Here is a 56,065-nt window from a genome sequence, read left to right on the forward strand (position 1 = left end):
CCCGGGCAAATTAGGCCTATTACTTCTATATTTTTATAATATTATTAATTAATTCAAATAAATAATATCATTAACTTTTTAATTAACATATTATATTATATATAATCTGAACCACCTAAGTTTTGGTGGTTGACACATGATATTCAATTTCTTTTGCGGTTGTCTTTTTTTTTTTTGGTCATTATGGCAATGGTTAAAGTTCAATTTTTGCCCCTATGCCATGTTGAACCTTGAATTTAATCTATACATTTTAATTTTTGTTAAAATTTGGTCCCTTTATTTTTCTAATATTATTAGTTAATCTAAATAGTTAATTCTTTCAATCAAAATGCTTATGTTAATTTTTCTTATAAACATTGTTCTCACAAAAAAAACTATGTTATCATTACGAGTTCGAATGAGTTCCTTTCCATCTATATCAGTATTTTCAATGCTATTTTTATTATTACATGATTACCAAGTGATTTTTTTAATTTCAAAATGTCATACTAATGAAATTAATAGAAGAATTTTAACGGTGGTAACAACTGGACTTATATTTTTATATAAAAATAGTAAATTCTTAAAAATAAAAATAAAGTATATAAAGATTTAAAATATATCTTAACCGTCAAATTATTTTAGTGACACTTTCAAATGTACGGAGATTTAATATTTTGTTAAAACATTTTCCAATTCATAGAAAACAGCTTGGATTGGGCTTCCTCAGTCCATTGAGTCTTAATTCGATTGACATCGATATTGTTGCCAGTGCAGGAGAACGTGGGTTCGAGTGCGCTGAAGCACATTATCCTCCTATTTAAAGGTTGGGAGGAACTATAGGTAATTCTAGACATCGTATTAAAAAAACAGATATAATAAGAACCTATAATAAATTTAATATTAAAAAAATATAACAATGCTAACTCTATGCCCTTGATCTCATTTTCCTATTAAAAAAATTCAACTCACCTAAAACTAAATTTAAAGCTCAATATAATTAATTATTTTTAAGAAAGGGCATATAACTCAACCTAGAATTTGGCTACTAGCATCTCCCATACTTTTTCCTATTAACTTCATCTAAATTCAAATTTTTGCTCTGATATTTTTAAACTCAAATTTGAGTACCAAACCCATAATATTTTTCTCTATCCTCGTATGGTGATCTCTTTGTTAAGAAAAATATTCAACTACATCAATCACACTATGAATCTTTTTAGTACTAATAAATATTCAATTTCATCTGGCATGTATAAAATTGCATTCAAAATCATATTTTGGAGACAAAATATAGAGGCAAAGGGCTAAATAAGGTATATATGCCATTTTTTGTTTGATCTTTTTGGTGTTTTTTTTTGAAAATTAAGAAAATAGATCAATTTTGGAGAGAGTGTGTGAAAGCGCGTTTAGCTGGGCCCATTTATTAAGACTCTTGTAACTATGAGTTTTAACAAACATGTCGAGGATATGGGAATGCGAAACATGACACATTTACTTCACTAGAGCAAGTGAAAGATTGTTGGGAAACATGCCCATATTGTAGTAAACATGTAACTGTTTTCTATTTATTTGAACGATGAATTAATAAATAAAGTTAATTTCACATTTCACTATTATGTCTTTTATATTTTGTATGCCAAGCAAAATTGCGACAAGCTAATATTAGCTCATTGATTGTCTAAGTTCAAACTGGAGATAAGTGGTATTGTAAGAAGATTTGCATTGCAAGAAAGACAACTTACTTCAATAGATAATCTAAATGAGTCCATAATCCCGTAAAAAAATCGAAGTGAGCATTTGATTCAAATATTGAGAAGGATTATTATGCCGTCTACAATTCCAATTGGGGAGATGGCTAGTCTTGGCTATCGGAGCAGTTGACTCCATAAGTAGAGACTTAGATGTATTCATTGGTGGAATGATACATTGGACTAGATCCAAGATGAATTAATTCTAAATCCGTTTGTGAATTAATTCATTTGCGACGTTCATAGTGTGATTTACCTAAATCCCGAGTTAGTCACTAACCATACGTATGCAACTCATGTGCTTTTATATAAGTGGACACTTATGCTCTAAAGATGATCGAGCCCATAGCCGGTATGTTAGGTATATGACTTGTGTGTGGCATGACTTTACTAGCAACAGTGGAATTCATAGCTCAATTAAAAAGTTAATGATATCCTCTCATTGGCATTGTATAGAATGATAAATATGGAATGTGGTCACGAGTTGCTTGTTCTCGAATGAGTAATTTATCACAGTCATTTGTTGATAGTGGTCATAATAATCATTAAGAAGACACAATTGTGGCAATGAGATAAAATAGGATTGTATTGAGTGGATAGATTTAATAAAATAGGATTGTATTGAGTGGACAGATTTAACTCAAAGGAATCAATGATATCATATAAGGGTAGCACACGCATGATGAGGTCATTGGACAAAGCAGTGGATGAATTACTTTCGTAAATAGTATACAATAAGGAGTTTTCAATCATGGTACTTCTTGTGAACTGACTCTATGATTAAGCAATTGCGAATTATTAGAAGACATAATTGTAATCATTAAAGCCTAATTATATATGTCAGATTGGTTCATCCGCTAGCTCAACAAAAGCTCAATCGGACTGCATTCGAATCAGAAGAAAATTCTACGACTTTGGGAATAATTTAATTGAGCCGATTTATTCGATGTGAAATTAAATTAGGTAGTAGTGAGAATTGTTCAACTAGAGAATTTGATTAAAAAATTTTCTTGAAAAATTAATTTGGAAAATTTAAGTGATTTTTGGAAAAATTAAATTTGACAAATAAAATTAAATTAATCAAATAAATTAAAATTAAAAAGATATTTCTGAATATTAATTTTCAAGTCAGACAATTGACCCAATGGGTAATTGAACTTCAAAATTGGACCTGATATCGTAAATTGAGCCCGGTTGCCCAAAACCAGGACCAAGACCCAAAAACTAGTCGAACCGGGCCCGGTATGTAAAACCAGGCCAACGATCTAATTGGTGGCTAGATCGGACCGTTCGGGTCGTCATTGACCCGAATCGAACCGGCTCTAGGTGTCGTAAGGGTGTCACAACTGCATCATCGGACACGGCAATGCCGATGGTTGCAACGGTGGTGTCCCGATGACCGGCGGCAGTTGGTCGTTGGTGATTGAGTAGTGGAAGAGTTACACTCCTATTAGGACTCTACTAAAGAATTTGATTTTAGATTAATTATTCCAAAAATAATATTATTTTAATATTTTAATATTAAATTAAATTTAATGTTTATCTACAAGATAAACATTCTATTATTTTAATAAGATTTATTATTAAATTAATATAATATTTATCTTAATAAATATTATATTAAATTGAATATTAAAGTGATTAAGTTTAATCATAGTTGAACTCTCTAAACTCTCCATATATAAAGAAAGCATTGGGTTATTATTTACACACACTTGAATTCAAGAGAAAGTTGTAGAGAGAAAATTCTTTGAAGAGATTATTTCAAAAAAATTATAGAGATATTTTTCTAATTTACAATTTGACCCAAAAGTTTAGAGAAATTGTAAAATTACCCCACTGGTAATTTTTGTGAAAATTTTTTTAATTCAAAGCAAACCCATACTCGACAGACGTGAGCTTGAGGATAGTGGAGAAGACTACTCAGTCAAAATGCTAATCCTAGATGAATTGAAAAGGTACAATTTTGATTAAGTGTTTATTATTTTATATATCACAACCAAGATATTATTTTTGAAAAATTTTTAAAACTCTAATTTTTCCCTAAATTTATTTTTCACTGCATTTTCTAAACCTATTTTTCCAAACCTGTTTTTCCAACAGATTTATTGGGCATTAAAATGCCCCAGATTAACCTCAGGATGAATGCTCAAGCGTATTGCTCTTTGATAATATTTGGCGTGTTCGGAGGAAGATATTTGAAATTGGTTTATAATCACTTCATATTTATCTAGCCACCATAAAACTTATTCGACACCTTCCCCCAAAAATGCCTCACAAAAGTCCTATTTACTGGGAACGACCGTTGACCCTGTGACGACTGGCCCATCCACCAATAAACTGAGTTGTAAAGCTATGCCCTCGATTGTGATTATACACTCACTGCATGGAAGATGGAAAATGTGTGTCTCAGGCCTTCATCTTTCCACCAACACGCTGATGACTATAGGATTGAGTTTGTACCCCCCAGACATACGAGACACATGCAAGAATCCTATGTCTTGCAAGAAATCACGAATTTTGATATTTGGGCTCTTTGACAAGTTATGTATGAACCCCTCCAAAGCACAATCATCTGCCTATTTATATCGACAAAAAAATTTAATTTAAAATATTTTAAAAACTAGAATACTTTAAATTTCACTTAAATGAAAATAACGAAATTTAAAATTTCGTCTTATCACTATTGCTTAAGCAGCAGAAATGTGTTTGTCGTCGAAACGAATCAGAGAGGTTGTCATTCATGAAAATTTAATCGAAACGAATAATATACAAAATAATTAAATAAAATTATAATATTTTTAGACATGCGTATCAAAAAATTTAAAACAAAATTTGATAGAATAGAGAGAGTTAGATTTGAATGAAAAGAATGAAAAATAGCTTAGTATTTATAGAAAAAAAAAATTCCGTTGGGACGCTTCAAAAATTTTACCGTTACCAATGTTCAATAAAATGACCGTTAGTGGAAAGCACGTTCAATTCGGTACATTTTTACACACTCCCTCCAAAATTGGTCTATTTCCTTAAATTTTTAAAATAAAGCCATCTAAAAGACTAAATAAAAAAAAATTGGCATAATTGCCAAATTTAGCCGAGGCAAAGATCACCATCCCATGTGAAAAAAAATGAAGGGGAGGGATTTGATAGAAAAAGGGCCAAGCTTGAAGCTTTCTTCCCCCCCAAAAAAAATGGCTTTTGCACGTGGGTTTCTTAACAAGTCACTTTCTTCACAATTCATAGCTCACAAAGAATAACTGACTGAGCATGCCCTCACAATGGGTCCACTTTCTTATATTTTCCATTTCTCACTTCATTTATTTACTTTTTTTTCTTAATTATCACTATGAAATGAAATAAAGGCAAAAATTAAAGCCCAGTCTCAAGTGTTTAGGCTGAATCCTACAAGTACGCATTATACTTTCGACATTAATTTTTATTTATTTATATCTTACTTTTATTTGCATAAGTAAGAATTATATGAAGCTGTAATTTAATATTTTTAGTTGGATTTTAAATTTTTTCAAGAGAAAAAAAGTTGAATATTATTAAAAATGGATAGAGATGACATGGAATCACAGTTTCAATAATTTCATTCTGAATTTCAAAATTTTAATTTGGATTTAAATTTTTTCAAAATAAAAATATTAATGTGACATAAAATTATTGAAAAAATAATACAAATAACATGGCGTCACTATTTCATACAATTCTATACCTTAAACCAAATGGAATTTTTTTTTGCTTATATTTATTTAATCTATGTCTATACATGCCAAAGAAATAAATAGAAAATAATAGAAAATTTTCTATGCTTATAATATATATAGATTTCCAAAACCCTTTCTTTTCTTTTTTCTTTTTCATTTTCCGTCATTTTCTCCTTCACCAAACAAGTAACAAAAGATCTTGTCTTCCTTCTTGCATGAAAATGAAAATATCCCAAGAGTTCAAAAAAAAAAAAACTTGAACGATTATTTAATGACTATGATTGATGTTGTTGAACAATTTGGCGCTGCATTTCATTATTAGACCCTTCATCACCATGATCATAAAAATCAATAAGCTTTTGCAGAAAAACAGCTTGGGTCTTCAACACAATGATGTAATCTGCAGTTTCTTGGAACAGCTGTTCTACTTTAACTATCCCATTACTTCCGTTTCTGACATTATTACCAGGAATTAAACTCTTCAAAGCTGCGAGCTTCTCGGAAATTACCTCCTTCGACTTAGAACAAGACTTGCTGCAAATCCTTCTTCTCTTACTGCTGCACACAACTCGTTTCCTAGCCACTTTTCTTGTTCTACTTCTCATTGTTGATGATTTTCTTTCCGATTTCTTCATTGGGTTTTTGAAATGTTTTTGGATCCTCATTTTTTTTCCTTTTTTTGCTTGGTGGAGGAGGGAAGTTTTTTGTTTCGAGAGAAAGGAAGAAGAAAATGGTAAGAATTTTTTTTTTCTTGCGATAGAATACAGAGAGCTTGTAAGTGGTAACGGGTTTTTGTAAGGGAAAGTTAAGAATTTGCCACCCGTTTTATGATATTTTACGGATATGCCATTGTAGTATTCTTTTAAAATGGATTTAATTTGGGGTAAACTACTCCAAGGTCACTAAACTATTAGTAAGTTTCTGTTTTAGCCACTTAGCTTCAAAAGGTTACAAAATGGTCATTGAATAATTCGAAAATTTTCATTGAAGCCACAGAGCTTTTAAAACCATTGCTATATGGCCTTCTCTATTTGCACTACATGCACTAATTGAAAACTCTCATTCTTCTTCTCTTTTACAGTTTAGTTCTTTTTTATGAAACAACTTTTACATCACAAATCTGTGAACTAAAATCTAAACAACTTTCTTCTCTAATCTTTGATACTAGTCGTTAGATGAATTTGGATCTAAGGTATATTCTTCTACGCAATGATAGGTATTGATCACTATACTGGTCGTTGAATCGTCGTTTGAAGCTCGCTAGTTGAATTTTTTTTTAAAGTAATAGCCCAATGACTTAAATAAAAACTTTCGAATAGTTCAATTCTATTTTTAATTTTTAAAAGTTAAGTGACCAGAACATAAACTTTCTAATAGTTTAGTAACATTTGGTGTAGTTTATCCTTTAATTTTTTACTTAGCTAAATGCATAATTAATTTTAATTTATTCATTTGAATTGTCAAAATTAAAAAGCATTTAGTTTAATATTTTTAATTATTGTTTTTATTAAAAGTAATTTTCAATAATTGAGACGAGTAGGTTGTTAGGAATTGAATCTAAACTATCATGCCACACAACACAATACTTTTATAAGTAAGCGAGCCAAAAAAATATATTAATATAATTCTTTATACAATATTTAAACTATCCATAACTTCTCTCTAATTCTTAAATAAAAAAAATAAAACGCCAAATGACACGATGTGGCATAAAAATAATATGATATAAAATATAATTAACTATAAGATAAATATACAATATATAATATGTTACCAAAAGAATATTATATAATATGAAAAACAGTACAAATTCATGAGCATATATATCATCATTTATATTAAAAAAACCATTATATATCTCATTTATTTATTTTATATTTATTTTAAGAAAACAACCTAAAGTGGATATAAACTCCATTTTTACTATATAAATTGAAATTTTGCACAAATTTTACCAAAAATAAAATAAGATTAACCATATATACTTCTCCAATTTAGAATTTTTCATTAATCTATTCTAAACTTCATTATTGATTAACATGTTTTTTTCTTATTTATATCGAAATATTTAATTAAATTGATGTTATAAATTAATCGGGTGACAACTCAATTAAAAATATTTAAAAAAATTCCTTTTAAAGCAATAATTTTTTTGATTTTATCATTTTATATAAATCTATAAAAAAACAAATTGTACTCAAAATATATCTAAAAATGAAATGATATATGGTAGAACTCAAATCTAGAACATTAAAATTTCTAAACTTTTAATTTGATCATTTGAACCAAAATTTTATTAATTTTTTCATGTTTTATTTGTTTCATAAATTATTTAGAAGATATACAGTAAAAGGTACATTTAAGTGTCACGGGGCTAGATCTTTTATCTCGCGATCCGTGCGGCCTTAGGCAATCTGTTCGCTCCAGACTCGCCTAAAGTAGCCTTTACACCCAAAAGTGAGGATTCCTTTAGAATTCTTTTAGAATCGGGCCAGTTTTCGTGAGCTAAATGTTCCCTATCTAATCAACCAACCTTCATGAGGCGCATTTTGTACCATGGTCACGAACTTTGTACTTTAGCCTGTGACATAAGTGTAATGATTGGGTGATGAAAGGCCAAAGCACAACTTGCAAGCCCAACAAGTCAGGAACGGAGGCTACGCCACTGCTCCTCTCTGCCACCACCCTTAAAGCCTGCCTATCTGTAACGCCATATACACCAACATTCTATCCTTCTTTTTCTTTCCCAGAATACCCTTATATCTTCAAATAATAAGCATTTTCACTAAATTTAATGTTAATTACGATTTTATAACTCAAATAATACTTGTCAATGAGATTTGAGATCAATGGTTCGGATATTATATTATGTAAATGTATAGATTCTCTTAATTATTTAGTTTATAACAAGTATATTAAAAATAAATTTAGTAAACTTGTAAACGCACGCTAATTGATAATTTAGGGTAAGTTTTGATAGACGGTGCGTTTACCTGCGGTTAGTGTAAAAATAGCGGTGACAGCGAGATTAGATACTGTAACGATACTGTAACATGAAACAAAAGGTAAGCTAAATGCATTGCACCGCACCCAATCGTTCATCTAAATCCACCCTTAGTAGACAAGAATGGACCAATGTAGAGATGTGAAAAGAGGATAAACTTAGGTGATTATTGCTTATAAGGATAATGTCCAATCAAAATATCAAATATTGGAGTCCACAAGATAATTACTAATATAATTTGTCCAACTGAAGTCCCTTAACAATAAAGAAGAGAACTCGATGTTACACTCAATCCATTTATAACACATTCTCACCGCTAAATAGAAAAGAAAAAGTAGAGGGCAAAAGAGTGAAAACAAGCGGGGGTTAAGAGGTAGTTTGGATTATTAGGGTTTAATGGCATTGTTGGCTTCCCCAGAGGGTGCATGTGAAGGTGATATGGGCCAACAAAAGCTCCATTGGGTGAAAGAAAAGCACATGGAGGGGTAGGGCAAGGCACATGGCAGTGAAGAGGTTTTGGATTGTAGCTTCCAAAGAGGTGATTGCATGTGAAACAAAGGTGAGACAGTGAAGCAGCATGAATTGTACACCGTGTTCACCACATTCCCTGCATGGCCCAACCTCACTACTTCTTCACTCCCTATTAATACCATTTACCATATACAACATGAAAAAGTAATATGAACCCGACACCACATATACAACTATCTCCACATTTTTTTTAATATACCGATACTATATGTATATACCATTTCTTTTTGTTCTTATCTCTTATTACCCATTTTCCCAAAATTTTCCATCTTTATTTTAATTTTGGAAAGATTAGCTTTGGTTTTGTTTATTATTAGAATTGAGTTTAAATGATCACATATTTACACATGAGTTTTCAAGTTTATTTGGGATTCTCCATGTGTGTCATGTGTAACATAATGTGATGATAGCATTCTTCTAATCATTTTTTTTATTATATAAATATCTTCATGAATTAGATTGAATAACACTCTCGATTGGTCAAAATATATTTAAAATGTAAATTTTTTATATTTAAATTTAAATAAAAACATTTAGTTAATGAATAGTAATTCATATCATACAAGTTTTTAAGACTATTTTAATTATTTATTTATGTTAAATGAACTATTTCCTTACTTAAAAAAACTATTTCTCCTCAAAGTTAGCAACATGTTTGGGTCTTAAAAATAAGTTGTTTTTTTTCAACAATCTTACATTCCTTAAAGTAGACTCAATTTGCCTTAAATTATTCATTTCTTTATGGATCAGTTCATCCATAAGTTGGACTGTAAATAAGAAGAAGAAAAAAAGAGATAATAAGTCTATGTTTTTGGGCGAAATATATCTTAAAATGATTTCAATAAATACTATTATTTAAAAATAGTTATTAAATTTTTTATTGAGTCTTAGTTTGACTGGTTTGAGTATTATTGAATGGGCTATGGGTAATTCTAGACACCGTGTCAAATAGAACAAATATAATCAGAACCTACACTACATCTGACCATTCGTAATTTTATAAAGGTAACACTAACTCACTTGTTTTCCAATTATCAGTATTTTGTGTTTTTATTTATCATTAAAATTTAAATACGAAAATCCTATAATTATTAAATAAAAAAGAAATATAAGAGAATTTAAGTGTTTAAATCATGTGTTGGTTTTAATTTACTTTATTCCTTTTGTTTTTTGGTCGGCAAAGGATAGCAACAGCATGTATCAACATGGATACTTCAGCTTTTTTGGTGGGGCAAAAATCCCATGACCCACTTCTTTTGTCTACCATGCCTACATTTCTTCCTCCCAACTTTTTGTTGTTTTCTTTCTTTTCTTTTTTGGACTCGAAATTACATAACTTGAATAAAAGGACATACCAAAATGTTTATATTCCAAATTATTAATTTGTCGAAAAATGTTATAAAGCTAAATTAAATTAAAAACTGACTGTGACATGAAATATACCAACACAATATGAATAGAATTCCAAATATAATTCAAAGCTAAAAACAAGAGTGGACCTAGATAAAAGGGAAAAAAGGCTACAATATTGAGAAAGCCCTTGAGCTTTGCTGTTTTATGTAAAAACAATACTTATGCCTCGTATTTTTTGGCTTTTCTTTTCTCAGGTAAACTCTGTTTTTAGTTTCTCACTTAAACTCTTATTAGTGTAAGTTATTTTAATATTAGTTTCCTACTTAAACTCTTATTGGTGTAGGTTATTTTAATATTATTTGACCTACAAATTTAGCCTATAAATAGACCCTTTTTTCACACTAGAAAAATAAATCATTACACATTTAGGTATTAGCTTTTACAAGCTTTTAGAGATTTTTTGTTTACATTTTGAGGGTTTTTATTTTGGGTTTTGTTTACAGAGAAGAAGCCTACAGACATGGATAAATCAGAATGAGATATGTTAGATAAAAAGGCTCTATCCACGATTTAATTATGTCTAACAAATAATGTGTTGCATGAGGTTTTAATCAAGAAAATGGCATTCATCTTATAGAAAAAGGTTAGAAACCCTTTATGTGACAAAGTCTCTGGCCAATTGATTGGTGCTGAAACAACGTCTATACACATTCCACATGGACAAAAGTGAACACCTTAGAGGTCACATCAATCAATTTATTACTCTTTTGAATAATTTAAAAAAATGTTGAGGTTCAGATTGACGATGAAGATCAGGCTATGCTATTATTGTACTTTTTATCCCTTTTATACAAATCTTTCAAGGAAACCCTAATTTATGGCAATGATAACTCTCGTTCGAGGATGTTAAGGGTCATCTGTTGAGCAAATACAAACTCGACAATGAATTTGGTTCGAATAGCAAGTTGAATAGGTAAGCATCAGATTTGGTAGCATCGAGAAAGCGAGATAAGAGATGTTATTGTAAGAAGTTAGGTCACGTCAAGGCAGATTGTTACAAAGGGTTGCTAAGAGCAACGAGAAAGATTTAACTGGTGCTAATTTGACCAATGACAAGGGTGATGATTTCTTGTTGGTCATGGATTCGGGGTGTTCTTTCCACATGTGTCTCAATAGGGACTAGTATTCCTTACATACAGTTCAGTTGAAGGTGGAATTGTGCGCATGAGGAATGGTTCAACCAGTAAGGTAACAGGTATTGGTACTGTTCAGATTAGGATACACGACGAGACAATTAGGACACTGTCAGATGTTAGTCATGTGTCTGACTTAAAGAAAAATCTCATCTCGAGAACTTTAGACTCGAAGGGTTGTAGAATTAACATCGAGTCAAGCGACATTAATGTATCCTGTAGGGCTCTCATTTTGATGAAAGGAAAAAAGATTGCCAGTCTTTATGTTCTGAAAGGATCAACGATTACTGGTGAAACAGGACATCCCTCGTCTGTTAAGGACTTGAAGTTGACTCGTTTGAAGTAGAGACAACTTGGTCATAAGAGGGAAAAAGGTATGACTATTTCGTATAAGAGTGGTTCTATTTTGGATGCAGGTTTTGAAAAGATAGGGCAATGTGTTCGTGAAAATCAGACTCGGTTCCATTTTGATTTGGCAGTGCACAAGTCGAAGGCTAAAAGTCTTCCAGCTTCTAAGCACAACTTCGACTCAATTAATATCCTGCATAGTTTGAGATAAGCCCGTGACGGGCTTTAGCAAAGAAGGTGTTGTGGAAATACGGTCAATGTGGAGATTTGTGGAGTTATGCCTTCTCCTAGTTAAACTTTATTTTTAGTTTTCCATTTAAACTCTAATTAGTGTAAGTTTTTTTAATAGTAGTTTCCCACAACTCTAATTAGTGTAGGTTATTTTAATATTATTTGACCTACAAATATAGCCTATAAATAGGTCATTTTTTCACCCTAGAAAAATAAACCATTACACATTAAAGTATTAGCTTTTAGAGAATTGTGTGTTTACGTTTTAAGGGTTCTTATTTCAAGTTTCGGGGTTTAGTTTTATCTCTATCTTTTGTGCTCTTCGTTTTTGTCATTTTAGTGAAATTATCTCTCCCCGTGATTTTTAATCCTCTTCGGAGGGCTTTTTCCACATAAAATATTTGTGTTCGATCTTTGCAATTTCTTTGTTATTTTACTTGTTTTTTGTTTAATCGGGTTTATCCCCAACATAAACAATTGACCATAAAATGTGTTTCATTCCCATGAACGAAGAGCGAACCTCCTACTACCTAAGTACTTAAGCTTTAATTTGTACCAAATAAACCTTTATTTTATTTTTTTTTATCCAAATAAACTCTTAACCTTTGATTTATACCTAAATAATCTCTTTAACATAAATCAATATTTCATTTAAAATAAGGGCAAAATTAAGCACAAATCAAATGGTAGTGGTTTATTTAGGTACAATAAAAGTATAGGGGCTTATTTAACAAAATTAAATTAGTTTTAAAGACTTTTCAAATAGTAAAGCAAAAAAAAAAGAATAATTAAGTTATGATGCAAGATTTAAAGCAAAAAAAAATGGGTTGAATCTTACTCACAAGTGTTGACTACGAGTAAGGCATATTGCATTTTTAAAGAGAACTCATATTTGAAATTTTTTTTAACATAGAAACGGATTAATTTCATTGATCAAAGAAGCTCATAGTTGCATGTCTTACAATTGCCACATCTCTATTGGCCATCACAAACAATGCCAACCCATCATCAAAGAAAATGAAAAATGAAAAGCCAAAACAAGAAACAAAAATAAACCAAAAACAAAAACCAAACTAGAAAACCCTAAGCACAACCAAAATTAATCAAAATAAACGACACTACCTAAAAAGATGCAACCTTATTGTTCATATCTTCTTGTATAACTCATTCATCAGTCAAAGACTTGTCAAAAATCTCTCTTACTCTTTCAATTAAAATAACAAATTATTGTGTAAATACAAGAGATCCTTGTAGATCTGAGTTCATAGGAGTCCCAAAATCCCATTTCCTCTAATCTCAGCCAATCCTCTTTTTTCAAACCCTTCCTAACAATCCTCTTCGATCCCAATCGACTTCATCTTCCTTCCTCGCCAATGCCTCTTCTATCCAGTACCTAGGAGACTAAAAGTGCCTTCCTTCATCCGCCAGAGTATGCGAATGTAACATTTCATAAGTGATGAGAGCATTATATGTGATTTGTTTTCACGGAACAAAAGTAGCTTGTGCTTCATTAATATACCATTTTAGCATATTCATGAATCTATTGACCACAAACTTTGATATTATCTTATAAACCACATATAAATTGTTAGAATTAAGTGACCCAAATCCTTATTTAAATTAAATACTGTGGTAAAATAAAATAAAAGTAAAATCCTTATAAAATTATACTTCTTTTATTTTATTTTAGAATAAGGTTTTTTAAACCTTATTAAACTCCATCTATTTGATATCATTAGAATAAGGAGTTTCACTCCTATTAGAATAAGGTTAACAAGCCTATAAATAGGCATAGTCTACTCCTCTTGTAATTAATTTGAATTCGACATAGTGAATTTTCTTCTCCTCTGCCCGTGGTTTTTTCCCGAAAGGGTTTTCACGTAACATATGTGTTCTTTATTTTTCTATTTCTTTTTCTTTGCAATATATTATCATTACCGATATTATATTTTTCTTAAATTGGTATCAGAGCTTTTGGGTTATTCATCTCAAATCACGGTAATAACGTCTTTAAAGTACGAAATTTCGCTGTTAGATTGCAACACCAGATTTGCGTTGTGGCAGATAAAGATGCAGGCAGTTCTTGCACAGATAGACTTAGAGGAAGCCCTACTAGGGGTAGATAAGATGCCTTCAACATTGACGGAGGAAGAGAAAAAGCGCAAGGATCGAAAGGCATTAACACAGTTACATCTACATTTGTCTAATGAAATTTTGCAGGATGTGATGAAGGAGAAGATCGTCGCTGGATTATGGAAAAGGTTGGAACAAATATGTATGTCAAAAACTCTAACTAGTAAGCTGCATATGAAGCAGCGTCTTTATGCTCATCGCTTGGAGGAAGGTACATCTGTACACGAACACTTAACAGTGTTTAAAGAAATTCTCTCAAACTTGGAGGCCATGGAGGTTCAGTATGATAAGGAAGTTCTAGAGTTGATTCTACTTTGTTCATTGCCTCCGTCTTATTCAACCTTTAGAGATACGATTTTATATAGCCGCGAGTCTCTCACAGTTGATGAGGTTTATGATTCTTTAACCTCGTATGATAAGATGAAGCATCTTGTGGTTAAAACCGACTCTCAGGGAGAGGGTCTTATTGTTCGTAGGAGACAAGATTGGAATGTTGATGATGATCGTGGAAGGACACATGAACGGAATCCTCACAGTAAATCTAAGGGTAGATCGAAGTCTTTAAACAGAGGTAAAACTTGTAACTTCTACAAGAAGAAAGGGCACATTAAATCTGAGTGCTATAAGCTACAGAATAAAATCAAAAGGGAGGCTGCAAATCAAAGTGAAAAACAACAAAAAAATTTCGGTAAAGCTGATGTTGTAGAAAACTACAACGATGGTAAACTTCTAGTCGCTTCTGTCAATAATTCTAAAGCGAGTGAGGAGTGGACCCTTGATTCAGGTTGCACCTTCCATATGATTCCCAATCGGGATTGGTTTACAACTTACGAAACAGTGTCTGAAGGTATTATTTTGATGGGAAATAATGTTTCATGTAGAATTGAAGGTGTTGGAACAATTAGAGTTAAGATGTTTGATGGAGTCGTTAGAACACTTAGTGACGTACGACATGTTCCAAAAGTAAAGAGAAATTTAATTTCATCGAGTACTCTTGATTCAAAAGGGTATAAATACACAGCTGAAAGTGGGGTTTTGAAGATTTCCAAATGTTCCCTCATTGTGATGAAAGGGCATAGAAAGACTGCCAATTTATATGTTTTCCAAGGTTCTACTGTTACTAGTGATGCAGCTGTCTCATCCTCTTCCTTGTCAGATGATGATATTACTAAACTTTGGCATATGCACCTAAGGCATATGAGTGAGAATGGTATGGCAGAATTGAGCAAAAGAGGACTTATTGATGGGCAAGAAATTTGCAAACTGAAGTTTTATGAGCACTGAATTTTCAGGAAGCAAAAGAGAGTTCGATTCACCAGAGGAATCCATAACACGAATGGAATATTGGAGTATATTCATTCTGATCTCTGGGGGCCATCCAGAGTGCCTTCGAGAGGTGGAGCTAATTATATGCTAACTTTTATTGATGATTTTTCTAGAAAAGTGTGGGCGTTCTTCCTAAAGCAGAAAAGTGATGTGTTTTTCGCATTTAAGTCTAGAAAAACCATGATTGAAAAACAAACGGGAAAGCAAATAAAATACCTCCGCACAGACAATAGCTTAGAGTTCTGTTCTGATGAGTTTAACAAATTGTACAAGTCAGAAGGGATCGTGAGACACTTGACAGTTCCTCATACTCCACAGCAAAACGGTGTTGCAAAACGAATGAACAAAACGATCATGGAGAAGGTTTGATGTATGTTGTCAAATGCCAACTTACCAAAGTCATTTTGGGCTGAAGTAGCCTCTACTGCATGTTTTTTGATCAACCGATCTCCATCCGTTGCCATTGAGAAAAAGACTCCACAAGAGGTATGGTCTGGTAATCCTGCTGACTATTCTGATTTAAAGATTTTTGGTTGTCCTGCGTATGCTCATGTTAATAATGGAAAATTGGAACCAAGATCTATTAAATGTGTTTTTCTTGGTTATAAAGCTGGTGTAAAAGGGTATAAGTTATGGTGTCCTAAAAATAGAAAAGTTGTGAGTAGCAGAGATATTGTTTTTGATGAAAATGCTATGCTACCTAACTTATCTCTTAAAGACTCTTCCAATAAAGAAAATCAAAAGCAGGTGGAGCATCACATTAATCTAGAATCTACAACAGAGTCGACTACTAAAGCTAGTACAAAAATTCAAAATAAAGTTGCTTCTTCACCACAATACTCTATTGCCAAAAATAGAACTAAAAGAGAAATTAAACCTCCAAAGAAGTATGCCAAGGCTGATCTAGTTGCTTATGCTTTAAATGTGGCTGAAGATATAGATGCAAATCAAGAGCCATCTAATTATTCTGAGGCGATTAGTTGTGAAAACTCAGAAAAGTGGATGTTTGCTATGCAAGAGGAGATGGAATCACTACACAAAAATCAAACATAGGATCTTGTGAAACTTCCTAAAGGTAAAAAGGTTGTTCGTTGTGAATGGGTGTTTAAGAAGAAAGAAGGGACTCCAAGAGTTGAAGAACCCAGATATAAAGCAAGGCTTGTTGCAAAAGGTTACAGTCAAATTCCAGGAGTGGACTTCACAGATGTGTTCTCTCCAGTTGTAAAGCATAGTTCAATTCGAGCTTTGCTTGGTATTGTGGCCATGCATGATTTGGAGCTTGAGCAGTTAGATGTAAAAACTGTATTTTTCCATGGAGAACTTGAGGAGGATATTTACATACAACAACTAGAGGGTTTTACAGTCTCAGATAAAGAGGACTATGCTTGCTTGCTAAAAAAGTCCCTTTACAGTTTGAAACAATCACCAAGACAGTGGTATAAGAGGTTTGATTTCTTTATGACTTCTCATGATTTTAAAAGAAGTCGCTTTGACAGTTGTGTTTACTTTAAGAAAAACAGTGATGGCTCTTTTGTGTATCTACTCCTTTATGTTGATGACATGTTGATAGCAGCGAAAGATAAATGAGAGATAAAAAAGGTCAAAGCCCAACTAAATGAAGAATTTGAGATGAAAGACTTGGGACCAGCAAAGAAGATACTTGTTATGGAGATTCTTAGAGATAGAAAAAAAAGTAAATTGTACCTAAGTCAGAAGGGGCATATTGAGAAAGTTTTTTGCAGATTCAATATGCAGAATGCTAAGCCTGTTAGTACTCTTTTAGTAGCCCATTTCAAACTTTCATCAGCTTTGTCTCCACAATCAGATGATGAGATTGAGTACATGCCACATGTTCCATACTCTAGTGCAGTAGGATCTCCCATGTATGCCATGGTTTGTTCACGTCCAGATTTATCATATGCAATTAGTGCAGTTAGCAGATACATGGCGAATCCCGGTAAAGAACATTAGAAAGCAGCTCAGTAGGTTTTAAGATACTTACGAGGTACTGCCGATGTTTGCTTACAGTTTGGAAGAACTAGAGATGGAGTCATTGGGTATGTTGATGCTGATTTTGCTGAAGACCTCGATAGAAGAATATCTCTCACAGGTTATGTCTTTAGAATCGAAGGTTGTGCAATCAGTTGGAAAGCCACTTTGTCTACCACTGAAGCTGAGTACATGGCGATTATTGAGGCTTGTAAAGAAGCTATTTGGTTGAAGGGACTCTTTAGTGAACTCAATGAAGACCTTCAAATCAATACAATATTTTGTGACAGTCAGAGTGCCATATTCCTTACAAAAGATCAAATGTTTCATGAGAGAACAAAACACATTGATATTCGGTATCATTTTGTTCATGATATTATTGCTCGTGGTGATATTGTTGTGAGAAAAATTAGTACTCATGAAAATCCTACAGATATGATAACTAAGTCACTTCCTATAACCAAGTTTGAGCACTGCTTAGACTTGGTTGGTGTTCATTGTTGAAAATAAACCCTTAAGGGGTTTTATGGAAGAGGTGGAGAAACTTGTTCGTTGAGAGTTCGCGATGAAGAACTTGTTCATTAAGAATTTGTGTCAAGGTGGAGATTGTTAGAATTAAGTGACCCAAATCATTATTTAAATTAAGTACTGTGGTAAAATAAAATAAAAGTAAAATCCCTATAGAATTATACTTCTTTTATTTTATTTTAGAATAAGGTTTTTTAAACCTTATTAAACTCTATCTATTTGATATTATTAGAATAAGGAGTTTCACTCCTATTAGAATAAGGTTAACAAGCCTATAAATAGGCATAGTCTACTCCTCTTGTAATTAATTCGAATTCGACATAGTGAATTTTCTTCTCCTCTGCCCGTGGTTTTTTCCCGAAAGGGTTTCCACGTAAAATCTGTGTGTTCTTTATTTTTCTATTTCTTTTTCTTTGCGATATATTGTCATTAACGATATTATATTTTTCTCATAAACTAATTGGTCGAAATTGTGACATATTATTCGACTCATTTACTTTTGGGATGAGTACTATATTGGTTTGATTAATCACATTCATATCGTTTCTCCTATTCAGCACGTCAAGACAATATTGGGTTACATCCCCTCCAACAATATGCTAATATTTTTTATGAAATAGTGCATGAAATCCATCTATTATCTCCTTAGCCCAAAACTCTGCTATAAGTTCATTGTTCATATTTTCCATTGTACAAGTCTGAACTCCAGATAAGACATGTTCACAATTTGTTACCTGTGACACAAAAAATAGCTTCTTAAAATAATCAGTTACTACCATGGCCATCTTCTTTCCCCCTTCTACCCATTCTCCATTCTTGCCTCTTAGTTTCTTTATAGTATTTCTCTTTTTCCACTGATTTGCGAAATTATGAAAATAGGACGTGTTTCTATCGCTGAAACGAAGCCAGTCCACTCTACCTCGCTGCTCTCAAAATAGTTCTTTATCTGATTTCTCAAGTTAAGAGCCAATTTAACCTCTACCAACTCTGTTAGGATATCTTCATCTGGCTCCACCAAATTCAATTTATTCATGCGCGAGTTCGAGATGTACGAAGCTTCTCTTTTTTTTACATAGTTCAATATTATCCAACTTGCCAGTTTAGTTCCTAACTCTCCTAATTTTGTAGGGATTTCATTCTTGTTCGACCCCCAGAATCTTCTTCTCTATTGTTCACAACATTCCTTAATAATCCAATTGGCATTAAATCTAAATTGTTGACTGCTCTAAAATGAACTACCTCTAATATTATCTCACAATTCAATCAAAACCGAACAATGATAAGAAAAACAGTGAGATAAATGCTTTATAGAATATCTTGAAAAGAGTTCTAACCAAGCCAAATTGGAAACTCTCCGATCAAATCTTTCTCTGACATTATTTCTCGATAATTACCCTCTATCTCATGTAAACCATTGTCCCGAGAATCCCAAATCGCTAAAATCACATTCCTCTAGTGTTTCTCGAAATCTCACTATGTTTTTTTTTTCATTTCGCAATCAACCCCCTATTTTCTCAAAAGAAAACATTATTTCGTTAAAATCCCCTACCACCAATTAAGGTAAGTATTGATCTCTCCCTAAATGCCTTAACAGATTCCATGACTCTCCTTGTCGTTGCTCCTCTAAAGAACCATAAAACACAGTAAACCTCCAAGAAGTCATGTCGTTCTCCTCATGTACCTTCATATCAACGTGATTAGAGAAGAAATTCCTTAGATGAATTGAACAGTCACAATTCTATTCCAACAATAAACCCCCTTTCAATCCATATGCTCCCACATCGATACTATTTACATACCGACACTTCATTTGAATTTGTTTCATTCTATTTGCACTTACTTTTGTCCCTATGAGAAATAAAAGTTAGGGCTACATATGTCTCAATTTATTCTTAAGACGATTAATAGACCGTGGTTGTCCCAAACCACAGACATTCCAACTTAAAATTTTTATTGCATCCAGTTAGCTTGCTTTCTAGCAGCCGCTGATATCACATTATTACCTCCTAAATTCGGTGAATCATTGATTACAAAAACAGTTGGTTGTACTTTCTGCGTGCATTGCCTCTCCTTCCCATCTATCATTTCAATTAGGTCACCTTCCGAGTTAGAGCCCACTTTCATCTATCTAGTAATTTCCTGGCCATTAATTAGTCATTCCATTCCCTATCTATTCAAATAATGATTAGAAGTTTATATGACTCCAAAACCCCTTCCATCAGCACGCACATCCAGATACATTCCCATCAGACTTCCACCTGTCTGACTAACGTCCAAGTTGTCATCCTGGAGCCATCTACTATTCACCAATGGCGCCCTTCTTGGCGATGCTCTCAATGAGATATCCCATCTGAATTCTACTTCTGAAAACCAAGTATCACATTTATTGGACAAAAACCCTCACCGTTAGGGGTGATCATTCGATCGAATCAAATCGAATCGAATTGAAAATTTTTGAGTTAATCGAGTTTTCGAATCTCATTTTATCATCCTAACTTTATTTGAAGTTTTCTCGAATCGAGTCGAGTGAGATGGAATTCGAATCGAATCGAATCGAATCGAATATATTTGTTCGAGTTAAATTTTAAAAAATAATTTCGGGTCCTTGTAACCACTGTCACCCATCGTAATAAAATTTGTCCACCTTAATCAAATTTTTTATTAACTTTCATCACCTCATAATTTATTTATTAATTTTTTATATACTGGTTAGCTTATTTTCTTACTTAGTTGTTTCAATTATCTTCAGATTCTTGTCACTATGTATTTTGGAATTAAAAAATATATTAATGTAAAAATATGATTTTTTTAATAAAAGTTATTTTAAAAATAAAATGTGAAATTGATACCAAATATAAAATTTTAACACGAATATTTTATGGCATAATTAATAATTCAATTTTAATATAAATATTCGATATGACTAAACAATTCAATAATATAAATAATATAAAATGTGAAATTTAATTTAATAATATAAATAGTAGATATAAATAAAATTATTACTATTTATGTTTAGTGATTTTTTTTTGGATAATTTTGATTTTTTATTTGAGAGTAAAGGGTGAGAAGTAAAAGTTTAGGGGGGAAATAAAAAGTTTTGGGGAATAAAAGTTTGAGGGAAAGTAAATAAGGGGGAGTAAAATTTTGGAGGGAAAATATTAAAAAAAATTGGAGGGGACAGGGTTTGGGGTAGATGAGAGGTGGGATGGGAAGGGAATAAAAGTTTTAGGGAAAAAGTGGGGGAGTAAAAATTTTGGAGGAAAATAAAAGGTTTTGAGGGTTTGGGGGAGTAAAATTTTGAGAAAAAGTAAATGGGAGAGTAAAATTTTGGTGGGAAATGAATTTTGGGTAGATTGGGGGGTTGGGAAGGGAGGGGAGTAAAAGTTTTGGGGGGGAAAGTGGGAAGGAGTAAAAGTTTTGAGGGAAAAGTAAAAAGGTTTGGGAGTTTGGGGTAAAAATGTAAAATATTATAGTTTGATATTTGAATTATTCGAATTCGAAAACTCAACTCGATTCGAACTCGAAATTTGAAAAAAAAATTCGAGTTGATTCGAATAACTTGATTAACTCGAATAACTCGATTCGTTTAACTCGAAATTCGAATTTTTTTCGATTTTTTCGAGTCGAATCGAATTTTGCTCACCCCTACTCACCGTGGCGTAATTTCTCATACAGAAAGCAGAATAACATTAATCTTTCATAGTGGAAATAAACGTACCCTTCCCAATTTTAGTTTAATGATAGTTTTTTCTTATGTTTCAATGGCACTCGAACATCCAATTTAACCCTGATTCGCATATACCTCTTTATTCCCCTTGTCACAAAAGTTGTATCATATTGGATGAACTGGCCAATAAAATTTTCAAACTGACGTGCTAAACCCTCTGAAATCACCCCCATTGGAAGATTATGAATTTGCACCCAGAACTCCGAGAAAAATAGTGGGACTTGTAGCGAATCTTCTCCTGGTTCTAATCGATGAAATATAGTAAGATGCCTATTAAACGACCATTGCATACCATTTATCAGCCCCTTTAGATATATTTCAAAGTAGAATCGAAACAGGCTTCTTTTCTCCCCGATATTTGTTATAAAGACCCCTCCCAGCGAATGTCATAGGTCAGCCAAAGTATTCCTCATAGACGAAAAATGTACCACACTATTCGTTAGTACTCGCCCCACCAAACATAACCTATAATCTTCCTCCATCACTTTTGTATGCCTTTGAAATTGTAGCGGTACCTTTTCTTCATCAACGATATTAAGATTTGTCAACTCCTCCTCCATTATCACAAAATTCTATTAACGCAACCTAGATTTCACCCTAATCGGAAAAAGAAAAACAAAAACCCTAGGAAAAAGAAAAGAGACGTGCTATTTTAACAGACAGAGGAATAGGCATGCTATACTAGCAGACCCTTAACAATCTTTATGTATCATCTTGTTTTGTAGATAGTATACTCATATTTAAATCATAGAAATGATATTACTGAAAGGAGCAACTATACATTGTTTTTTAAAAAAAAATATCATGTACCATAATATGTACATGGAAAAATGATAAAAAAATTAAAATGAATCTCGAGTAAACATTTTATAATCCAAACTTAAATAAATAAAATCTTTATGAATTAAATAGTAATCTAGATTAATTCAAATTAAAAATGTTTATTAAATTCAAATCATTTCGAATTAAGCGATAACTCAAGCTTTAAATTAAGTTGGTTAAAGTCGTACCCAACTCATCCTTAAGAAGTTCTGAGCTTTTGTTGGGAATAATGACTTGAAAGGCCGAAGGTTAGGTTGGCTAAAGCTTTGAAACTAATGCATTGCAATGGTCCAATGTTAGCCCGTATGATTGATCCCCTTTCATAAAAATGCTACAATTTAAGCACATTCCATAAATTCTATGAATTTCTTTCTATTTATTTTTTTATTATGTTTATTTTGAAAAATTAATTTCTGGTTAGTAACTTAGAATTTATTGCAGTAAAACATTTTAGTTCTACTTGATACTACAATGTATCCATTTTTTAATATTTTTTTACTACACTCACTCTATACATGGAGTGTAAAATTTTCACTAATAACATAACAAATAATTTTTTAAATTTATTTTATTCCATTTGTATTAATTTTTAATGAAAAAAAATATTGTGTTTTATATTTCTTTAATGTAAAAAAAAACTTGATTTTAATTAAATTAAGAACAAACATAAATACAGTTGAGACTTACTTTCTGAATTCAATCAATCTAGTTTATTATATTGTCGACAAAACACTTTATATCAAGTATTTAGAATCTTACATAGTCAAATCACAGACAGGTGGAAAGCCATTAGGACTGTACCTAATGTAATAATATGATATTTTGTATAACCACACAAAACCTTAATCTTTGTGTTATTAGATAATGTAAGATCTTGTGTAATTGCATGTAAGTTGTAAGAAAACAAGTGTTGACTAAACATTTTAATAACATGGCAATGAAACAGGATAATTTCGGCCATCATTATCTCAAAATTTGCAATTATGTTTATTAAATTTCTTGTTTTATATAAAACAAACATGCACTCCCAAGGGCATGCACCAATCAAAACCCTAAACTGTAAACCACCTTAAAAACCAAAAAAAAAAAAAAAAAAAAGAGAGAGATTGTCCTAGAAGTTCTTTTTCCCATCAAATACTTGATTAAACTGCCAATTAGCTGGCACAACGGTATCGAACTCGATCATTTTCCCGTCACTGGTAGTCACCTGAAACGATAAGCTTTGCCCCACTAACTTCGCTCCCGTCTGCCAATTCACACCCCAATTGCGGCTCATCTGCAACCACGACCCGGTACTCGACCCTTTGATTTTAACATCCTTAATATTACCAGCTCCTCCTACGTTGTACAACAACACCAATGTCCAGTAAGGGTTTCCCTTAATCTGGAACTGAACCCCACCTTTCTTGTAGCACAAGACACGACGGTACTTGACCGGGATGATCCCGGCTTTGTAATACGCTAGCTTAGTGAACATCGGCTTTGATAGATCAAAGTGTTTTAATGGTGGATTGCACCAGTTCCCCTCCGGTTTCGAGTAATTGGGAGGACAAAAGTTGGTTGCGGTCACTATGACAGAGCCGGCTTTCGGATAACACCATTGAGGGTCATTGAAACACTTGATCTCGAAACAAGCCCCGCAGGTGAGACCATTGTTGAACAATGCTGTGCTTAGTGCTGTCGTCTGGAGTCCGTACCCTTGCTTGAATAGATCACCATATCCGCAAGCTCCCTCTGCAATAACCAAACACGGTCTCAAGATTTGAATCTCGACATACGCAATGCAAAGCATAAAATGTTGCAATAACCAAAACACAATATATGTACTTACGCATGGTGTCACCACCAGTCATATCACCATAAAATGTTGCATGGGCATCATACCAGTTTGGGTCAATCATTTGATTACCCATAAGCATATGCCTATTGGCCGCCATGGATGAAATCAAATGAACTGTAACCATGAGAAATGAAAAGAAAAGCTTCAGGGTAGCCATTGCTGCAAAAAGATGATTATTATTTTGATGAAAAACTGGGGCCAAGAACTGACATATAAATATAGGTCAAATGGAATTATAGAAGGCAAGGAAATTTATAAATTATGAGACTTTAATTTCACCCGTTTAAGCTAAAACGATGGTTTTGGTTAATTACAGCAAAACTAATGTTAAGGAATTAAGAAATTATGGAAAATAATTTAATGTTTTTTTATGAATTTGGAAACAAACAGCTCAGTCTTTTTCTTCTACTATGTTTCCGTTACGTTATTCGCTAATTACCTGAGAAAGGGATTAACTCAATGTCACCCCCCAAATTAAATCCATTAATTATTTAATTAAGGATTTCGTTTGTAACTGATATGATTTTGTAAAACTTTTTTTTAGAGTTTAAGTCATTACCCTTTTATTTAATTTTTTTGTCTCTTTTAACCCTTAAACTTGCATTGTTTGTTAAATCACCCAAAAATAGTTGAAAAAATTAAGGTTTGTTAGCTTGCTGGCGTGACATACACATGGATTGCCACATGTTGTCACATTAGCAAATATTTTTTTTAAATATAATTTTTTATGCTCTTTTAATTAAATTTTTAAAAAATAATCTTTATAACTTTTTTTGAATTTTTAAAATTTTAAAAAACTAATTAATTGTTGACATGGCAGTCCACGTGTATGTGACATCAACAAAGTCAATAAATGTTAATTTTTCTATCTATTTTGGGGTGATTTGACAAATAACACAAGTTTAAGAGCTAAAAAATGCAAAAATGGTACTAAAACTTTTTTGTAAAGTTGGAGGGCCAAAAAAGTCATTATGCCAAAAAAAACCAATTCCGTTATGAGCTACAAGTACAAATACGAATACAAGTTCAATCAAGTATAATGTAAAATCAAACAATAGAATAAAAATTAGACAAAACTTACACATGACATACGTATATGGTAGGATGGAGACCTACATATCACAATTACGCATAATGGTACTAAAACTTGGATACTAAAAAGTTCATAGCCTCCACCTTAATCAAAAATATTAATTATTGTTTTTAATTATGAAAATTAAATAGATAATTATAATGTATACATTATTTTTAATTATTGTTTTGTTTAGTTTAGTTTAATTAAGATAAATTAAGTGATATCGTTACAATTAGACCTGTCCATGGGTCGGGCGGCCCGGCCCGCCCGAAATATGGGAGGGTTTGGATAAAAATATAGGCCCGAAATATGGGCTTGGGCAAAATTTTAGGCCCGTTTAAAAAATGGGCCGGGCATCAGGCAAGATTTTTTTGGCCCGGGCCTGGCCCGGCCCGAAAAATATTAAATATATATTTTTTATTTTTAAAATATAATAGTTTTTTATTTTAAGTTTATTTACTTTCATTTCCTTGACTAGTGTTACAAAATAATAATAAAACATCAAGTTTGTTTTACTAATCAAATATTAGATTTTGTTACAACAATTAATACAATTAATACAATTAATAATTTGATAAATTTACTAATCAAATGTTAGATTTTATTACAATAATTAATACAATTAACAATTAATAATTTGATAATTTTAATAACAATTAGTTTTAATTTTATTTAAAAAATAATTTTAATTTTAATTAAAAATGGGCCGGGCCGGGCCGGGCTCGGGCCCCATATTTTTTCTTCTGGCTAGGCCTGGGCAAAATCCCAGGCCCATATTTCGGGCCGGGCCCGAGCCTAATAAACGGGCTAAAAAATTTTTGTGGGGCCGGGCAGGTCTAGTTACAATATATATTATAATAATTTTCCTTAACCCTTAAATAAAAAAATCATTTAAATACAATTGAATTCATGTGAACTAAAACTTAATCGAAAATATTAATTTAGTTATTTAAAGTAATAAAAAAGTTAAATCTTTATATTAAAAACTGTATATAAATATAATTGTCATTTGAAATTTTTATAAAAAAAATTATTATTTAATCTCTTTTAAAACAATCTTCACTTTTATAAACTACCCACTTATAATTCAAAATTTTAATTAAATTATTTCCTTTTTGGTAAAATTTAAACTATTTGTTGTTTCTCAATTCTGACTATAAAAAAAAGCCCAATTTCTATTATAATAATAAATATTATTCAAAATATAAATTCATATATTTTTTATCCTCAGACCTATAAAATAATAAGCAACAATGACATCAATCCGACCTTAGCTCAGTTGGTAGAGCGGAGGACTGTAGTGGTTCATCTTATAGCAATCCTTAGGTCGCTGGTTCGAATCCGGCAGGTCGGATTTTTTTCCCACTTAATTCCTTTTGGGTAATTCCATCAGCAGTCCCTAAACTTTATTTGAAATTACTCCTAGGTCACTAACTTTTAAAAATTACATATTATTAGGTTGTTACATTTTGACCCCTAAATTATTATTTTTAGTACTTTTAAAATTTTGAAAATCTTATAATTATAATTTGAATTAATGTAACATATTAGAAATAGGTGATTTTTAATTATTGGGGTATGAAAATATTCAAATGCATTATCGAAATAAAATATTGAGAAATTCAATATTAAAACCAAAGGTTCTTATGTTCGAAGTCACGAGGTAATTGGAGATAGTGATATTATATTTCTATAAAAGAGGAAAATGCAATGGAATAAATATAAGGGTAAACGTCCAAAATGTAAGACAGAAACCCCAAAGAGAAGTGTTGCAGAGCATAGCACGGTACACCACCTTTATTATTTATGTAAACATTACAGAGTAGTAAATGAAAACATAGTTTGTGACCTCGGAACCCCCTCTCCTCCTTTATTCACCCCACTATTACAAATAGAGGCTGCAAGCAAAATCAATCACAACCAAATTTCTTAGCCAAACCAACACATCAAATCTCCCATTTTATTCGGTTTTTAAATGTATTCATCAGATAGTTCAGTTTTTAAACTTCACATATGAGTATTATAAGACTGCTTGCACTGCCAGTCTACCAAATACTAATCATTCATTTTTTAAATTGCTAAAAAGGTCGGTTTCGATTTTTTTCGGTTAATTCCATTAGTTTGGTCGGTTTTATATGTTTGAAAAATATTTTAAGCCAGTCAAATATTCACACTCCTAAAATCTAGGACATAAACAGAGTCAAGAGATAAGAGGTTACCATGTCTACACTAACTGATTTTCCATCCTCTACCAATATCTCCGTAACGGTTCCGGATTGATCAGCCTGTGAAGTCGAAAAATTAAGAACATAAGGAAGATATGACTATGTAACTAATCAATTCGAGAGTGAATTCGGCAAATTGAGAACCGTTGACTATTAAGTTAAGAACACTAACAAAGAAAAATGATTGTAATATTTTCAAAAACTGGTAATCTATCTGCATGATTAATTTTAATTAAATTTGTTCAAACGGTCAAGGAATATATTATGTTAAGGAAATACGAGGACAAGAACTTACTTCAATTTCGTTCATTAGTTTCATTGCCTCGATGATGCACACAACTTGGCCTTTCTGTACTTTATCTCCCACCTGAAAGACCATTGAGGAGTATTTCAATCTTTGCACATTAGCAGAAACTATGGAAACTGCAGGCACTTACCTTAACAAATGGTGGTTCACCCGGTGCAGGGCTCCTGTAGAAGGTTCCAGCCATGGGGCATTTGAGGGGCGGATGAGAAGAACCAACCGCTTTAGCAGGGGGAGGTAACGAAGGTGCTGCTGCTGGAGGGGCTGGGTTAGCAGGAGCAGGAGCTGCTACTGGGGCTGCTGGAGCTGGGGTTTGAAACGTCGGTTGAGGTACGTACTGCGGCATGACAATTGGAGATGCTGATTCCGGCTGCTGCAAAGCTTCCTTCTTTCTTATGACAAGCTCACAATCTGATTGCTTCAGTTGCAGCTCCGTAATATCTCGTGAATCAACAAGTCTACTCATCAAAAGTAAAATAAAAATCAATTATGAAATTGATTATTCTTGTCAAACACACATTTACACAAGTCTACTCACAAACACAAAAGCGAAAACGATTCAATCAACTTACTTTACAAGGTCTGAAACTTGTGCCATGAATTCTGAAATTGCCGCAGCATCTGGAATAGCCTTCTCTGCGGATCTTTTATCATCTTCCTCAGGCAATGCAACTTTAGGTTTCATGTCAACAACCGCTACAGAATTTGATGATTTCTCTGCAGCAACCTTAATTTTTACAAAGCGGGTTAAATAGACGTGGATAAGATCTCGTCTAAAAGATTAAATTTCAACTTCACCGTGAAAAACACACCTCGTTAAGCTGCGTATGGCTTGCGAAGACTGTAGTTTGCTTCCCATCATTAGGCCACTGCAAATGACAGCCAGATACCGAATCAACCAATGAATTAAACAATTTACTAAAACGAACTGCGAATCGCCACTAATGATCATACGAACCGGTTATGCAATATGATTTTCGTAGACACGTTGATTGCAAAGAAGAAATATATGTATAACAAGCCATGATTTTAGACAAAAACACATAAAGAAGCCTAGAAAATGGTCACCGTAATTCAAGAAAGAAAACAAAAATCAGAATATGAATTACCATTATGTATAAGAACTATGATCAAATATACTACTTCTTTCTTAATTCAGTAAAAATAATACATCAAAATACCACCAAAAAAAGCATCTAAATTATCGAGGTCTTCAATACTTGAACTCATCTATCTATATAAGCAATACTTCCACTTTTAAATATTGAAATTTTAAAAAATAATTCATAAGATATGTTGAACATTTTGGCAAAAAAAAGCAATTTTTCTTTCTGTGTAGTAATAATTTATTCAACCATTGTTTCATAATAAAACCACAAAATTCAGATCCCTAAGCATAACCAGTAAAATATAATAAAAAACCCATAAACTCAAGTCCCGTTCTCATTCCAAGAATTAAAAGCAAAAACAAAAAAGTATGAAAGTAACCAACCTGAGATGCTGAAAATGCAGGTACGCGGATTGAAGATCCAAATGACAAGCAAGATTTGGAGTTGAAATTTGAAGTTGGAGGAAGAGACAAAGAACCCTTGTGAGCTTGGGTTTGCTGGTTTGTTTTCAAAAAAGAAGAGATCTTGGGGCATGGAAAAGAGAGTGAAGAAGCCATTTTTATTGTGGTTTAAAGCAAACCCAGAACTGGTTTCAGCTCTCTATATATAAACAAGAAGGAAAGAAAGATATAAAAAGAAGAAGAAGAAGAAGAAGAAGGCGATGAAATTCAAGAAATGGGAGAGAAATCTGAGGAAAAACCAAAGAAGGCTAAGCAAGAAATTTTGTTTTCCTTTATATAAATAAAGAAAATGTAGGTTTATAGTAAAAATGAAGAGAAAAAGTGGAGTGTTAATATTTGTTTATTGATGGTTCGATAATAACGAAGAAGAGAAGGAAAAAGGAAGAATCATGAAATGTGATGGTTTTAACTAACCTCAACCACGTTCACAACCCTACCACGCCGTCTGTTACCTTCTTCTCCTCTTCTTTTTCTTTTAATTTTAATATATGCTTTAATAATTCAATATCACATATTCAAATTTAACGGAAAAAGGTTCGGGTAGCCTACTCGGTTCAATCCACCAAGAAGTTTTTGTTTTTAAGACAGCTTTTCGGGCAGATCGATTTGGACCAAAGTTTGAAATCGAGCCTTAAACTAGTCCATGAACACCTGGACTAATTTCAAAAGTTCAAAGAGCATAGGGATTGAAAGCATAATTAAACTTTTAAATATATCTAACTATACTATTATTTAAACTCCTAATTAAGGTGCTGCCACGAGTTAACTAAACACAACTAGATTAGAAAATGACTAAAAGCTCATTATTTTTACAAAGTAATAAATATTAATATGAGTATATTTTTATATAAAATATTACTGTGGTGAAATTTGAATTTGGACACTATAATCTTTAAATGTTCAACTTAACTATTTCGATCAAAATCTCATTTGATTTTTATACAATATTTTTTATAAATGTATTTTTTTTACATAATTTTTTCATCCACGTGAATTTGTCATAATCTAAAAAATATTAATATTATTATATTAATAATTAATTAAACTATGTTGTCCTCCATTTAACAAATGATAATAAAAGAGAGTTAGATGCCTTACTTCACTCCACCCCACTTCAATCGAACTACACCAACAATCCATCCCACATAAAATGATTTAACACAATTAATAATTAGTAATTTTAAAAAAATAAGGATATTGAATAAATTTATTAAGAAATATAAACATGGTCAAAATATAAAGATGTAATTAAAGCGAAATTAAATTCATAAAGTTTGTAGATCAATAGTTCAAACATCTAAATGTATAAAGCAGTGAGGTACAAATAAGTAGTTTTACGAAAATAAGATAAGAAATATGAAGTTTTTTTTTCTTTTTTGCTAAATCTTAGGATTGATTATGAAAGGTATTATATTTTCTACGGCGGATGTAATAACCTTTGGATATTTTATTAGTCTAGCAATTCATAAAAGTTTTGATATGCTTCTAATGGTTGTTATTATAATCTTTTCTATGAATTACTATGTAGTAAAAGTTTATATTAATGTTCTTGAAGGATTTAGAATGCTAGAAGCATATAGAAATTTTCGAGAAATTATTTATATGGATTGATTTGATTTAAACATATGTATTTTCAAAACCATTACGATCAAAATATTCCCCCAAAAATTCTCCTCTCATGACTTTAAAAAAAATAAGGATTAAATTCTTAACAAATGCGTTCAAATAATCATTTGAAAAGTCAATATTTGTAATACTATATATCATGTGAAGGTTCTATTTCACTAAATGTTACTAATAAAATTTTTAATGAGATAACATTATATGTATTCTTTTCGGCTAAGAAAAATATGCCATTTAGAGGTAAGATCCAAATATACAAATGCAACCCAAACAATATCAACATCAAAATTCCTTGTAATTTTCAGCAAAAACGCTGAAACATGTTTTTATTAAATAACAATAAAGCTAAAGGATCCTAAAAATTGAATAAAAAAAATGCCAACCTTTGGTTTCGACTTTCGATTGCCCAAGAAAGATGCTGTACCATTGTCAAACTAAAGCAAGATAATCTAATATCGGTTCCAGTAGGTGCGGCGTCTAAACCAGTTGTAGTCTGGCAAATCTTGGACTGGGCCAATCGCAGCAATCACCATATCCTGCAAAACCCAACATAAACGGCATTCGATCATTTATATCCTGCAATTTCAGTATGTCATCCCATTGAAATTCATTAGCTTGAGCCAAGGTTCAGTTGCAGTTACTACCCTATCATAGAAAAATCGGTTTGCAACTCGTTTAATGGTGGCTGGATCAACAGCATCAATCCTAGCAAATAATTCGGCATACGGGATTCTCCGGCCGTATGTAAGTAGCTGCAAGAACGAAAGATTAACCCAGAAAAAGTAACTAAAATGAGGAATAAATGACAATATATGTTTATTTCTTGCCACAAAAGCTAAAGCACAGCCACTAGCCCTGCAACATGGTCAGCATGAGGAAATCGCTTGATAAAAGACTTATGCAGGCAGCACTGGAATCAAAAGCACTTCGAGTGTAGAAATGTACCTGGTGTCCGATATCTTCGGCTACGGGACTAGTTCCATCTGTATGAAGCATCAAGGATGACTTTAACTGCAAAAAGTTAAAAAGTAACTAAGCATATTAGGCAAAATAGATTGACGAGTTATTTATCAAACATGAAGACAAGATGACAGTAACCGTAGCTACCTGATTACGAGCACGAATCACATCAGCTTCTGAAACTCGATAAACTAACTTGGTTATTGCAGACATAATAGCATAAGCTAAATCCCCCAAACAATCGGGCTGAAAAAAGAACATAAAGCTTAGTACTCCATCATCATGAAGGCAACCATTTTTGGTATAAATGTAAAACAGTTTAGTTAAACGAAGGCAGAGGTAATTAAAGAAAGGAAGTAGCAAACCTCACCTTGGCAACAGCGTATACACCAAAAAGACCAGTATCTTTATAGTTGGTATTGAAAGCCATCATGCTTTCTGCAATTTCATTAATGCTAACTTTTTGTGCCAGCTCGGAGCTGTTTAAAGGATTTTTGAAACTAATCAACACATCGTTGCTACAGAAGAGTCTCGTTCCGAGACTGCCAAAGCAGTGTTCAGTTTAAAAAAGCGATTCGATGTGAGGAAAAAAGCTCACCCCATGTGCTTTCCACCCCCAGCATATTTGCTCCATGACCCCAGCATCACCTGCATTACCATTAGCGCAATGGAATCCGGATCTATCCATGCTGTTGCCTCAAAAGCAAGCGCGAATTGCGCTAGAGGAAGATAGTCGTTGACAATTCTAACCTGGTTTTTTCCAAAGAAAAAACCTTTGAGAGCATCAGACATTGAATGAAAAAGGAAGTTTGAAACTTATTAGAGAAATGACATCCCTACATCTGAACCAGTAAAACTGGCCGGTTCTTTCGCAACTAGCTGAGTAGCAGTGGTTGAATCTGATGATAAATTGGTAAACAACTTCTTTGCTTGGTCAACAATTTCTTCATGCTTAACAGCTCCAGATGCAGCAATGACCTGCAAAAATTTACCGAACAACACACATTTATAAGAACCTACAATGGTATGCTAGGAAACCAATGGAATCAAAACCTTGTTCATTGGTTTTAACGACTCGACCATATCACCGCATACCATTCGAGGAGCTGAGTAGTGTGTCTGAATATAGTTGAGCAGATGGTCTTTGGTGATCTTCTTCATATTATCAACAGGTCCATGAATATTTCTACCAAGAGGAGTGTATTGGAAAGCAGTTGAATGCAAGTGGTCAAAAACAGCTTCCTGTGTTTGACCCTCCACCTACAATATTTCCCAACATAATAGCGTTGTTTCTGAATAAAATCAACATAGAACAAGGTACAAGATCATTTAGCAAAACCCAAAATAACTTGTCCATATAGTTTATTGAAACCCCCTATAAAGTTTAAAACTTTAGAACTACCTCCTGCATCCGCATTTCCCTTAGTATCGCATCCCTTTGTCTACTAATACTACGTTCTTCAAACTTGGAATTCTGCAAAATATCAGCCAATATATCCAAGGCTTTAAGGACATCACTGCCCATAACTTTGGCGTAATAACCGGTTTGTTCCCTCGAAGTATAAGCATTCAAGTGGCCTCCCATATTCTCAATCTCTTCTTCCAATGCCCCCGCCGACCTCTTTTCCGTCCCTTTGAATATCATATGCTCCAAGAAATGGGCCGTCCCATTCGTCTCCTCCGACTCGAACCTCGATCCTGCATCGATCCACACCCCAACCGTTGCTGTTCGACAATGCAAGCTCGATTCCGTGGCCACGCGGAGGCCGTTGGACAACGTTGTAATTTTGGTTTCCGGCGAAGATAGGATGTGGGTGTGGGAAGTTTGGGTCGGGTGAGGAGATCCATATTTGAGGAAACGGGAATCGGGGTGTTCGAGTTTTCGGAGCCTTGAGTTGACGCAATGGGATAACCGGTCGTAGATCATGGCAGTCGGTGGAGGAGGGGCTGCGGCGGAGTGGGACGATCGAGCGACGGTTAAAGAAGAGGAAGGCTTGCGGGACCGACGAGCTAGAGAGAGAAGCTGTTTGATCGCCATTTTTGATTTCGAAATTTTTTGAGGTTTGTAGTGGAATTTGGAGAGTGAAGAAGTAAAAAGTAGATTGTTTATGAGGAGAAGTGAGCTTAAAAATCCCTGTAACGACGCCTACGAATGGTGAAATAGATTAATTCTTGCTTAACTACTTTGACGATTTAAACTCAAAAAAATCGAAGACATTTTTACCATAATGATCGTCATAACATCGTTACGTCCACGATTTTTTTAGAGAACAAAATTGTAGAATGAGACCTTCATTCATAATTCTTCCAAAAAAAATGCAGCTAAATTGGTTGCTAATATACAAATCTTTAAGAAAAATGGGAGAATATAGTCGCTTGCTTCATGTCAATCCATTATATACAGAACTTTGTCTTCTTATGTCGTGGCATATGGAACTTTGGCTCCCTTGCCATTGTTGGATTCTTTGAGGACCTTCCAAAACAAAACCTGTCGTCAGTATAATTCGAATATGAGTATGGAGATATTCATATGAATTTTTAACCTTTACCTTGTAGGAAGGAAAGGTCTGTCAAAGACAGGCATAGGCTGTGCTTTTGGAACGAGCTCTTTTCTCAACTTCTGTATCTCTTCTTCTTCTGCCATCTGCGTGATCAAAAGGATCGATGTTACAGTCCCTGCTAATAATAATATCACCTTAAGAAATCATGCATGCATTTTTCTGATAATTTTCTTTACCTTGTCCCGCCTCTCCCTTTCCATTTTATAGTGTTCTATTAGAATCATCTTCTCAGCTACTTGAAGATCGAACTCTGAACGCTCCGACGCTCGAATTTCAGAGCGGAGTCTCGGGTCTACTGGTCTTGTATTCTCTTTGACATGAGGTTTTATCAACACCTGCATCAATGCAAAATTGAGAGGGTGTTTTGAGTTTGGGATTTAAGGTCTTAACTCTTTTAAGGACTAAAAACCTCAGGTTCATCTGTTGTCCATGGGAGGCCTTGAGCAATTGGGATCCTTTGTTTCTCTTCTTCCACCATCATTTCTTGGATCTTCTTCATGAATTCGCCTTCCTTCATTTTCCCTCTTTGCTGTAATGTTAACCAATAATCCAAAATTGTAACATACCAAACCAATATGAATACGATACATGGTCTAGATTGATTAACAGAGATTCAAGTTAAAAATGAAACCTCAGTTCTTAGCTTGAATGGTTTCTGGGAAGTTGGCTTGTCCTGCTTTTCCCCTCTCCTCCCACCAGTTGTCCCGAGACACTCAGAGCTCTAAAACCCACACATGAATGGATACAAAAATGTCATGAGCCACAATGCAATAAAATACCTTTATATATGCATTTTATCATACACTTTTTTGGATATTTATATAGGATATGATGCTCTAAGTACCCTCCAAACATATGAAAAAAATTTAAAGAATTCAAACATATCTGTGTTGAACACATAATCCTATCCAAAACTCACAACTGAGTAGGAGGAACTTAGAAAAGATGCCATATAAGCAAGTAACTTAACACTTTGATCTTTGATCCTTAAGTCCTATATAGGAGAAACTTGAAAATAGCTTGCAGGTAAGAGGTCTAAAAGATTAATTCATAAGATAAGACCTCTTGGAAACATGTTATGGGGCCAAAAATATCACTAAACATTCAACGTGGTAAGAAGAGAAAATAAATTAGCAGAAGTGAGAGGTTACTTACATTTCTTTGGCTTCTTCGACCTCCATTAGAAGCCCTGCTTGAAACACTGCAAAATAAAGTAACAAATATAAAAAGACAAAATAAACAAAACCCAAATCTAAGAACTAATCCACCAATTACTTCACTGACCTTCCTTGGCTGCTGCTATCCGAAGAAGAAGAAGACGCTGAGAAACGCCGATCCAGACCAAGGTTCTCAGCGGTCAAAACAAATTCTGATGGCCATTTCAATGGCTTCTTCTTCTTGTTATTATCAGTCTCTTCTTTTTGTTCCTTGTCATCACTCCTATCCTCTGATTCCTTCGAATTTGGTGTCGTAAGAAGCCTCTCAAAGGCCTTAACCAAATTCATAACTTTCCCAGCTTCAGGCACACTGTTCATTGCTTCAACTTCAACTTCAACTTCAACTTCAGTTTCAGCTTTGTTCTTGAAAAAATCCTCTTGAGATGCTCTCAGATTCTCGTAAGCGACACACAGGCATTTCTTTGAATTCCCACTAGACTTCTCTTTACATTTGCAATCAATCCCAACATTTGGATTTGAATCATTAGACCTTTCTTTCTTTAACTTCTTCTTAGCCACCACAAACTTTCTTTCCCTAAGTTTGTTTCTTGGTGAGTAAACTACCGGATCCTTGGAAGAATATTTCTGGGATTTTGAAGATTTTGTTAATGGAGAACTTGTAGCAGAGATGTTTGGATTTGAATTCTCGGAAAGTTTCGAAAACTTTCGAGTTTTTGATCCAGAATTCCCTCCTGGGTCTTTCACGGGAGTACCCTGTTTTGAATGCTTAGCAACCTCCATGGGAAAAGAAAAAAAAAAAAAGAAGAAATCTTCCAAAAAGTTTAAAAAAAAAATCAGGTTTTGGTCTAAGATTGATGAGAAAACAAGAGACAGATCGGAGCTTTTGATGAAAGAATGAATGAGAAGAAACACATGGAAATCACGAAGAAGAAAAGTTCCGTTAGAGGTTGATGCTCTGTATAACGGCTAGTTTTTTGTGTTTTTTTGTAAACCGTCAGATTAATTGTTCAATAAGTAAGGTTTTATTTATTCACCGTCGGATTACAAGATATGCAAAGATTAATAACCGTTAAGGCTGGGGACGACTAGACTGGATCAACAAGAAAGTTGCAATTTTCCCTTAGTTTTTTCTTTTCATATTAATCTGGATGTTTTCAAAATTGGATAGGTGGTTAAATATTTAGGTTATCGATTCGTCGGTCCGATTGTTCAATTAGTATAGCTTCCCAGATCCAATAGTCTAATCTTTTTTATTAGCTAATTCTTAATCTTATCGGTCCGCTCAATTAATCTGACTTGATTCGAACAATTATGATTAACCCTAAAACTTGATAACTTATTTCAATTTTGATCATGTTATATGTGACATTATAATATTGTGAACAAAATAATTCAAGGATTAAATATTGTCTTATCCAATTTGGGAATTAGAAATACATTAAATTTTTTTTTTATAAAATTGCAATGCATCGCTTTTAGGTTGTGTATTTTTTTTCATAAAATTAATTTGATGAATTGGATGAATTTGAGAAATTTTGAGAAATTATTTTTTTAAAACACTAGGTTTCTATTAAAAAAATCAGAGTTGATATCAATCTTTTTGATTAGGGGTGAAGGACCACCTATAAATTATCTTTAAAAAATAGATTTTTTTTAAATTTTTTTAAAAAGATAAATTTTTGTCTATATTGAAGTACAAAAAAAAATTAGATTTTGGAGACAGTTATGTATGAAGAAGATTATAGCACCCTGGTAATGCACAAAAATCAATACCTCGTTAATTACATGTTGCCTTAAATTTTAGAAATAAGAGTTCAAATTGTTAGTAATTACTTAAAATTTAAATAGACATGAATTTATTTAATTGAGCTAATTAATTAAAATTTAAAATTTTACCAAAATGTTATATTTTTATTGTAAAAATAGAATTTTTGTTCCCATTCTATCATTGTAAATAATTTTGTGAATGATGTAATTAATTTTAGTCAATTATATTATCATTTTGTTACGAAGTGGTCACTCTATTGTTAAACTTTATTACCTCCCTAACAGTAGTCCTACGTAGTAGTCCAAATGGGTTTTAAATGCCAACTTAGATGTTTTCTGTGGCAGTCCAAATTAAATTTATTTAATTAAAAACCTATTTTCATCCAAGTTGGCATTTAAAACCCATTTGGACTATTACATAGGACCGCTGTTAGGGAGGTAACGGAGTTTAACGGTAGAGTGACCACTTCGTAACAAAACATAATGTAAGTGACCAAAATGTAACATTTCAAATATAAGTGATTAAAATGTAATCTGAGGCTAACAAAAGTGACTATTTTTATAGTTTACACAAGTTTTTGTTATATTTATCTATATAATATATCATATAAATTAGGCAAGTAGCTTCGAGCTCCCTTAAAATGAAATTTGTTTTATTTAAACCCTTTAAAATTTTAAATTAGTAAATGTAAAATTGTACTTTGACTCCCTTACAAATGATAAAAATTTGATTTAATTATTTTAAAATTATATACTATTAAAATGGAGAAATTATATTTTTTTATCACAAAAATTACAATTTAATTTTGGCCGTAAAAATATATATATAAATATAAAACTGTCAAAAACCACTTAGACTTTTAACTTTTTTATTTTTATTTTATTACTTTCTTTTTTAATTCAAGTATTAACAAATTATAACTAAGTAATAATATTATCAAACTCAATTTGAGGTTGACATAAAGTTAATTGAGATAAAATATGGTTACAACAATCTTTTTTATTTATTATTAGGAATCAGGAAGTATGCAAATACCAAAAGTAATTTTCCTTTTTTAGAATTATGAACTCTTCATCACATGCTTAGGCTTTAATTATAATAACCGAAAACTTATCGATCCAAATTTTCGGATTTCACCATTCATCGCTTTAGTTATCTCCATTAAAGATTTATAATGATTATGTTTTTGAATTTCATTGGAATTATTACCGTAAGAAAAGTGAGAAGATTTGAATAAAAATATATTGGGTAAAAATTTAAGGCCTGTTTAGAAAATGAGTAGAGCCTTGGGTGAGGAGAAGCCACGGTCAAGCTCCAAGATGATTCAACGGTGGTGGCTCGTTTTGGCATCGGAGAGCAACGACAGGGAAGCGGCGGCCAGGGGCTTTGAAAACAAAAAATAAAGTAGAAAATAAGAGAAGAAGAAACGAGAGAGAGAAAGAAAAGGTGGATCATTTGGTGCTTCTCCAATTAGTGACGACATCAGAGTGGAAGTAAGGTGATTGACAGAAGAGAGCCCCAACGAGATTTCAAGGAGTTCTCTGTAAAAACAAATTAGAGAAAAGAGCAAGAGAAAAAAATTGACTAGAGAACAAGCGTTGGTGACAACATCAAAGTGCGGCTATAATGCATGTTGGCGGCGGCCAGGGTTAAGAAAGAGATGTCGAGAATAAGAAGAAAAGAAAAAAAATAAAATGGAACCGGGAAAGAATAAAAGAAGAGGGAAAAACGAGAAAAGAAAAGACTAAAAGAAAAGGGAAAAAAGCAGTAAAAAAAAGGAAATGACATCATCAAGATGTCATTATGCCACATGTCATGATTCTATTTTGTCACCTGTCTCAAACTTAACGGTGTTAAAAAAGTACCAAACTAGTTGATGGGAAAAAAGTTCAAATACTAATTTAGGAGAAGTAGATAAGTTCGGATAGTAATTTTATATATAACCCTTAAAATTATATAAATATTTTTCAAAAAAAATAAAAATAATGAGCATGCTTAAAATTGGTTTGAGATTATCATTTACAAATATGAGTGGACTTGAGTAAAATTGTAAGCTCATATTTCGATGCAGACCAGGTTTGAGCAAGCATAAAGTGTATTAATATCATAATTAAACTTGGTCAGACCTATAAATAACTCTATTTTGAAATTAAAAAAATACACACATTATAACCATGTAACAAAAAATAGCATTTTAATGAATAGAAATTTAATAAAATATTTTTAATGATATTAACAAATAAATTTATATTTTTAAATGAAAAAGTAAAATGATTAAATTTTTTAAATAAAAATAGTAGTATTAAATTCCAAATGTAATAAAAATAACAAAATAAACATCTCATGAACACATTTTGCACGTGCCAAAAAGGAATAAAAGTATATAACCACGTGGCAAGCAAACAAAGGATCAACCCTAAATTTCTTACATCAAATCAGTAGGACAAATGCAATTTCCCTTATCAGTCCTCTTAGATCCCCGAATCTAAAACTGGCTTATCCCGTAATTTTCAAACAGATCCTTACCTCTTTTGGTAAACTATAATCTTTAAATCATCAATCAGATTCCTATAAAATACCTTGCCCTAACTTTACCCATTTTGCAATCCTTAATCAAAATCGTCTCTAATTTTCGATCCAAATTTTCCTTATAATTTTTATTTTGTCTCTTCTTCGATTTGATTCGTATCTGTTTCGATCCGTTTTTCCTCATTCTTTTGATCCTAATTTTTTCCTTTTCCCGTTTTTCGAATGCGATTTTAGGGTTAGGGTTTTTGAAGATTCTTCGATTTTTGAATGGGTTTCTTGATTTATAAAATTTGAGCTTGGATTTTGATTTTTCTTGATTCGATTTCTTCTGGGTCAGTCTAATTTTTTGGGGATTTTCCTTAGATATCGCAACTTTATAAGAATTCTTTTATAAAAAAAGGCTTTCTCTGTTTCGTGTTATTTTTCGGCCGTGTAAAATATTTAAAATAGTAAAATTTTTTAAATTCCATTTTTTTTCCAGCTTATAATTCTATTATTTCTTGTAACTCAGTGTTTAATATTTTTAGAAGCATAAGTTCATTTTTCTAATTCTTTAATTTTTATTGGTTCTTTTAAATTTCTTATTTTATTGGTCAACAAATTCTCAGGTAAGAACAGCTCATTTTATAGGACATATACTTGTATCTTTTTTTAGAACTTCTATTAGTTTATTTAAATGTGATTGCTTTCATGATTTTTAAGCCATGGGTTAGTGCCTTAGTGGCTACTCTGATAGTTAAATCTATAGTGATGAAGTATGCTAATTAATTATTAGTTAATATTTGAATGTTAATTCTTCTTTTTAAAACTCGATTTAGTTTTTGAAATGGTTATCAAAAGAGGGAAAAATATGTAGAATGGTATATGTTAATCTTGAAGTCTAAGGGTTAGAAAAATATAAAAGAAAAACTTATGAGAGGGTTAAAAATAAAAGTTCTCTGAGGTGTAAATTTGGATTTTCCCTGATCGATTGCATACAAATCTAATCGAATTAATTAGCTCTTAACAATCATGGAATCCTTGTTCTTCTGTTTGTTCAATCTAAGTTACATTCCTTGAAAGATCTAGAAAAGCTGAATCCTTCCGTACTAATCCTTAAGTATATGATTTTTTTATTCTTTTATATGTGATCCACTTTTCACTTGCAGACTAAAATGATTCATAAACGTCCTTACACCGATGACTCTCAAGAGGTAGCCTGTAAGCATATGAGGCAATGTGAAGATACTGTCCACTTTGCTTCCTTTGTTGATGTTCATCCCAACTACGCTTTTCAAAACCATCAAATTTCTGGTACTACGAATACAATGTTGTTTAATCTTTCTGCATAACTAGATTAGATGTTCTTGCTTGGGCCTTTGCCTCTAGAATTTCATGTACCAAGTCGCTTGAGTTTGTGACTCTTGATACTGAACTTGATATTATCATGTCAACTTAGATAAGGTTTCTTTTGACAACTCAATCTCCAAGTAGTGTACTTAAGATACTGTGCAAGTAAATAAGCATGGATAGATGAGTAGGTATGTTTCTGTTGTCAACAGAAAAGTGGACATTATTTTAGTTCATTGATTAAATGTGTGGAAGGTTCACTTAATGAACTTGCTTGTGATGCTTCTTTATTATAGAGTTGGAACACTCTAATTCTATGTGCGTTGGACATGTTGAAAATTCTTTTTGGAAAGAAAAATTGTTTTACTATAAATGATAATATAGTTGGATAGTTCTTTATAGAAGCATTTTGGCATCCATGTCTTTTAACTTTATCTATCTTGTATGCAAACTATTGGCCTGCACATGTTTCTTTTATCACATCTAACTGTGCATATCAGCCTTGTGACCATACTTAGCCAATCAAATTAAAATTTTCCCCAAGTTTCTATAACCGATAGAATTCCAATTTGAAGAAGGTAAATGGGAGGACATTTACACTGGGTGCCAAGATGAAGGTAGGTTTGCTGAAGATCAATGCAACAATGTTCATAGTGGCACCAATAAGGACTACGAAAGTGGTGCTTCTGCTTGTGTTCCTCATTTTTGGTGGGTAAATGGCAATGGCATGGATGCAGACGCAGAGGCAAATGTGGCTGTTCATCTTCCACTGTTTCCAGAGTATTTTGCATCTGGGAACCAAGTCCAGGCTTTTCTTCATTCTGATGAAATCTATTCATCTCTTCTTTCTCCTAAAAAAGTTTCTGTTGGACCAGAGTATCAAGCAGATATTCCTGAATGGAGCCAACAGGATATGAATAGCTCCTTAGATTATCTTGATACATCAGATCCTCAAGTTGCCCTTAGATCATCATGTGCAGGCCTCATGGTTGATGATGATTATGGGAAGAAGATGATGGGTACTTGTGTCATTCCAATGCCTAATTCTGAAGCAACTTTAATGTTTTGCTTTGAAGATGCGAGACATGGAATTGATTGTGACTGCCTTGATCGTGGTTCTATCAGATGCATTGGACAACATGTGACAGAAGCAAGAGAGAAACTAAGGGGGAATCTTGGGTTGGAAATATTCAGGGAGTTGGGTTTCTGTGATATGGGGGAGGAAGTTGCAAAAGGATGGACAGAAGGGGAAGAGCTAGCATTTGATAATGTTGTCCTTTCTAACCCCTTCTCATTGGGCAAGAATTTTTGGGATCATCTCACTGTGGTTCTCCCTTCCCGTACTAAGAAGGAAGCCATTAGTTATTATTTCAATGTCTTTATGCTCAGAAAACGTGCCGAGCAGAACCGAATTTACCCTTTACATATTGATAGTGATGATGATGAGTGGCAGGCAGCTGAGTGTGGAATTCCAGCGGGGGATGACGACTCTGTCGTGGAATCTCCAACTGGTCATGAAACTGCTGCACATTATGAAAACAACGATGAAGAAGATTGCCATGAGGACATTGAGAATGATTATGACAACGAGCATGGGGTTGATTCTTCTGAAAATGCTGCTGATGATTTTTGTAAAGATATCACTGAGGAAGAAGATGAGGGAGATATAGATGAAATTTCAAGACACCATGTGGAAAGGTTCATTGATAATTACAGCTGCAGTGATTTTCAGCTTGTGCGTAGGGTTAAGGGGAATAATGAGGATGATTATAATGATCTCCAGGATGACTCGTGCACATCATACGAGTATCAGGGGGAGCAGGTTGATTCCCATGGTCTGCCTGAGACGGCGATGGATGCAAATCAACCCAGTCTAGAGTGACGAATTCACTGGTGGTGGAGAAATTTGTGAGCCTTCCAATCATAGCACTTGATAGTTTGAGGAACGGATTTATTAAGCCATGTTATGTTTGAATGTAAGTGCTTTCCTCCAGCAAGTTCTCAAGAATGCTGGCAGAAGTGTGATATAAATTGGTTTTACTGATTTCTCTTGAATCTTTAAAATTCAAGTTGGCTTGTTAGAGCCATTGAAGGTTTGGTGAGATGGTAAGGATCCTCATTGTGATCGAAAACCAGCTGTTCAAAAATAAAGGACATCTCCGGTGAGAATTTCTGCATGGAGCAGATGAGAATAATTGTATAGCAGGGCAGTTTTGTGGGGTGAGGTTAGCATCTGTGAGTGCATCGAAGAAACTCTCATGGAATATTGCCTTCTGTATGAAATCTGCAAGCACTTGTACTGCCAAGACATGATTCCTGTGTTTTTCTTTTTTCTCTTAACCAGGATCATGGATGTTGGAAATAATATAAAAGCATACGAGTGGGGACACTGCAAAATCTCAGCAGCTCTCGATTTGATCTAAAATTTGGTCTTTTTGCAAGTATGATGTATTTGCTCTCTTCTTTGTTCAATGGTGGCTTCATTTTTGGTACAAAAGAAGTGTTTAACTTCTGATTAAGGAAAATACTGCAGATGTGTGATTAAAATACGAAACAGTTCATGAATGTCAGCCTAGGTTATCCTGAATGTGGCCAGCAAGACATGGTTTTTTTTTTCCCAAAAAATTCTGATTTATGTCTGCCTAGTTTGAATCGGGAATTAATTGTTCCAGTGAGTCTACTACTGTATACCTTGAATAAAAAATGATAAGTCCAACCGATTCGAAAATGGTTAATAGCACCAAAATCTCCTCTACATTACTTCAACAAATTAAAATCCCAACTGATGATCCTCATCCTTGGCACAAAAATAATGGTCATAATCATGGGGTTGGTGATATAAAATCTTTAACCACTCTATATTTTAGTTTATAAAAGATTAGTAACATTTACAGTATATCAAATATTTTTCAATAAATAAAGTCCTTAATTTTATTACGCTTAAACGAGTTAAAAAAAATAAAGATCAGAAAAAGGATTTAAAATATGTCAAGGTTAATCTTATTATTAAATAGTAATTCAAGTTAATATATAGATTTAAGGATTACTATTCTATTACTGGAATAAAAAAACTCTACAACCGGATTTAAAATAATGTTACTTGGTGTAATAAAATGGTCTGTATTTGGTACACGGCCAATGTATTTTTTTATTCCATAAATAATTTTAAAAATTTGTCATGTGTCTATTTTTAAAAAAAATATTTATTTTTTTAATATTTACTATACTTTTATAGGATACTTACACTCTAACTTTACTTGTGGAGTCTAAAAACTCTATTGACACTGTAGGTACACTAATAGTGTATTTTTTTTTATTTTACAAGCAGCCTTAAAAAATTGTCATTTGTCTTTTTTTTTAAATGTTTATTATTTTAATATCTTACTATACCCCTAGGACACTTGTTAGCCCCCTTACCCTGCTTATAAAGTTTAAAAATTCTACGAGCAACCTACCAAATATCATTCCAATTAAAAAGACATTTGGCATCAACTTGAATCACTTGTGGAGTTTTTCTACTCTACCACCTAGATTTAAATGATTTGTATTTTTTATAGTATTTGGTTAACTGAAAGTGTCTTGTTTTTATTCCACGAGTACCTTTAAAAAATTTATATGTGTCTTGTTTTTTTTTTAAATATATATATTTTAATATTTTACTATATCTTATAGAACACTTGTCAACATCTTTGACATTTTTTTTATTTTGTGAAGTCTAAAAACTCTACTAACTAGCATGTACCAAATATTTTATGAGAATAAAATGATTGGGGTTATGGGATTATTATGTTTAGCATCTCAACAAATTGATATTGAGAGTTGTGGTTGGCAAAAAGCCTAAAACCATAATAAATCAAGGCATCCTTAAGAAGCAAGTATTTTTAAAGTCTTATTTCATATTGATTGATTAAACCTAATTTTCCAAACCATTTTCCAACTTAACCAACACATCCCACATTCCTTTGTCTTTTAAAAAATATGCCATCAACTGATTGTTACTTATTTCTATGTTAAGAAACTTGATAGTGCATTTCCTTTCAAACTAAAACAAAGGGAGTAAATTCAGATGATAAAAATAATTTACTCAAGTTTTAGTTTAACACCCAAATTTAATTTTCTTTTTTATTGAAATTTCAAAATTATTTTCTGATTAAAATAAATAAATAAATTTATGATATCAAACCAAATGTCAAGTATGTACAAGGAAGAATGAGATTCTCATGAATTTCATCAACAATTGATTTTTGTGTTGGTACTCAATTATATTGTTTTTGGTGTCAAATGCTAATCTAAGAAAAAAATAAGGTGTCACAAAGAATATTGATTCCTTAATCACTACTCATTTACCACTAATACATAGAAAGAATTAATTAGAATTAAATTAAATATTAAAAAGTATTAGATATAATAAATATTTCATAAAATTATCTAAGATATGTATGTTTTAAATTCGCTCTTATACCACATTTTTCTATTTGTTTGCTTTCATAGCATGTTTATCTCTTCTCTAAATCCATTTTTTTATTCTCTTTTTTTTCTTTTCGTCTCTTTCGTTTTACTACACGCTGGGACGAATGCAATGGGTTGCTTCTAGGGTCCTTTGAAAATTATAAAATTATAAAATAGTCTAATAATAAAATTACCTTGTTGCCCCCAAGAATTTATAATTCAATTCTAGCTCCTCTTAATTTTTTTTTTGCCTTCGCCCCTAACTAAACAATTTATGATTTAATCATAAAATATAACTTAGAAGGCCTTAAAACCTTGGTAGATCGACTTGGGGGAAAATGTTGCATATGTTACCTATGAAAATTGCTTGGTGGGATGCTTTCTAACAGCTAATATAGTGCACTTTTAATCCATGCGAAACACTCTTGTGAATGTTTGGCACCCTATTAGTGGAATGGCTATCACATATCTAGGAGAGAGACTATATTTATTTCATTTCTATTATAAAATTGATGTAGAAAGGGTTATTGTTGAGGGATCATTGACTATTAATAATCATATACTTACAAACTTGTAGATTGGATGAAGGAGAGCATCCATTGCAAGTAACACTATTTTTTGCAAATTTCTATGTACAAATACATAATTTATCGAACGGGTTATTTTTGGAAGAAATGGCAATTCAATTTAGGAAATTTGTTGTTAAATTTATGGTGTATAACATAAAGTCCAATGTTAGTGGGATTAAGGGATATATGCATGTAAGGGCCATAGTCGATGTCGGATTCCATCTTAAAAGGAGAAAAAAGGTTTATTGTTGTAGAAATCCCATGTCTATGCATGTTTTCAGTATGAAAGATTAACACTATTATTTTTTCTATGTGGTAAACTAAGCCATGCTGAAAGTTTTTATCCAATTCATGGTAAAAAGGAGCTGACCATGGAGTGGGATATCTTGCTAAAGGAAAGTAACTAAAGGTTAACAATGACTATGAGTCTATGGCTTCAAGAAGATGGTGAATCTGGCACTCTGCAATTTGGGGGGATTAGACTGGAAACAGAGAGATCTTATGAAGATCTGTTAAATTCAAAAAAAAATTAATAAGATTATAGCAAATATGGGCATTGATCTAAGTGGTTTGTTAAATAAAGATAAAAAAAAAAGTTATTGTTGAAATGGGTTAAGGTAACGGGCTTGGTGATAACGATATGAGCTTAGGACAAGAGGACAATCCTATTAAAATTGTACATGGAAAGAAAAGGCCGATAACCTTTATATCGGCTAGGATTGATTCAATAAAAGTACTAAATAGACAAATCAACACTCGTTCTCCTATGACACTGATGGGACCTGTAGGGCTGGCTTGTTAAGAACAATAAGATTTATTTGTTAGAATGTCTATGGGCTTAGGAACCTACAAGAGATTCAAAGGCTCCAGCACATATTGAAGGAGTGAAATTGTCATGTAATTTATCTTATGAAAACAAAATTACATGCTCGGAAAATGTTAAAAGAAAGTTGGGTTTTGGGGAGTCCAACCACTAATGTCATTTAAAGTCATGGATTCAAACCTTACCAAGGAAAATTGCTAAACATTTCTTTGGTGGTGAGGCACTCTCTAAGTTCTAAGTACCCCTTAGCTTATCCTTAGAGTTAGGAGACAAAAATCTGAGGCTAAAACTGAGCATAGACATCTTGGGCACAATACCTTCTCTTTTTGAGGGTTTGATCGGCTGCTCGAGGATGACACTTCAAATACATCTCCTAAAATACTAGCCAAGTGGTAGTGTACTTATCCGCTAATGCCATTTAAGGGCATAGATTCAAACCCCACCAAGACCAAGTGCTAAACATTTCCTTGGTGGTAAGGCGCTCTCCAAACTCTATGAACATTGGGCTCTGCTCAAAGTCGAGAGATAAAACCTAAGGCTAAAACCAAGCATAAACACCCCAGACACAATACCTCTATTGTTGAGGGGTTTGTCGGCTCCCCGAATGACACTCCAAAAAGATGTCTCCCAGAGCGAGACCGATCTCCCCTTAACAAAAAATGCACTTTTTTTCTAGCCAAATGGTAGTGTTCTTAACCACTAATGCCATTTAAGGGCATGTTCGAACGCCACAAATGTCAAATGCTAACATTTCCTTAGTGGTGAGGCGTTCCACAAACTCCATGAATCCTTGGGCTCTCCTCGGAGTTGAGAGAAAAAACTTAAGGCTAGAACCGAGCATAGATATCTCAGGCACAAAACATCCACCGTTGAGGGGTTCAATGGCTCCCTAGACGACATTCCTAGAAGATGTCTCCCAAAGCGAGACTGACCTCCCCCTCAACAAAAAACACCCTTTTTCTAGATAACTAGTAGTGTTCTTAGCCATTAATGTCATTTATGGGCATGAGTTTGAACCCTACCAAGGCCAAATGTTAATATTTCCTTGGTGGTGAGCTGTTATGCAAACTCCATGAACCTTTGGGCTCTCATCGAAATCGAAAGACAAAACTCAAGCTAAAACTGAGTATAGATACTCTAGACACAATACCTCCATCATTGAGGGGTTCGCTAACTCCTCAAACAACATTCCAAGAAGATGTCTCCCAAAGCAAGCCCAATCCCTCAACAGATTTGAAGTTCAAATTTTAGCATCTGTGAAGTTCGAGTTTTAACATCTATAATCTTTTTCCTTGATAGATAGCTTCTTATTTTTAAAAAAATCATATCTTCCTAACACTAAACTGTATTAGTTTAACTTAAAATCTTTTTCTTTATTCAAATTATTAACAAAAACATAAAACTTTCTTAATTCTTATTCTTAAAAGAAATTTATAATAAACAAAAAACAAAAAAAAATAAGTATAATTTATCATGATTTTAATCTTTAGATTTTTATAAAATCGATCACTTTTTAGTTCAATTTTAATACAATTTACTTATTTTACATGATTATTTTAAAAAAATTCCAATAAATTTACATTCAAATTTGAATTGAAAAAAAAATATCACTTTTTTTAGAATGAATGTATTCTTCACATCACATATGTTTTATCTTTCATAAAGATTAATAATTTTTTCTTGTATTTCTTAAGTTTCATCTTTTTTTATTATTAAAATACTGGGTTGTATTTAAAAAGGAAAAAGACCAAAATAATAAAGCCTAATAACAAAGCACGGGCCAATATTCAAAAACAAAGACTAAAGGCCTACCAAAATTCAAAGAAAAAGAAACAGTAAACTAAACGGTAATAAAACAGCAACCCAGCCATATGAGTTGTCTTCTTCTAGATTCTGTAGAAAATATATGCATCCCAAACGACCAGCTCTTAGAGAAGACAAACAGACAGAGAAATCGATTCAATATCTTCTTATACAGCCCAATATTTGCCCAGCCCAAAACCCAATTAAACCTAAATCCGGAACCCAATTCCAAACCCACCTAAACCTAGCCCAAACCAGAAGCCCAGTACCCAATTGGCCCAATCCTATAACAAAAGTCAAGCTAGGGTTTCAGAAAAGAAACCCTAGCGCCGCCTCTAGGGTCTTTGACCCTTAGCCTTCTGACGCCGCCGGACGTCCCATTCGCGCCTACCCACGGTCACGTCGACCATGCCACTTGCGCCGCCGGTCACCTGCAAAAAGACAACACACAAACAACAGTAACCAAAAAAAAGAAAAATAATAGCAAATAATATGTAATTTTAGGCTATAAAAAGCCAAAGATTATCATTGTAAGGGGTTCGGCTTCCCCTTTTTTACAAACATTTTTAGAAATAAAAAAAGGCAAACTAAACCATTGAAGGTGATTTTCGCCTTTTATTTCTCTGTTTTTCTTTCACTTTTCATAATTTTTTTTATTTCGATTTATTTCACTTAAAAAAAAGGGGGTCGAAAATGAGGTACCTTTTACTGGAGGCGCGCCATCGTCGGTGATTCCCTCTGTGCGCCGAATTCGCGGCGAGGCTACGGTGAAGCCTTCGCGCAAGTTCACCAGCGTCATGGCCGGATTCAAAAGGGGGAGGGGATATCGGGTTTTTAAGAAATAGAGAAAAGAAAGAAAACTTTTTGAATTTTTTTTTTATTTTCAATAGCAAAATGAAGGTCTGCTAAAAATTTTAGGTTTAAATAAACTATCAAAACGGCGCCGTTTTGAGGCTCCTTGACCCGCGCAGTGACCCGACCTAGGGGGAGGATCCGCGTGTTTTCTTCAAATGGGATATTTACGTGCGCAGTCCCTCCAACTTTGCGACACGTTGCAATTTGGCCATTTTTTCGTTATTTTCTTTTATTTTAAATTAGCTTCATAATTTTACTTTTGTTTCATTTTAGTCCGTTTCAGCGCTGCGTTTTGGGGCTTTGGTTTTTTACCGTTTTGGTCCCTCCTCTTTCAGCGCGTGTAGCAATTTAATCCTTTTCGTTTTTTTTATTTTCGAATTTGCCCAGTATTTTCGTTTCTATTTCGATTTAGTCTATTTTTTAGCAATTTTATTATTTAGATAATTATTTTATTATTATTTTCATTATTATTAATTATTATTAGTTTTATTTTCCTTTTATTTATTTGTGACTATTGTGTTAATATATTAATTAGTTTTATGTTATTTTAGCTTTATTTTTATTTCATATATATATACATTTTTATATATTGTTATAATTTTGTTAATTTTGTTCATTTATTTATTTACATGTCTATTATTGTTATTTTTTGCTTTAGTTTTTATCTGTTTATTATTTGTTATTGTGCCTGCATGGTTGTTTTTTTATTGGTCTTATTATTTATGTATCTTTTGTTTTGCTCGTGTTATTTTACTTACATTATCATCATTATCATTATTTTACATCCATTTTTACTCGAATTTGTCAAAAAACGGAAGAATTTCAAATTAAAAGTAGTACTCGGTATTTGGGATCTTCGAGAGAATTGAGCCTTAAAGTATTGGGTTTCGATTTTTTTCGTTGAATCTAAATAATCGAGAATGCTTTTTAATCAAAAAACATAAGTAAAAATTTCATTATCGGGAATTCAATAAGTCGTGTCCTAACACATTGGATATGACACGTTGTTTTCCCGAGATGAGGATTTTTTCTAAAAAATAATAAAGGCAGTATTTTTGCATTTGGAAACTCAAGAAGGTCGTACCCTAACTTACTGGGTCTCGATTTCCACGATGAATCCAAATACACGAGTCTTTTTTCAAACCTAAGCTTTAAACGACCTTGGAAATTAAGAAAAGATCAAGTCCTAACTTATTGGGTCTGATCCTTTTTTTCTAAAATCCGAGATAACTAAATATTTTTTAAATGAGTAAATTTTCGGCATTCATTCGCGTATCGGGAATTCGAGACATTGTGTCCTAACTTACTGGATATGATTCTTTTTCTTGATTAACGTGAAATATGCCCCTTTTCCCAAAAAATTTCAACATTTTAATAGAAGGTCCGTATTTTTAATTCTTTAAAGTTTTCAGTTTTTCGAAACTAAGACATTAAGTAATAACTAGGTACCAATTTTGGGCGTATCGAGGGTGCTAATCCTTCCTCGTGCGTAACCGACTCCCGAACCTATTTTCTAAATTTCGTGGACCAAAACCGTTGTTTTAATAAAATCAAATCGTTTATTAAAAACAACCACTTTTCAAGGTGACTCGATCACACCTTATCAAAAAGGATTGGTGGCGACTCCCATTTTCGTTTTCATTTTCAAAACCCAAGTTGACCCCGTTTTCATCAAAAAAAGTGGTCTCAACACTTTTCGTACTCCACATAACCACTTAATGATTCTATTTTGGTATGGGCTTCATCTGTATCCCCGATCGACTTTCGATTCAGTTAGATCTTGACCAACATTTTCATGAACAAGGAATGCATTTTTACCCATTTTTAGCCCTTCAGATGCTAAATTGTGTGTTGATTTGTTTGCTGCTCGCCTTGTATGTTGAAACTTGCATTCATAAAAAGCTGCATTTTGTTCTTTAATATCATGAATATATGGTCCAATTGCTGATTTGTCTCTATTTGAATTTTTAACTTTCTTGATTACCGTCAGGGAGTCGCCCTCAATTTCAACATATTTCATCCCCAAATCTCTACCCACAGTAACTATCTACAGACATGCAATGGCTTCAGCTGCGAATCCAGAAGGAATGTTGTCGTGGACCATTATTTTTTAGGCCAAAACATCTCCTTTAAAATTCTTGACTATGATTCCCGAGCATGATTTGTTTTTACTGTTATCAAAAGTAGCATCGAAGTTTATTTTAAAGAAGCATTGTTTCGAATGTCTCCACAAATTAGAGTCCGAACTTAAGGCAAGATGTTTTCTATCAATATCTTTCAGGTCTTGTATATACTGTAATATGAACTTCGCTGTCTCTGCTTCAGATCTCTTATGTCCTTCGTGAATCCATTGATTTCTAGTAGACCAGATAGCCCAAATGGTGCAGACAAAGATTCGACATCCATTTGCCTTACTGTTTAATAGGACCCATGTAAACCACTCCATAAACCCCATTTGGGATATATCATGAGACCAGGCATAGTCTATTTTTTCCCACGTTTCCTCTGTAACAACACAATCGCGAAAAATGTGTTCCCTAGTTTCCAGCCCTTGCATGCATCTTAGACAAAAAAACTTCATTAGTTTATCTTTTTATTCTTAGATTCACTAGTGTAGGAAGATCGTTGAGAGTGGCTCTCTAAGCTATAATAATTAATTTGGAAGGGAGGTCATTGTTCCACAACTTCTTGTAGCGTTTATTATTTTCAATCAAGTTGTAACTATTAATATTGTGAGCATTACCTTGTAATAGTAACTTGTATCCGCTACGCATGCTATACTCGTCCGATGATTCACCCCCTCCATACTAGAAAATCATCATGGGGAAGATGAGCCAGTGGAATTTACAGAATCTTTTGAGCACCATCTTCATAAAATGTATTCAAAACCAACTCAGTTCTCCATGATCTAGTAGTAATGTCAATAAGATCCGCAACTCTTATAATATTCTGCCTACTAACCATTTTTCTGATCAACAGGCTTTCAACATTCGGAACCCAAACATCATCCTCGATTCTAATGTCACGACCAGTGCTCACCCTCCAGTACAGTCCAGATAGCAGGAGTCTTTTCGCAGCCCATATACTTTTCCAAGTATATGAAGGTAAGTTCCCTAACTCTGAATTTAAGAAATCAAAATTTGGATGATATTTGGCTTTCAACGTTCGTACTAAAAGGGACTTGGGATTGTCAATTAATCTTTAGCCTTGCTTTGCGAGAAGGGCCAAATTAAATTTTACTAAATTACGATAACCAAGACCACTACACTCCTTTAATTCACATAATTTGCTCCATGAACACCAATGGATCCCACATCTCCTGTAACCCTTTTACCATTAGAAATTTGCTATAATTTGTTCCATTTATTCACATATTGATTTCGACAATAGAAAGCATGCCATTGTGTATGTTGGGATTGCTTGTAAAATGGCTTTCATGAAAACCTCTTTTCCTCCTTGCGATAATAAACATGTACTCCAACTATCGATCTTCATCTTTATGCAATCCTTTAAGTGTTGGAACGCCAGGCATTTTTTCATGCCCACCATATTTGGCAGACCCAAATATTTCTCGGAATCGTTGGACCTTTTGACCCCCAACTTATTCGATATGGTAACACTGACTGTATCTATGGTATTTGAACTGAAAAACACAGTTGACTTCCCATAATTGACACATTGGCTTGAGCAAACCTCATACTCTTTTAGAACCTTTTAGAACGTCACAGTACCTTTATCAGTCGCTTCCCCAAATAAAATACAGTCATCAGCAAAAAGAAGGTGGAAAATCTGAGACCCTCTTCTGCTTGCTTTAACCCTTTTCAAACTCCCTTCCTTATTTGCGAGCCTTAATAGAGTTGAAAGCCCTTCACTACAAATGAGAAATAAGAAAGGGCTTAAAGGATCACCTTGACACAAACCTCTTTCTGGGGTAAAGACCATCATTGGTACACCATTTAAAACAACCGAATACAAAACAGTGCTAATACAGTGCATGATAAGATCAACCCCCAAATCATCAAAACCCATTTTGGTCAACATTTGTTTCAAAAACTCTCATTCCACCCGATCGTATGCCTTGCTCATGTCGATCTTAAGTGCCATAAAACCTTTTTTCCCTACCCATTTATTTCGCAAGGTATGAAGAATTTCATAGACAAGAAGTACGTTACCGATTGTTAATCTTCCCGGTACAAAGGCACTTTGAGCTGAATCAATACAAAGATCAAGTACTTTTTGAAATCTATTTGCTATAGTTTTTGAGATGATTTTATAGAACACTGTGCAGAGACTAATTGGTTTAAAGTTTGTAGGGTTTTTCGGATGGGCATTCTTTGGAAGCAACACAATATTTGTGTGATTCAAAGGTTTTACAAACTTACCTTTATTAAGGGCCTCCAAGCAGAAATTGATTACCTTCCTCCCCACAATGTGCCAAAATTTTTGGAAGAAAATGGCTGGAAACCCATCAGGTCTGGAAGCTTTGGTCGGCCCTATACTGTTGAGCGCTTTAACTATCTCCTCCTCTTTATATTTCGCTATTAATAACTGATTCATATTTTCATCGATACACCGTTTAACACCCGAAAGGAGATGATTTGTGTCGTCAACCCCACTAGATTGGAAGAGCCCCATAAAATAATCTCTTATGATATTATCCATGTCTTCGTCTTCTGTTTTATAGATACCATCAATCTTTTCCAATCTCTGTATTTTGTTTGTCTTATGTCTTTGAGATGTTTTGCTATGAAAGAAAGCCATATTTTTATCCCCTTGGAGCAACCAATTAGCTCTGACTCTCTATTCCCAATACATTTCCTCTTTCTTCATCTCCCAATTTAATTCACTTTCACATCAATTATTTCAGCTAAAGTATCATCATCCCTAATCATGCCATCAAGTTCAACCAATCTTTTCCGAAGATTATTCGTTCTCCTATCGCATTATCCATTGATATTTTTCCCCCATCTCTGTAGACCAACCCGAAGATATTCTAATTTATCGAAAACATCTCCTGACTTCTAATCCTATAGTTTTTTAATAACTTATTCACATGAATACTCAAGTATCCACCAAGACTCGAATTTAAATCGATTTCTCCCAAAACGTTTTACATTTGTCTCTGTTTGAATGAAAATTGGGCAGTGATCAGAGAAAGAGTGAGGGAGATGTTGTACCGAAAAATCAGTAAACAAATTTAACCATTCAATATTCGCCACTCCCCTGTCAAGTTTTTCTCTAATATTTTTATCCGTAAAATTTCCCCTTTCCCAAGTGAACTTCTATCCCATGAAACCCATATCAATCAAATCACAATCTGCCAAAGCTTTCCGAAACTCTTCCATTTGCCTTTCGTCTTTTGTTGCCCCTCCTATTTTAGCATGTGTGTACATAATCTTGTTAAATTCCCCACAAACACACAACGACAATGAACATGTGCTTCGTAACCTTCGAAGAAGATTCTAAGATTCTTGTCGATTGGATTATCTTGGATTTCCATAAAAACTAGTAAACCTCCATTTGTTTGAGTCGTATTGTTCACTAATTTCTATGTCAATGTGGTTATTTGATTAACTGCAAACTTGGATCAAATAATTCCCATTCCAGGCACGGCTTAATCCACATCGCGAACCAGAAGCTGAAACATCCAACCCATTATGAAAGCCATAGCGTTTCCGAACACATTCCATTCGAGTGTGATCCAGTTTTGTCTCTATTAAGAAGATCAGTTGGGGTTTGTAAAGCTTCAACGTGTGTTAAAGCCTCCTAGTAGCCCGAGAATTCCCCAGTCCCCAGGCATTCCAACATAAGAGCTTTATTATTTCCGGTCGGCTTGCCATTTGGCCGTTGCTGATATAATTTGTGAAGAATCTAAGTTCCCCTTCGAGATAGGCCACGAAGGCTCAATTATTGTGAGAACTTCTGAATATCCACTGTCAGATTTTATTCTTTTCGCTATGTCTTCTACAGAGGAAT

General features: G+C 33.1%; 6 protein-coding genes and 1 non-coding gene across 8 annotated transcripts; 2 read left to right on the top strand and 5 right to left on the bottom strand.

Moving 5' to 3' along the window:
• Nucleotides 1-5,525: 5,525 nt before the first annotated feature.
• Nucleotides 5,526-6,220, bottom strand: LOC107934338 (uncharacterized). The gene has a single exon (XM_016866743.2). It carries the CDS (start codon nucleotides 6,103-6,105, stop codon nucleotides 5,716-5,718), a length of 390 nt encoding a protein of 129 aa, XP_016722232.1. The 5' UTR covers nucleotides 6,106-6,220; the 3' UTR covers nucleotides 5,526-5,715.
• Nucleotides 6,221-23,614: 17,394 nt separating this feature from the next.
• LOC107934340 (expansin-A23) lies at nucleotides 23,615-24,672 on the bottom strand. Its single transcript, XM_016866745.2, has 2 exons — nucleotides 24,460-24,672; nucleotides 23,615-24,362 (listed from the first exon to the last, which is right to left on the bottom strand). The coding sequence occupies exons 1-2, from the start codon at nucleotides 24,623-24,625 to the stop codon at nucleotides 23,740-23,742; spliced, it is 789 nt and encodes a 262-aa protein (XP_016722234.2). The 5' UTR covers nucleotides 24,626-24,672; the 3' UTR covers nucleotides 23,615-23,739.
• Nucleotides 24,673-26,807: 2,135 nt separating this feature from the next.
• Nucleotides 26,808-26,897, top strand: TRNAY-GUA (transfer RNA tyrosine (anticodon GUA)). Its single transcript is given in 2 exon segments — nucleotides 26,808-26,844; nucleotides 26,862-26,897. It is a non-coding gene; the product is annotated as a tRNA-Tyr (tRNA).
• Nucleotides 26,898-27,207: 310 nt separating this feature from the next.
• Nucleotides 27,208-30,188, bottom strand: LOC107934356 (biotin carboxyl carrier protein of acetyl-CoA carboxylase 2, chloroplastic). Of its 2 annotated transcripts, XM_041091852.1 has the most exons (8): nucleotides 30,057-30,163; nucleotides 29,565-29,912; nucleotides 28,885-28,941; nucleotides 28,645-28,799; nucleotides 28,206-28,530; nucleotides 28,064-28,135; nucleotides 27,763-27,828; nucleotides 27,208-27,441 (listed from the first exon to the last, which is right to left on the bottom strand). In XM_041091852.1, the coding sequence occupies exons 2-8, from the start codon at nucleotides 29,736-29,738 to the stop codon at nucleotides 27,418-27,420; spliced, it is 873 nt and encodes a 290-aa protein (XP_040947786.1). In that variant the 5' UTR covers nucleotides 29,739-29,912; nucleotides 30,057-30,163; the 3' UTR covers nucleotides 27,208-27,417. The 2 variants fall into 2 exon arrangements, with proteins under 2 accessions (XP_040947786.1, XP_016722270.2); XM_016866781.2 differs by having other exon boundaries at nucleotides 29,565-30,188.
• A 1,283-nt stretch (nucleotides 30,189-31,471) lies between these two features.
• On the bottom strand, nucleotides 31,472-34,346 carry LOC107934324 (probable mitochondrial-processing peptidase subunit beta, mitochondrial). The gene is made up of 9 exons (XM_016866728.2): nucleotides 33,628-34,346; nucleotides 33,321-33,485; nucleotides 33,066-33,203; nucleotides 32,824-32,975; nucleotides 32,596-32,704; nucleotides 32,373-32,471; nucleotides 32,211-32,276; nucleotides 31,910-32,017; nucleotides 31,472-31,801 (listed from the first exon to the last, which is right to left on the bottom strand). The coding sequence occupies exons 1-9, from the start codon at nucleotides 34,261-34,263 to the stop codon at nucleotides 31,715-31,717; spliced, it is 1,560 nt and encodes a 519-aa protein (XP_016722217.1). The 5' UTR covers nucleotides 34,264-34,346; the 3' UTR covers nucleotides 31,472-31,714.
• A 113-nt stretch (nucleotides 34,347-34,459) lies between these two features.
• Nucleotides 34,460-36,955, bottom strand: LOC107934325 (protein TPX2). Its single transcript, XM_041091851.1, has 7 exons — nucleotides 36,071-36,955; nucleotides 35,942-35,987; nucleotides 35,418-35,507; nucleotides 35,196-35,315; nucleotides 34,963-35,121; nucleotides 34,775-34,869; nucleotides 34,460-34,698 (listed from the first exon to the last, which is right to left on the bottom strand). The coding sequence occupies exons 1-7, from the start codon at nucleotides 36,742-36,744 to the stop codon at nucleotides 34,620-34,622; spliced, it is 1,263 nt and encodes a 420-aa protein (XP_040947785.1). The 5' UTR covers nucleotides 36,745-36,955; the 3' UTR covers nucleotides 34,460-34,619.
• Nucleotides 36,956-40,253: 3,298 nt separating this feature from the next.
• LOC107934348 (uncharacterized) lies at nucleotides 40,254-44,318 on the top strand. Its single transcript, XM_016866760.2, has 3 exons — nucleotides 40,254-40,869; nucleotides 41,410-41,554; nucleotides 42,166-44,318. The coding sequence occupies exons 2-3, from the start codon at nucleotides 41,416-41,418 to the stop codon at nucleotides 43,470-43,472; spliced, it is 1,446 nt and encodes a 481-aa protein (XP_016722249.1). The 5' UTR covers nucleotides 40,254-40,869; nucleotides 41,410-41,415; the 3' UTR covers nucleotides 43,473-44,318.
• The last annotated feature ends 11,747 nt before the right edge of the window (nucleotides 44,319-56,065 follow it).

Source organism: Gossypium hirsutum, chromosome D04 (assembly GCF_007990345.1).
Source record: "Gossypium hirsutum isolate 1008001.06 chromosome D04, Gossypium_hirsutum_v2.1, whole genome shotgun sequence".
Lineage (NCBI taxonomy): Eukaryota > Viridiplantae > Streptophyta > Magnoliopsida > Malvales > Malvaceae > Gossypium > Gossypium hirsutum.

Coding starts and splice junctions, on each gene's coding strand:
- LOC107934338 (XM_016866743.2), bottom strand. CDS start 6,105: ATGAGGATCCAAAAACATTTCAAAAACCCAATGAAGAAATCGGAAAGA.
- LOC107934340 (XM_016866745.2), bottom strand. CDS start 24,625: ATGGCTACCCTGAAGCTTTTCTTTTCATTTCTCATGGTTACAGTTCAT. Junction 24,363..24,459: donor GACTGGTGGTGACACCATGC/GTAAGTACATAT, acceptor TGGTTATTGCAG/AGGGAGCTTGCGGATATGGT.
- LOC107934356 (XM_016866781.2), bottom strand. CDS start 29,738: ATGGCTTCTTCACTCTCTTTTCCATGCCCCAAGATCTCTTCTTTTTTG. Junction 28,800..28,884: donor GCCATACGCAGCTTAACGAG/GTGTGTTTTTCA, acceptor GTAAAAATTAAG/GTTGCTGCAGAGAAATCATC. Junction 27,829..28,063: donor AACTAATGAACGAAATTGAA/GTAAGTTCTTGT, acceptor TCGACTTCACAG/GCTGATCAATCCGGAACCGT.
- LOC107934324 (XM_016866728.2), bottom strand. CDS start 34,263: ATGGCGATCAAACAGCTTCTCTCTCTAGCTCGTCGGTCCCGCAAGCCT. Junction 33,486..33,627: donor GGGAAATGCGGATGCAGGAG/GTAGTTCTAAAG, acceptor GAAATATTGTAG/GTGGAGGGTCAAACACAGGA. Junction 32,018..32,210: donor CCGAAGATATCGGACACCAG/GTACATTTCTAC, acceptor TCGTTCTTGCAG/CTACTTACATACGGCCGGAG.
- LOC107934325 (XM_041091851.1), bottom strand. CDS start 36,744: ATGGAGGTTGCTAAGCATTCAAAACAGGGTACTCCCGTGAAAGACCCA. Junction 35,988..36,070: donor GATAGCAGCAGCCAAGGAAG/GTCAGTGAAGTA, acceptor TTTATTTTGCAG/TGTTTCAAGCAGGGCTTCTA. Junction 35,508..35,941: donor GTCGAAGAAGCCAAAGAAAT/GTAAGTAACCTC, acceptor TGTGGGTTTTAG/AGCTCTGAGTGTCTCGGGAC.
- LOC107934348 (XM_016866760.2), top strand. CDS start 41,416: ATGATTCATAAACGTCCTTACACCGATGACTCTCAAGAGGTAGCCTGT. Junction 41,555..42,165: donor TCAAAACCATCAAATTTCTG/GTACTACGAATA, acceptor TCCAATTTGAAG/AAGGTAAATGGGAGGACATT.